The sequence below is a fragment of the Halichoeres trimaculatus genome, unplaced genomic scaffold, assembly GCF_033239565.1.
Source record: "Halichoeres trimaculatus isolate MK-OKI-2021-1 unplaced genomic scaffold, fHalTri1.1 fHalTri1_scaffold_14, whole genome shotgun sequence".
NCBI classification, from domain to species: Eukaryota; Metazoa; Chordata; class Actinopteri; order Labriformes; family Labridae; genus Halichoeres; species Halichoeres trimaculatus.
In genome coordinates, this window is record NW_027437192.1 from 31,997,589 (window position 1) to 32,069,677 (window position 72,089).

Below are 72,089 nucleotides of genomic sequence, written 5' to 3' on the forward strand. Positions count from 1 at the left end.
AGCACCGGGCTGCTAGCTGTGCTTAATAAAAAAAGCTACTAAACTACTTACAAACTGACAGTGTTTACTTGTTGTAATGTTAGCATACAGATAGGTCAGAGCACCGATAGCACTACACTGTAAAAAATTTCACCGTAAAATTACAGTAAGTTACTGGTTAATAATTGCATTACTTTCACAGCAAGTTGCTGTTAATATTTTCACAGAAATTTACTGTAAGTAATACACAGTAGTTTACTGTAATTGTTTCACAGTAGTTTACATTAAAACAACAACACTTTACTGTTAATTCACAGTTGCCAGGCCCAAGGAACTACCGTAAAACAGGACAAGCAGCCTATTCTGTGGAGCACAACCAGGCAGCCAATGTCACTGGGCACAGCCAGGCAGTCTATGCTGTTGAGCACACACAGCCAGCCAGCACAGTGGCCCATAGACAGCTAGCTGGTCCATGCCATGGAGCACAGACACACTGTCCCTGTGTGGTATCTTAATGTGCATCAGGGTCTCATATCCACAGTGTTGCCTCCTCACCCATGGTTTTCCTTTTGGGTTTTGCAGATTATTGAGTTGAAACAACTGAAAACGTTAAGTTGGACTGATGCAAAATGTTGATTTGAGAAGAATGAAAATATTTAGTTCATTTGACCTATTAAGTTGTGTTAAATGAACTAGTTTATTTCATTTCAAAGAACTTAATTTATTCAGGTGTGACCAATTGAAGCAATTCATTTAAGTTGGTCCAACTACTTCTTTTTATTAGTTGTACTAACGCAGAATTTCAAGTTGACATGATCCACAAAAACTACACTGGAAACCTTAATCTAAAAATTTTGAGTTGGATTGATTAAAAAAATTACATCACCTCAACTGACTAGAGATTCCCTTTTCACAGTGTAAGCTGACATACAGTCTTTGTTTCTAACGTGATCTAAAAAAGATTTTGTACTCCTATTACTGACAAAGGAAGAGTTTACAGCTGTGCTGGGAGCTGGCCCACACGATGACGCGCTTCATGGCCTCTGATGCGCGCCCCGATGGTCAGTCTGTTGTCCCGGTTGCTGAGGTAACAGAGGCTCCGACCGTCTCCGCTACCGGGTCTTTCCAGCACACTTTTTCTGCGCTGGCATGGATCATTCAGACCAAGCAGTCGCTGCGCCTCGGCCGCAATAAAAAAGCGTCAGAAAAGCAAATAAAAAAGCATCAGAGAAAAGAGGAATTAATATGATGAACTTCACACCAGTTCAAAATGACAATATGTAGATAAAGTAAAGGTGGAAAACAAGAGTACAATAACTTGACAGAATATGTTAAACTTACTTTGGTGGCATCAACCTTGAAAATGTTGAAAATCTGCTGCACGTCCCACAATTCAGTTCATGGAATTTGCTGTGTTTTTGCAGTGGATAGTCTTAATACAGCATTTCATGGTGAAATAATGCAATAAAATGCTGTAAAATCCTGGTAATAACTGAAACAGCAAATAGCACAGCAGTTGACTGTAGTAATACTGTTGTTATTGTAAATTTTAAAATTACAGTCTTATATTGTAATTATTACAGTTAAGTCCTGTAAAGTTGTAATACAGCAATTTACTGTGAGAAAATACAGTGAAACATTGTGAAATCCTGGTAATTTTTTACAGTGTACATATAGCTGGCTACTGCAACGTTTGCATGATGTCACATTTCAAACCCTAGAGCTACGTAGCTGTACTGATAAATAACTTACCTTGGCGTGTTGTATCCAGTAAAAAGTTGTCTTGAACAAAGAAAATTCACACGCCTCGCTAAAAGTAATTTATGACAGTGTGTGTGAGACTTTGGCCAGAAGGTGGTGAGGCAGTCCAACTAAAACAGATCCTCCTCAAAGCATTTTTAAAAACAGTAAGTGAATTTCATCCCTCCTCTTGAACCACCTCTGCTGTTGTTGTTGATAGATTCTAAATCTGAAGTCCCACCCCTTTTAAGTTTGATTGGTCAGTGATAAAAAGTGATAGCATTGTTCCAGATGTTGAACTTCAAGCAGCTGAGGGTGCTGACACCAGGTGTCAGCGGTCCTGCTGATCTAATTTTGTTTGTTTGTATTTTGAAAGTTGCTGGATGTTATTAGGCAGCTTTGGTGCACGACTTCCTGTTCCTGCTCAATCTCCTTTTTGTAAGTTGACATGTCACAGCTCTAGCATCCAGCAAAAATTGAAGCCTTGCGTATCAGCTGTATCCAGCTCCAACTTGCCGGGGTAGAAATGCAGCCGTCACGGCCAAAATACACTGGATATGTTTCTGATTCATCACGGCATACTATCAGATAGGTTACTTTTCAGGTCAGTGTATTAACTTATACTGGATCCATTGCTGTCCAGCTGTGTCCCTGCTCCAGCAGGTTGCAGCAGATATGCAAGCCTCCTGTATTTAGCAGGTGTCTGAGCTGTGACGTGTCAAATTACAAAACAGCAGGACAAGCAGGACAGGAAGTTAACCACAACAAGAAATCAACGTAATGAGTGGAGTCAGACCAGGAGTTAACAGGTTTGAGGTTTTTCTGCCCAACATGAACAAAGAGAGACTTATCAATGGAGTGGGAAGAATCTGCAACTCAAGCAGTCTGTCAATCCTGCAGCATGTCAGACTGAACATGCAAAGAGCTGCACAAACTAAGAACTGACCAGATTTCTTTCCTGAATTTGTGAGCAGAGTGATGCAGTTATGCTCTGATCACAGATCTGTCTGGGACTGAGCTCAGCATCCAAGCTGATGATATGAACTTAAACTGCAACAAGTTTCTAGCGGAAAGTGCTTTCTACACATGATGGTCAGATAGTTTGCATGTACTGTAGTGTTGGTTTGTGTGGTTAACAGAGTTTGTTGGAGCAGTGGTCCCCCAAGCAAAACAAAATGATTGCTGCACTGTCACACCTGAGGTCTCACCACAAACTGAAGCTGCAAAAACAAAACACTTACCACATCATCTGAGCTGGATGATAAACTTTTTACATTTTGAATAAAAACTGTGACTTGAATCCAACTCCAGTTTTAAATTTTCAGGACTCATGACTGCAGTTGTGTACAGGACCCAAATGTAGTCTCGGACCTGGACTTAGATACTTTTGAAGTAGAGAGGCACTTGGACTTCAAATCCAGGACCAGGGTGTGAGGGTAACTTCATCCTCATTTCCACCAAGCAGTTCAGTTTGGATCAGTACAGGTTGGATCGGCAAAGCCTGATTCTGTTTGCATTTTCACAGCTAACCATGACTCTTTGGTAGGCAGAAGCCGATACCCGCATCAGCTGTATAATAACGTGACATCATGGCAGCATGACACAGTGTACCCCACTAATACATCTTACAAAGAAGAAAAACTCAACACAGTAAACATAGAGCAACTATGGAAGACATCCAGCGATTTGTCATTTTACAAAGCACAGTTATGTGTTCTTTAGTATCGCTGTCACACAGGAAGTGACGATTCTTTCCACCGATCAACAAACTGCAGTGTTTCTAGCTCCACCTTCTGGGGTTGGATCAGTATGTCTGGTACCCCAACAGAAGGAAACCAAAAAGTGGGTGCTGTACTGAGATGAACTGAACTGAACCACGTAGTGGAAACAGGGCTTTCATTTTTTAACAACATTCTCTGTTTGGAGAAAAGCTGTTTCATTGTTCACCTGCACTGAAAAAAGAAAACAGTTGGACCAACTTAAATTCTTGCTTCAATTGGTCACACCTAAATAAATTAAGTCATTTGAAATGGAGTTAATAAGTTCTATCAAAACAATTGATAAAGTCAAACTAACTTAAAACTTTGATTGTTCTCAAATCAACATTTTGCATTAGCCTAATTTAAGGTTTTCAGATGTTTCAGATGTTTTTATACTTTATTGCACTAAAAAATGTGACAAGTGGAGCTTACTTAAAAGATTCTAGGAAAACAATTGCACTCAAAAGGTTGGTAAATAAAACTAATGGTCTTAAGTTGAGTTTACTTTATGTCTACTTGTAAAGTTTACTTTACAGCCTATTGAATTGACTCATTTCAAACCGTGAGTGAGGAGGGAGTGCAGTGGATATTAGACCCCACTGTACATTAAGATGTTAACCGGCCAAGAGCATAGACTTTCTGTGCTCCACATGGCATGGACCTGCTGCCTCTGCCCGGTGAAGGTGTGTACCTTTTGGCGTGTTTAATCATTTACATGTGAGATGTGTCGATGGGCTAAAATTATGATCAGAAATGACAAACTGAGTTTTGTCTTCAGTTATATTTAATTTACCATTACTGAGAGAGAATTTTAATTGGAGCTCTCACTGTCGTGGAGCACAGACGGCCAGGCAGCCAGGACAAGCAGCCAATGCTGTGGAGCACAGTCAAGCAGCCTATTCAGTGGAGCACAGACAGCCAGCCTATGCCATGGAGCACAGACAGACAGCCAGCCAGCGGAGCACAGACAGGCAGCTGGTCCATGCCATGGAGCACAGACACTGTCCCAGTGTGGTATCTTAATATGCATCAGGGTCTCATATCTACAGTGTTGCCTCCTCATTCATGGTTTTTCCTTTTGGGTTTTGCAGATTATTGAGTTGAAACAACTGAAAACTTTAAGTTGGATTGATGCAAAATATTGATTTGAGAAGAATTAAAATATTTAAGTTATTTGACTTATTAAGTTGTGTTAATTGAACTTGTTAATTTCATTTCAAAGAACTTAATTTATTTAGGTGTGACCAATTGAAGCAATTAACTTAAGTTGGTCCAACTACTTCTTATATTAGTTGTACTAACGCAGAATTTCAAGTTGACATGATCCACAAAAATACATAGGAATCCTTAGCTTAAAAACAATGAGTTGGATTGATTAAAAAAATTACATCACTTCAACTGATTGAAGATTCTCTTTTTACAGTGTGCATGCATGTTGAAAAAGTTTAGAGGCCAAGAGGTGACCTGAAGACCATCCTGGTGCCTCAGCTCAGACCCAACCTGGAGGACTTCAACTTGGACTTCACTCATCGAGACACAACTCAATTCCACTTCAAGGACCTGGATTTGGTCTTAAAAACTTGGACTTGAGATTCAGCTCGAACAACCATGACAAGTGTTCATGTGATCAGGGGATCAACGCAGCAGCTTTAAAGAAATGACCATTCTGAAACAAAAGCTTCTGTTGCATCTTTTATTTCTTTTGCACCGCTCAGTGCATCATTCATAGAAATATAAATACATCTCAGAATAAGTTAGAGAATAAATAAACATGTACTGACAATCATCAAACATTCAGCATTAACAGTAAACTTCTGAGCATCGCTTACAGCATTCAGATATCTGAGGAGGAGTGTGTTCAGACTGGTCCTGGAGGTTTTCATGTGTCCATGAGTTGAGGATGATAAAAAAGAGCGGAGAAAAAGTGCAGGATGTGGACAAACAGCCTCTGAAGTGCACAACGCCAGTTACAGAGTCAAGCGTCCCCAGAGGCCAATCACAGAGGGATTAAGGGAACAATTGTCGCATTTTTGGCAAGCGGCACATTATTGAAACCTCCTGGCTTATCTTCAATGAAAACATTAAACAGGACATGTGCAATAAACAGCAGACCAACACAATAGAGCTACTGTAGTTGTTGTTGTGCTGGCAGAAAGTATGCAGTATACGGCTGATGACAATGGCCTTGTGTAAAGTTTGTTAGACAGACGACCTTGTGGACAAGCGTCCGTTTTCAAGTAACTCAGAACGCTACATGCTAACCCCCCCCAAACGCAAGGCAGGAGAGGAGATCCCGGCTCTGATACAGAGGAAAGTGGACCAAAGGTCAGCAGTGACAGGGTACTGATGTGACTCAGGGGTATTCAGTAATCCTCTGGAGGGTTTAAAACTGTCCTCAGAGTCTTTCTTCCTCCATCACTCAGTGGCCTTGACTCTGGCGTGCAAGTTCAAAAAACTCCAAACGTCTCCGCCCGAGCGTGCTGTAGCTGAAGGGCAGCAGTCTTGGTGAGCTGCCAGGCCTTTACAGCTCTGTTTTCATCTCCAGAGATGTTTAACTCTGACGCCGTGACGCTGGAGGCATCTGGACGAGTCTTCCACCAGTGGGTGTTGGATCTGTTGGGATCAAACTGCTCCTGGTGCTCTCTCAGTCCTTTCTGCCTGAGTTCTTCTTCACTGAGTTTGCTATCGCCATGTTGGACTTGACCACAGATCTGCAAAGCAAGAGGAGCAAACAGTTCAGAGGGGGCAGTGTAATGATCATCAACCAAAACACAGCATGGGTCTAAACCAGGGCTCTGCAACCTGTGGCTCTTTAGCCTCTTTGTAGTGGCTTCCTCTGGCCTTGACAAAGAAAATCATTAAGATAAATAAAAGTCATTTCTACACCTAGTTGTTATTCATTTTGTTTTTTGTTTATTTTGTTGCACAGCTATCTTGGGGTTCAAGGTGATACCTTTTTGTTTTTAGATTAAAAAAAAAAAGGTTTGAATAACTTGTCAAATTTAATAGCCATAAATGTAGCAAAAAAAACCAACAACTAGCAAACAACAAAATTTGTAAAATTGAAAGACATTAAATGAAAAGTACCAAATCAAAGAGGAATGAAAGTGGTCGATTTAGAAACAGTTATGGAAAATTGAGTTCAAAGTCATATCTTAAAGCCTTGACTTTAGCCACAAATATTCCTAACAAAGTTACTTTTTACTAAGCTGCTAAACTATGGGGCGGCCATTGTAAAGATGCATACACTACAATTAACATTTCTCTACATTAAGTTCATAAACATAACTTTTTCTCTAGATTTAGAGAAAATATTTGTGACATATTTGTCAAATATTATATATAAATATTGGATGTTTTATCGAAATGTTTAATGTTTTATCTAATTGTTATGAATAAATGTCCTGATTCTAAATATTTAGCCACATTTCTTAACATTTAGTTTTCATTCTAAATATTTAGCTAAGACTAAATATTTATGTTAGATTTCTAAATGTTTGTTAAGATTTCTACATATAAAGTGAAATTTTCTAAATCTTGATGTATAATTTCTAAATTATTTAGCTAATATGCTAATTCACACTCCCACCCACCTGAAGCACCAAAATAAAAGTTTAAGGGAGCAATCCAGCCAAGCGGGATTTTGAGAATAACAAGCTCTCCATCTTTGATGTCGGCCCGGAACTTCAACAGTGTCATCAGCACTTAGTACGCTTCTTGTTTAATGGCTGATTTAGCCGACTATGTTTGACATCCTTTAAATCACACTTAGATGGATCGCTTCCTCCAACTTTTATTCTGGTGCTTCGGGAGTGTGAATTTGCTTTGTAGCTAAATATTTAGAAATGTTGACTAATATGCTCAATATTTAGAAATCTGTTCAAAATTTGGAAATCTTAGCTAAATATTTAGAATGAAAATTAAAGTGGCTAAGTATTTAGACTCAGGACATTTAAAAAAAAATCATATAAAACATTTAACATTTATATTTATTTGACAAATATATGTCACAAGTATTTCTCTTAATCTGCATAAAAAGTGATGTTTTAGAGCTACATGTGGAGTAATGTTATTTGTAGTGTGTGCAACTCTACAATCTACGCCCCATACAAAGTAGCTTTTTTTAGATATATATTAATATTGTTTTTTTTTTTTTTGTCATAACAGGTAAAAATGGGCAAAGAATAAAACTTATAAAGCTTTGAAAGCTGTGTTATGTTCTTTTTCTTTTTTTTTTGGCTCCAGACCACATTTCTTTGGTGTAAAATGGGCTAAAATGTGACTTTGATAGAGCAGGTTGCAGACCCCTGTCCAAGCGTTGATGCGTGACTTCATGATTTACCTGAGAGTCTCCAGCAGTTTGCTCCTGTTGGTGCTTGCAGGTTCCTCCTCTCTGGGCCTGTCGGAGCTGTTGACGGAGAGCAGAGAGAGCAGCATTAAAACCAGGACACACTCCTCCTAATGCCCTGGGTAATTAAACCTCTGCTCGCTCAGAGTTTGTTGTGCATCATTTCATTAATTGTTGCTAAATATTGCCGCGTTGCCAAGCAATTTTCCCGGAATTACAAGTGAATATGTTTGAGATGCCTTATGGGCAGGAATGCAGGGCGAGGCTTGGAGAGCGGCACCTCAGATAACATCTCCACACGGGGACTTATCCCTAATGGATTCATGGCTGCAATAAAAGCTGAGATGCATTTAAGATCCCTGAACACAGAAGCACTGGCTGTAGCTGGATTCTGTTATCTATCTTTGTGGTAAAGGATTGGAGGAAACTGGCACCTTTTGACAGTGCTGCTAAGAAACATTTGTGACTTCTTTAAGGCCTTTAAGGAAATGCGGGTCGTCCTCCAGCCCCTATCCTGTGGCTGTGCTATCACAGGCCGGATCTTACACTGATACCTGAGAGGCTACGTGATGGGACGGCCACGCTCCGATGTAGGTTTGATAAAAGATGGCGGGGCTCACCGTGTGTGGCAGAAGCCTGAGCAGGTTTTATCAGCTGGGTTGAGGCATTCGCAGCGATCAGCTGAGCGACGGCGACGAGACTGGGAACTTCCAAGGCCGTAAGGGAGGAGTTTACTGTAAAAGAAACAGGTTTTAGACTAACCATGGTAAAGTTCAGGAGGGTTTTGTTTCTCAGTGAACATCCTCTGCCGCCTCACCTCGGCGTGTTGACCCAGATAATATCCAGGTGACAGAAGTAGATGCATTCTTTATCTTCCCAGCTGCTGCAGGAGCAGCGCTTGGTCCTGACTCGGGGATGTGAAGGTGCAGCCTGAGCTGGCAGCTCTGCCCGCTCTGATAAGGGGAGACCACAACCTGGAGAACAACAAAGAAACCGAGATTAAAGAAGTGCATGTTAATGCTTTCCACTCCTGACTGAGGAGTGAGGGCTTATCACATGTAAACACATCCAAACAGTCGTGACACGTTTGATTTACTCCAAGAAGACAAACACTCCAGCAGGCAAGGCCAAAGGAGAAGGATTAATAATTATGCTCTGATATGAAAGGTAAATATTCTCTGGAAGGCTGAACCAGACCTGCCTTTTAACGCTTGATGTCCAGGCTTCAATCGCAGTGACACAACTTTTTTTTTTTTTGTCTGTTTTCTGATATTTTTTATATTTTTTTCTGGTCAACCTTAAATCCCAACTCAAATGCTCAACCATTCAACTCAATCAGGTGAGAAATATAGACAGATAGATATGAAAATATGTCTATAAAAGCATGTTAAATGAAAAAAAGATGTGAGATTAAGTTTTGCTAAACTTGCTCTGTCATTTAAATTGTATTGTCTGTCTTTTTAAGGCTGGAGATTTCTGCAGATCTGCTGTTTTATATCAAATACAGTCATGCACGGTGCTACTTTAATCATGCAATACTGCAATTAAATCTAAAAATATAATCCTCATTCAAATAAAGTTGTCTCAAAAACTTGTCAAAAGTGTCTTCTTAAAGCCCCCTGACATCCTTGAATAAATCTGAAGTCACTCACCCTCCTGCAGAGCGATGCAGATGAAGAATAAAAGCAGAGTCTTGCTGATGAAAGAAGCCATCCTCGTGGTCTGATGATGCTGTATAGGAGCAGTCACACTCAAGCAGCTGGAGACAGTCCGTGCAGATGTTTTTCTGAGCTGAGGCTGGAGAGCAGCAACAGGTGTTTGTGTTCATGCTGCAGCAGGACGTCTACTTATACCCACCCCACACATGCACACAGCTTCACACACTGTGACTGATCCCACCTAGGCCCCTCCCACTGAGCGCGCTCTGAAACACACTGTGGTTACACAACTCACACATACTCCACTTGCCATCCTCACATTCCAGCAGTGACCTGATAAACAGGGCAGGCAGCGCCCCCCACAGGCCGGGGAAGGTAGGGAGAGCAGCAGCATTCACAGAGACTGATTCACAGGTCAGTCACTTTAAGTCTTCAGTGCTGATCTCACTGAAACTGATGAAGTTTTCAAGTTTTAAACATGACTCATGGATACATCATAAACACTCCTAAATGTGGTCTCATGGTTTCAAGAAATCAGTCAAAGTTAGAGACCACTAAATATATATATATATAAAAAAAAAACTAAAAACAAATCTCAGACACACTCCAAGTCAAGTCTGTTGGTGTCTGAAGTTCACAAGAAGAGATGGAATGCTATGGCCAACAGCTACTGGCTGACAGATGTGAAACTGATAAATGTATCAGGTGAAACCAATGTGTCCCATTAAAAATATGAAATTGCTGAAAAAGTTTCTCTTTTATCAGTCTACTACACTGTAAAAGAAAAAAAAAGTCAAATAATTTTAAACCAATTGACCCAAAAACAGAGAAAATATTGATTTCATCAGCAGACTGACTTAGTTCGGACAACAAACCCATATTATCAAGTGAAGAAATGGAATAAAAACTTTGAGATGATAATAATGGGGATGATTCTTTAATTGGTTAAAAATGGTAGAAATGTCATTTAAAATTCTATGACACCAACATAAATGCAAACTACACATTTAACAAAACACCTGAAAAGTTAAAAACAGATTTTTGACACCAGCTCTTATCTGTCACTGTCCCTACTTAACAGGAAGAGTGGTACAGAGGATGAGCAGAAAGTGAAATCCAAGAAAGTGCTTATGTCTTATTTTTAGAGCTGTCAAAATTCATGCATTAATAGGGATTAAGCCTTCATCATGAATTAGCCATTTAAAAAGTTTGTCCAAGTTGAGTTATGAGTTAGAGCTATGGGGCAGGGAATTATGTTGCGACAGGCAACAGAACCAACCAGCTCAGGATGGAAGACACTGAACAGCATGTTGGCCCTCGTGGAGGGGAATTTGAGTATATATATATATATATATATATATATATATATATATATATATATATATATATATATATAAAAAAATAAGATGGAACAATCAACCAACATAAAGGATTATGCACACCACGTTAATGCAAAGCATGAGTTAGCTGGGGGTTCTGCTAGCACTTCGGCTAACGTGTCGCCTAGCTCGCGACAAACCAACCTTGAGTTATGAACTGAAAGATGTTACGGGGTTATGAGGTAAGTAACAATAAATAATTAAGAAGAAACCAGGGGTAAAGAACAACTTCGAGGCAAATTACCAAAACCAGATGGCAGAGTTTATTCAAAACAAGGAACCCAAAACAACTTAGAACCAGCCTGAGAAAAGTAGGGTAAAAATCAAAGAAAGTACCACGGACAACACAACCAAACTGCAGGCTTCACTGTGGCTGGAGGCCTAGTGGGTTCAACAAAACCCTTCACCAGTTGCTCCACACAGACCAGACCACACCGATCCACATGGGTCTGTGTGAGAGGAGGAATGAAAGAGAGACGAAACCACTCAGCTCCCTCTTATAAAGGCTCCTACTCGTTACCCTGAGCTGCAACACCTGCTGCATCTGCACAGGAGGAACCCGCGCAGGGAGGGACAATTCTCAGTCACAGTTTGTAGACATGAACTGTTAAAGGGTTTATTAAACAAATGAAGTGCAAACATATTCCTTTCTTTCTGTTTTAAAGTTAGTTTTGGGGTTTTTCGTGCCATTTATGGGACAGAGGAGGACAGTGGATGGAGTAGCAAACAGGGTGAGAGTGGGGAGTGACATTGGGTAAAGAGGCCACAGGCTGGACACAGACCTGGGCCACCATGCCACCATGATACAAACCTCATGGAGCACACAGTGGTCTGTGCTCCTTTCCCTCTTTCTTCAGTCTGTTTACTCATGCAAAGAAAAATGATTAAAATAGATTTAAAATGATTGCTATTTAATCATGATAAATTGATGTCAATCCATAGCAACCCTACAACTACTATGATTACTATGATTAAAAATTTGTATTGTTTGAGAGTACTATTTATTTTTGCAAAAAAAAAATGTCTGGGTGAGGGCAATATTCATCTAAAAGTCCAGAAAAACATTTTATTTTAACCCCTTGATGCCTGTTGTCATAAATTTGCGACATACCCTGTTGGGTCTTGATGCAGCTAAAATGACTTTTGTATCCCACTAATGTCTTTTTATTTAAATTCTGCACATACCAAGAATGATATCAAATGCACCTTGCCCCAATATTGGTGGCTAAACTTACTGTATATATATCTATATATACCTATATCTATCTGTCTCTGTATATATATATATATATATATATATATATATATATATATATATATATATATATATATATCTTATTTAAACTATTGAATGTGCTGTATTCAAATTTACAATCTCCACTCAATTTAGAATCTGTAAGAATGTAAAAACACACAGACACCTTTTTTTTTTTTTAATGTAATAGTAAATTAATCTTTAACTTTTATTCAACCAGTGAAGTCAATGAGAACAATTCCTTATTTAGAATGGCAACCTGGCAAGAGAAGCAAAGCCACTCTCAGGAAAGGTGGACCTGGACTAAAAAGGAAGAAAAGATACTGTTAAAAAGGCATCAACAGCACACAGTACACACACTGCATACAGTCCAGATTGCAGACACTGCATAGTTATTATCAATGATTGGAAGCAAACAAGCATCAAGACAAGCAGGCATGGCAGAACAGCAGCACAGAGACAAAACCACAAAGCAGCAGCAGACAGAGGGGGACTGACTGGTGTGTTCAGGACAAGAAATATCAGCCAGCATCTCAGAAAGCTGACCAGTTTGTTTGTTTGTTTGTTTGTTTGTTTGTTTGTTTGTTTGTTTTTTTGTAAATCCTTCTGGTCTTTGTAGCCCTTGAGGAACCTTTATCAGGATATGGAGAGCAGAGCTGGTGTTGCATAAAAATACCAGAAAGACTGAAATGACATGATTCATGGATAAAGGAATTTTTTTTTTAAACCAAAAAAAAAAACAATTGGTGCCAAGCTTCAATTCAACAAAAACAAATAGTAAGCGAGACATTAAAGATAAGAAAAACATCAGTTAAAGTGACCTTAAACTGCACCAATTACTGTAATCCAAAGTCAGCTGGTGGCTTCAGTTTCCAGATGCAGGATGATCCACACCATCAAAGTAGAGTGAGTCCAGAAGCATCACGGGGTGAAGTGAGGCCAGGACACGCTCTCTGATCCCTCTCTTTTTTTTCCACAGACGTCAGAAACGCAGGATGAGGCTGAAGGCTGCAGAGGAAGAGATGAGCTGCAGCGATGGAGACAGACGGAGGGTTTGCATGTGCCACACGGACGATATGAGCGTGATGAAGTCAAGGAGCGCTGAGTGCGGCCTCGGCAGGAAGGAGGGTGAGGTCATGGCACGGTGGTCGCCCACGCGCCTCTCTAGCTGTCACTCAAACAGTGTCTCAGCGTGTCACAGGGTCTGACCTTCATGAAGAGATACAGAGCTGTCTGCCAGTCCAGTGGAAACACACACACACACACACACACGGTCCCTGTCAGTTTCTCTTGCCAGTGACAAAAACAGCCCGGTCGCCCACACCATGTCACTGCGTCATGTCCTACAACACAACAATGTAGTGCTTGTTTCATCAGCTGTGGAATGAGTTATGTAATAAAAAACAACAACTACATCTGTTCACAGGTATTCAGTGGAGCAACAAACAGGATGAATCAGAGAAGAAAGAATGACTTTAAAACCAGGCTTTGATACTAACAGGATAATTAAAGAAGCCGTTCATCAGCTGACCAAAAGTTTCCTGTTGAAAACCCAGTCATTCCCACACAGACCAGGGCCCTCAGTCATGAAGGAGGCCCCCTCAACATCTCCACAGAGTCAGCCGCCGTTTGACGCCCCTGACCAACCTGAAGCTCCATTGGTCCATTGAAGGAAAAAGCCCCAGATCATGATGGTGCCCCCTCCACTGTGCCGCCGTGAAAACATCTCCAGTGGGATCTCCTGGTCATGTCAGTAACCTTGAAGCCATCAGGACGTCAAGGTTCAGGTTTTTTCTTTCTCCGCCTTTCAGTGTCCCATGTTTGCTGCTCTCTGAAAAAGTCCAAACAGAGAGCTTGTGGCGTTGAAGGAGACGAGGTCTTTGAAGACGTGTTTTGTCCTTAGAGCTCTTCTCTTTCTGATGGCGTCTGATGGTTATGGGCTGCAGTCAGCCCCAATAATAGACTTTATTTGGGTCCAGGATCGTCCCCTGTCTTGACAGACAGCCAAGGTCCTGTTAAATGGTTTTGGGTCTACCTCTGGACTTCTTTGTTCCTTAGGATCTTTGAAGGAATCCAAAATGTCAGTCTTACTGCGTCCAACTTCAGCAGAGATGGCGTGTTGTGCAGCTCAACAACCCGACCACATTCAAAGAGACAAAGATTTTTAGCCTTTACCATCAGAAGGTTATGACAGAGAGAATACCTGACAGGAAATAACACTGAATCCACATTTTAGAGCAGATCAGAAACAGAATCAGATTTTTTGCCAAGTAGTTCTTACATTACAAGAAACTTCTCTTGATGATGCTGATTTGAGCACTTTTTTCTGTAACGACTAATCTAACGCCTTACTTTTTCCAAACCAATAATCAGATTAAAGTTACTTATCCAAGTCACTGTGTGTCACTTTTCTTTTCATCTTTCTTGAAAAAAAAAAAAAAAAAAAGCTTTTTTCTTGCTTCTGGGGGAGTCGAGTATTCGTCATGTTTTCAGTCATGTTTTCAGCATGAGGACAATTCAGGTGTAATAGCAGCCAGCAACACAAACAGAAACAACAGAGGGAGGAGATGTACATTTTCTAGCTGGAAAAACAGTCACTGTTTAGAGTTTGTTTTAGCTAAAGATGACAACGTTACTGTTCCTTGTTCACTCTGTGCTGGCAGTTTGCTTAAGATCCTTTTACTACTGTCCTTTTACCAAGAGCTGATCCCTCTGTTTAGCACAAGTCCATCATTAAGGAGCAGAGCAACATAATATAAGCTACAACAAGGCACCTGGTGACAAGCAGGGGCGTGCCCAGACTTTTTTGACTGGGGTGCCCCAAGCATGGTACTGAGGATTATGTGAGCCCACAACCCAGCAACATTTATTTTTACTTATTGTATTATAAATACCAGATCAACAGGCTACAGCTTTAACAAAAAATGAAACTGATAAAAACCAAACTAGACTAAAACAAAGCGTTTAAAAGTATAATATAAATAATAATAATAATAAAAATAATTTAAATTTAAATTTTAACTGAGCAGTTGTAGAGCGGCAGTCCCCAACCTTTTTTGCACCACTGATTTAATGTCAGAAAATATTTTCACGGACCCCCTCTTCTTCTGTCTCCTCACTGGCTATGTGCCCTGCCTAAAGAAACTTTCCACAGATGTTTGTTTTTTGTTTATTTTGCTGGCTTGGGGGTTTAGCGTGAAGAATGAGGGTTTTTTTTTTTTTTTTTTAAATTAAACCGTTGTTCAAAGTCAGATAATAAATCAAACTGAAATAATGTAAGTTGAGTATTTTTTATGTGTGGCCCAATACCAATTGACCCACAGTCCAGTACCGGTCCACGGCCCAGGGGTTTGGAACCACTGCTGTAGAGTACCAAAAAAGTTCTGTAAAAGCTTTCTTTAGTTGCTGTGAATGCAGTAATGCATTCACAGCATATGTTCTTCTGTGTCAAAAAAATTTATTGCTGTGAATGCAGTAATGCATTCACAGCATATGTTCTTCTGTGTCAAAAAAATTTCTTCTTCTTCTTCTTCTTCTTCTTCCGCCCGCTTTTTTGGACCGCTAAAACTTCTGCAAACTTCAACCGATTTTCACCGTTCAAACTTCAAAACGTGTGTTTCAGTGGGGACAAGGGGGCTATGACTCTTCAGAAACTTTTCACAAATACTCTCCGAGATATTCAACGTTTTACGAGATTTCGGTCCCATAGAGATGAATGCGGAATTTTCAAAATTTCCTCCCTTCAGGACATTATTTCAGCCTGCTTCAAACCCTTCTCATTCAGTCATACATTCAGCTACAAACTCCATTCAAACTTCAAAATATTCAGCTATCTTTTGGCTCCATTCAGTGGGTTTCAAATGTTTCCTAGCATTCATAGTTACTTCACAATGACCCTTCAAAGGTCATGATGATTTTCAGCTCTTCAAGCCATTTAACATTGGTGTGTATTGGACGGAATGTTTCAGCTCAGAGTGGGAGATTCAAACGACAGAGCAGGGAGAGGGGGAAACAAGACCTGGGAAACTTCTGGGTAAACTGCTCTCTTGGCCACATTTTTTGAGCTATCAACACAAATAAGCCCTCAGCATGTAAGTAGTCTTGTCCTGCTTCTGACAAAGTTGTTTTTAAAGCAAAAGGATGGAGCCCTTTTTCACAAAATGACCAACTGTCGGGCAAAGTCAGCTCCGGCACCCATGTACTCCAATGTTAATTCCTGAGGGGTTTTCTCAGAGATCAGTAAAATTACCCTCATCTATATATCGCTGTCATGGGCCTATTTCTGCATCTTTAGACATGAAATTAACACAGACAGCTTCCTCAGGGTCTCAGGATTCCTGCGGTGTGATCATTTTTCTTATCGGCCCTTTGGTTTTGTCACAGTTGTAGGCAGTTTGACACCCTGATTTCAGTGGAAATGTGTTGGGAATCAACAGACTCCACCAGCTCTCTGATGGCAGTTGGTAAACAATGATCACCATGGCAACATCTGGCTTCAGATGAGCCTCAGCTAAAAGGCTTACATGATTAAAAACTTACACACAGGACTCACAGAATTTCATTTTAACAGCGTTTCCGAGATGAGACTTGCATTTTCCCTCAGTCAGGTCATTATTTCCATAACTGGTCTTTAAAATTTAATTCATTGCTTCAAATTTTGAAAAGATGCAGCCATTTCAACTTTAAATTCATTTATCCATTTAACTGATTCATCCATTCATTTCCTTTCATCCAAGAGTTCATGGCAGGTTAATTTAGCATTCTGCATTAGCAGTTGAGTGCCAGCTTTTCATGAATTATTTCAACCATTTTCAGACATAAATTCAGTCATTCACGTTTAGCATTCTGCTTTTGCAGTTGAGCACAAGCTTTTCAAGACTTAATTCAAATGATTTCAGACATAACTTTAGCCATTCTTGTTCAGAATTTTGCTTTAGCAGTTCAGCACAAGCATTTTAAGACTTCATTCAGCCATTTTCAGACAAACCTTCAGTCATTGCTGTGAATGCAGTAATGCATTCACAGCATATGTTCTTCTGTGACAAAAAAATTTATTGCTGTGAATGCAGTAATGCATTCACAGCATATGTTCTTCTGTGACAAAAAAATTTCTTCTTCTTCTTCTTCTTCTTCTTCTTCTTCCGCCCGCTTTTTTGGACCGCTAAAACTTCTGCAAACTTCAACCGATTTTCACCGTTCGAACTTCAAAACGTGTGCTACAGTGGGGACAAGGGGGCTATGACTCTTCAGAAACTTTTCACAAATACTCTCCGAGATATTCAACGTTTAACGAAATTTCGGTCCCATAGAGATGAATGCGGAATTTTCAAAATTTTCTCTCTTCAGGACATTTTTTCAGCCTTCTTCAAACCCTTCTAATTCAGTCATAAATTCAGCTACAAACTCCATTCAAACTTCAAAATATTCAGCTATCTTTTGGCTCCATTCAGTGGGTTTCAAATGTTTCCTAGCATTCATAGTTACTTCACAATGACCCTTCAAAGGTCATGATGCATTTCAGCTCTTCAAGCCATTTAACATTGGTGTGTATTGGACGGAATGTTTCAGCTCAGAGTGGGAGATTCAAACGACAGAGCAGGGAGAGGGGGAAACAAGACCTGGGAAACTTCTGGGTAAACTGCTCTCTTGGCCACATTTTTTGAGCTATCAACACAAATAAGCCCTCAGCATGTAAGTAGTCTTGTCCTGCTTCTGACAAAGTGGTTTTTAAAGCAAAAGGATAGAGCCCTTTTTCACAAAATGACCAACTGTCGGGCAAAGTCAGCTCCGGCACCCATGTACTCCAATGTTAATTCCTGAGGGGTTTTCTCAGAGATCAGTCAAATTTCCCTCATCTATATATCGCTGTCATGGGCCTATTTCTGCATCTTTAGACATGAAATTAACACAGACAGCTTCCTCAGGGTCTCAGGATTCCTACGGTGTGATCATTTTTCTTATCGGCCCTTTGGTTTTGTCACAGTTGAAGGCAGTTTGACACCCTGATTTCAGTGGAAATGTGTTGGGAATCAACAGACTCCACCAGCTCTCTGATGGCAGTTGGTAAACAATGATCACCATGGCAACATCTGGCTTCAGATGAGCCTCAGCTAAAAGGCTTACATGATTAAAAACTTACACACAGGACACACAGAATTTCATTTTAACAGCGTTTCAGAGATGAGACTTGCATTTTCCCTCAGTCAGGTCATTATTTCCATAATTGTTCTTTAACATTTAATTCATTGCTTCAAATTTTGAAAAGATGCAGCCATTTCAACTTTAAATTCATTTATCCATTAAACTGATTCATCCATTCATGTCCTTTCATCCAAGAGTTCATGCCAGGTTAATTTAGCATTCTGCATTAGCAGTTGAGTGCCAGCTTTTCATGAATTATTTCAACCATTTTCAGACATAAATTCAGTCATTCACGTTTAGCATTCTGCTTTTGCAGTTGAGCACAAAGTTTTCAAGACTTAATTCAAATGATTTCAGACATAACTTTAGCCATTCTTGTTCAGAATTTTGCTTTATCAGTTCAGCGCAAGCATTTTAAGACTTCATTCAGCCATTTTCAGACAAACCTTCAGTCATTAATGTTCAGCATTCTGCATTAGCAGTTGAGCGCAAGCTTTTCAAGACTTTTTCAACCATTTTCAGACATATCTTCAGTCATTCAGGTTCAGCTTTCGTTGCATTAGCAGTTCAGCGCAAGCTGCTTCAGCATTCTGCATTCACAGCGCAATTTCTTCAGAAATTGCTTTTCTAGTTAGGGGCTCGGGCTTCGAACGAGCCCCTCTCCTGCATAGCAAGCTATGCAGGAGAGGGGCTCGTGGCGAAGCCACGAGCCCCTAATGCTCTTCCGTTCGCCTCTTTTTTCTTCTTCATCTTCCGGCCAAAATTTCGGCTCGCTACTCCTCCAAGGGCTTTGAGAAAACCCCCACAAATTATATATCAAAATGTGCGGCTCGGCCGGGAATGGTGGGCTATTATTTTTTTCACCGATTCGCCGAATTTTGGGCGACTTATTGGCCAAAAACGGTGAAAAATCCCTCATAGAGAATGAATGGGGAACCTAGGAATCTCTCCCTCTCGCTGCCCAAAATTTCCACTTACTATGAGATGCTAAGACTTTGGCATACTTCCACTTACAGGCACCATTTTTGCACTAAAATGTTCACTGATCTTTCAGCTCTACGAGTATGACCTTCTTTTTCTGATATCTATTACAGTTTTTGAGATTTTACTGTTGAAGCAACATAAACTTTTTGGTTTTTGCCCTGACGTCTCAACTCCTCCTGTGCGGAATGTCTGAAAGTAGAGTGAGAGAGGCGGCTGATGACAGGTTGCAGCATTCTCCAATGAATTGTCATAACTTCCAAAATCTTCACAGCAGATAAATAAAAACTACATTACGAAGTTCCCTGACATCTCCTGCTTCTTACAAAGGGAGTATTTTACCCCAAAAATGTACTGTTTTGCCAAAAAACGCCTCAGTGTGAGTGAAACCGTCACATCCCTGTAATCTGAAGTAATGTTAAAATCTGACCTATATTTCTCATCAACTTGATTCCTAACTACTTTTATACATCACCCTCCTGCGGTCAGTTCTAATCCTACCAGCTTGTAAAGCATATCATCTTGTTCATCAGAGTCTCCAGATTCTCACAATGTTTTTGTTTTTCTTCTAGCCCTTAGGGTTTCAGCGTAAATGCAGTTTGTTCGGACCTATGTCTAGCCCAAAAATCCAGCTTAAGATCAGTGGATACAAAGGAGTTCCAAAGTTCAACTGCCACTTCACACTCATTATGACATCATGATGATCACCATGGTAACCACACAGCTGTGGGTAATCACTGATTAGGTCTTTGAGGGACAGGGAAACACATGTGTTTCTTCATTATGCCTAAACAGCCAACCCAAACTTTCTTATACACACATACACACGTACAGCCAACCCATACACACACACACACACACACACACACACACACACACACACACACACACACACACAGTTTTTTTTTCTGGGATTGTAAAATATGTCAGGACGTAGAGTCAAGAAGTGATTAGACTCACAAAAGAAAAATGAAGTTATTAGTTTTGATACCTAGCGCCACTCAGATTCTCCCAGAATCCCTCACAGTCTGTACTGCGCAGACTCTGGCTGCACAACTGCTGCCAATGGCCGCGCCTTTGACGGAGGTATTTTGGCTTAAGAACTGTGCAATTGTAAATGGCGGAGCCACGCTATCCACTATACAGTCTTTGTTTGTGACATATTGTTTTGAAACTAGAATAGTATAGATATGAAAGTGTACACGCACACACACACACACACACACACACACACACACACACACACACACACACCCACACATGAACCCCCTTTCCTTTCAGTACTCTCTCTCTCTCACCCTCGCGCTTTGTCTCCCTCTCGCTGCCTCTCGCTCCCTCTCGCTCCCTCTCTCCCTCTCGCTCCCTCTCTCCCTCACACACACACACACACACACACACACACACACACACACACACACACAAACACAAGTACTCTAACAAGTTCTTAAGAGCTTATTTGGGGTTAAGGCCTTATAACCAGCCACTCTCCCATGTCTTGTGATATGTAGGTGTATGTTTGTGACATAATGTTTTGGGGCTAGAACAGTAAAGATATGAAAGTGTGCGCGCAAAGCGCGCATCACTGTGCATGAGGTTATTTGATACCTGTTGAATCAGAAACAAGAAATGTTAAGAAGTGTTTTGCTATGTCAGTCCGAAACAAGATCTGGTGACATCTGTGTTTCTGAACATTTTCAAGATATGAAAGTGTGCGCGCGAAGCGCGCTTCATTGTTCATGGGATAATTTGACACCTGTTCAATCAGAAGTCAGTACAAAACAAGGTCTGGTCATATCGGTGTTTCTAAACTATTTAATGACTGCAAAAAGCCCGGCCGCCGCCCGAGCCCCTCTCACGATTTCCGTGGAAATTGTCTAGTTGCTGTGAATGCAGCAATGCATTCACAGTATATGTTCTTCTGTGACAAAAAAATTTATTCTTCTTCTTCTTCTTCTTCTTCTTCTTCATTCTTCCGCCCGCTTTTTTGGACCGCTAAAACTCAGGCAAACTTCAACCGATTTTCACCGTTCAAACTTCAAAATGTGTGTTTCAGTTGGGACAAGGGGGCTATGACTCTTCAGACACTTTTCACAAATACTTTTCGAGATATTCGATGATTTACGAAATTTCGGTCCCATAGAGATGAATGCGAAATTTTCAAAATTTCCTCTCTTCAGGACATTCTTTCAGCCTGCTTCAAACCCTCCTCATTCAGTCATACATTCAGCTACAAACTCCATTCAAACTTCAGAATATTCAGCTATCTTTTGGCTTCATTCAGTGGGTTTCAAATGTTTCCTAGCATTTATAGTTTCTTCACAATGACCCTTCAAAGGTCATGATGCATTTCAGCTCTTCGAGCCGTTTAACATTGGTGTGTATTGGACGGAATGTTTTGGCTCAGAGTGGGAGATTCAAACGACAGAGCACAGAGAGGGGGAAACAGGACCTGAAAAATTTCTGGGTAAACTGCTCTTTTGGTCACAATGTTCACTCCACATAGGCATATTATATATCAAAATGGAGAAGGGCTTGTCCTTCTTCTGAAAAAGTGGTTTTTAAAGCAAAAGGATGGAGCACTTTTTCAAAAAATGGCCAACTGTCATGAGAAGTTCAAAAAAATCCCCATATACCTCCATGTTAATTCCTGAGGGGTTTTCTCAGAGATCAGTAAAATTTCCCTCATCTATCTATCGCTCTCGTGGGTTCGTTTCTTGACCTTCATGCATGAAATTTAGATGGAAGCTTCCTCTGGGTCTCAGGATTCCTACGGTGTGTTCATTTTTATGCTAGCCCTCACGGTTTTGGCAAGGTGACAGGAGATTCGGACTCTTGCTTTGCCACAAAATCTTCAGAAGATTACAGTAACAAGGGCAAAGTTGTGCACCTGCACCTGCTGCCTTTAACGAGCAGGGAGCAGGTCACCGTGGAAACCTTTGATCTCATGCAGCTGTTTATAGTAACTCATCAAAACATTCAGGAACAAAGACAAGCATGTGTGTGTTAATTTATCATTGATCACCAATGCAAAATCTGGCTTCAGAAAAGCCTCAGCAGACAGGTTTACATGATTGAACACACACACACACACACACACACACACACACACACACACACACACACACACACACACACACACACACACACACACACAGGGCAGAAAGTATCACACTTTAACAGCATTTGACTTCTATTTCCCTGAGTCAGCTCCTTATTTTCCTAGATTTTTTTTTTTTAATTTAAATTCCTTCCTTTAATTCCTGTATTGATTCAGCCATTCAAACTTTTAAATCCAATTTTAGATTACACTGATTCATGCTTCATCATCATTCTTTTTGTCAGAATTGCAAGCACCTTTACACCCTGATTTCAAAGGGAATGTGTTGGGAATCAACAGACTCCACCAGCTCTCTGATGGCAGTTGGTAAACAATGATCACCATGGCAACATCTGGCTTCAGATGGGCCTCAGCCTACAGGCTTACATGGTTAAAAAACTCACACACAGGACACACAGGATTACATTTTAACAGGGTTTAAGAAAGCCGACTTACATTTACCCTCAGTCAGGTCATTATTTCCATCAATGTTCTTTAAAATTTGATTTATTCCTTTAATTTTTGAATAGACGCAACCATTTAAACTTTAAATTTCTTCATCCATTCCATTTATTTGACCATTCATTACCTTTCATCCAAGAGTTCATGGCAGGCTAATTCAGCATTCTGCATTAGCAGTTGAGCGCAAGCTTTTACAGGACTTCTTAAAACAATTTTCAGACATATCCTCAGTCATTCATGATCAGCATTCTGCATCAGCAGTTGAACACAAGCTTTTCAAGACTTCATTCAACCATTTTAAGACAAATCTTCAGTCATTCATGTTCAGCGTTCTGCATTAGCATTTCAGTGCAAGCCTTGCATGACTTCATTCAACCATTTTCAGACAAACCTTCAGTCATTCATGTTCAGCTTCTGCTTTAGCATTTCAGAGCGAGTTATTTAAGACTTCATTTAGCAATTTTCAGACATATCTTCAGTCATCCATGTTCAGCATTCTGCATTAGCAGTTCAGCGCAAGCTGCTTCAGCATTCTGCATTCACAGCGCAATTTCTTCAGAAATTGCTTTTCTAGTTCTTCTTCTTCTTCTTCTTCTTCCGCCCGCTTTTTTGGACCGCTAAAACTTCTGCAAACTTCAACCGATTTTCACCGTTCAAACTTCAAAACGTGTGTTTCAGTGGGGACAAGGGGGCTATGACTCTTCAGAAACTTTTCATAAATACTCCCCGAGATATTCAACGTTTTACGAGATTTCGGTCCCATAGAGATGAATGCGGAATTTTCAAAATTTCCTCCCTTCAGGACATTATTTCAGCCTGCTTCAAACCCTCCTCATTCAGTCATACATTCAGCTACAAACTCCATTCAAACTTCAAAATATTCAGCTATCTTTTGGCTCCATTCAGTGGGTTTCAAATGTTTCCTAGCATTCATAGTTACTTCACAATGACCCTTCAAAGGTCATGATGCATTTCAGCTCTTCAAGCCATTTAACATTGGTGTGTATTGGACGGAATGTTTCAGCTTAGAGTGGGAGATTCAAACGACAGAGCACAGAGAGGGGGAAACAAGACCTGAGAAACTTCTGGGTAAACTGCTCTCTTGGCCACATTTTTTGAGCTATCAACACAAATAAGCCCTCAACATGTAAGTAGTCTTGTCCTGCTTCTGACAAAGTGGTTTTTAAAGCAAAAGGATGGAGCACTTTTTCACAAAATGGCCAACTGTCGGGCAAAGTCAGCTCCGGCACCCATGTACTCCAATGTTAATTCCTGAGGGGTTTTCTCAGAGATCAGTAAAATTTCCCTCATCTATATATCGCTGTCATGGGCCTATTTCTGCATCTTTAGACATGAAATTAACACAGACAGCTTCCTCAGGGTCTCAGGATTCCTACGGTGTGATCATTTTTCTTATCGGCCCTTTGGTTTAGTCACAGTTGTAGGCAGTTTGACACCCTGATTTCAGTGGAAATGTGTTGGGAATCAACAGACTCCACCAGCTCTCTGATGGCAGTTGGTAAACAATGATCACCATGGCAACATCTGGCTTCAGATGAGCCTCAGCTAAAAGGCTTACATGATTAAAAACTTACACACAGGACACACAGAATTTCATTTTAACAGCGTTTCAGAGATGAGACTTGCATTTTCCCTCAGTCAGGTCATTATTTCCATAACTGTTCTTTAAAATTTAATTCATTGCTTCAAATTTTGAAAAGATGCAGCCATTTCAACTTTAAATTCATTTATCCATTAAACTGATTCATCCATTAGTTTCCTTTCATCCAAGAGTTCATGGCAGGTTAATTTAGCATTCTGCATTAGCAGTTGAGTGCCAGCTTTTCATGAATTATTTCAACCATTTTCAGACATAAATTCAGTCATTCATGTTTAGCATTCTGCTTTTGCAGTTGAGCACAAGCTTTTCAAGACTTAATTCAAATGATTTCAGACATAACTTTAGCCATTCTTGTTCAGAATTTTGCTTAAGCAGTTCAGCGCAAGCATTTTAAGACTTCATTCAGCCACTTTCAGACAAACCTTCAGTCATTAATGTTTAGCATTCTGCATTAGCAGTTGAGCGCAAGCTTTTCAAGACTTTTTCAACCATTTTCAGACATATCTTTAGTCATTCAGGTTCAGCTTTTGTTGCATTAGCAGTTCAGCGCAAGCTGCTTCAGCATTCTGCATTCACAGCGCAATTTCTTCAGAAATTGCTTTTCTAGTTGTATTTTGAAACTCAAAATGTGAAAAATGGATATTTTTGTTTTTGATTGTAAAGTACACGTTTCATAACTACCAATAATCTTTGTATATTTCTTTAAAACAAAGCATGTGGACTCATGTGCAGGTGTTGTCTGCAGCTGCTGAATGTAACTAATAAAGTAACTTGTAATCTTACTTAGTTACTTTTAAAACTGAGTAATCACTAAAGTAACTAAGTTACTTTTTAAAGGACTAATCAGTTGTCAGTAATTGGATTACTTTTTCACAATTACTGTGGCAACACTGTCTGAAGGTGAAAAAGTTAAAAAACAAGAGCACAAAGTACTATTTAACTTTAACTTTGGATCTCCTGATGAACAGAAATTTCACTCTATTTTTTGTTTTTTTGTTTGTTTGTTTGAATTAATTGCTCACTCATTTTGTCTCACTCCCATTTCTTCCTTTACATTTTGAAACTCTACTTAGAACCTTTTTAAGATCCAACAGTGCACAATGCAAATTGCTGGTCTTAAATTTTGATCAAGAGTGTGAAGCCTTCAAAAAATCATTGATCTGGTAAGAGTGTTGTTTCTCTGATGGAGTAGGTTCAGTGATGTATCGTCTCTGTGAGATTTAATAATGGTTGATGTGGGCCATTTCTCAGGTTGACTGAGTAAAAACAAAGTGTACCGCTCATTCCTTAAATGGTTTAGAGTCTGACAGAAGTCCAGACCAGAGTCAGACCATACAAAGGGAAACTAGAGAACGGAAGAAAAACAGTCATTTAGGTCATCAAAGTTTGAAAATCTCTCAGATGTTGAGGAATTTGACATCAGAGCAGAAGTGCTCAGGCTGTGGAGCGAGTCATAGACAGAGACAGGAAAAAACACGCATGGAGTCATGGTTTATGAGGGCGAACATGTGGGACACACGCCAAGAGGATGTCACAACACAGAGGGAGAAGTGTCTGACCAACTCTTAGCTCCAGTGAGGGAAGAATAAAAGCTTCCAGAGCAAATATTTGTCATTTTGAGGAATGGACTCAATCTGACGCAGACCCCTCCCCTCTCGTTTCCTCTTCCTCTCGTCCATTTCCCGAGTAGCTTTCAGTGACTCTGCAGTCATAGTGTAAAAAAAATGTGCTCTTATCTGTTTCCCACTTCCGGCTGTGGCTGAGGGGGATGGAGGAATGTGAGGCAGCAGTTTGACAAACAAATAGCGGAGCCATGATCGCTATACGGATTCCTCTGGGATGACGGCTACGTACCGGTGACACAATAACACAGAGGAATCAACACATTCAGGACACAAAAAGTGCTTACTGAGAGTTTGTGCAGATGGAACAGAACAACCAGGACGTGAGACGGATAAATATTTCTCCATTGTTTCAGTTTAAGAAACGCAAACAAAGGCTAGAAACAAAGACTGTTGACAAAGGCTAACATTTAGAGCTCCCCCTGCTGACCCTTTGCAGTATATGTCTTAAAGCCTGCCTCCCCTAAAGTAGAATATTAAAAATACTTGTCAAATAAAAACATTTTAAAATGAGATTATCAGGACAAATAAAACATCTTTCTCAATGCTACTTCTTAGCTTCCCAGTCTGGGTCGATGACAACACCACGCTGGCTGATAAAGTTCAGTAGTGAGAAGGGAAATCTGTGTTTTTCTGTGATCAATTTGGTAGTGATGGTGGACACTGGAGCCTAACTGTCAGACAAGAAAAGGACAGAAGAGCAGAAGAAAGATAAACAGGAGAGAGACAGAGCATGAGTTAAAGGCTAACACAGGCTAAACAGAATAATGGTCAGCCACTGCTCTAAATGGTGTCCACTAGCCATCATTAACACCCAAAGTCACTGGTGCATTGAGTGCTCAGTGATTGGCTGATGTAACCATGCATACTCTCCGCCCAGAAACATCCTAACACAACCAAAATATCAACATACAGGCAGAGGAAGGGGTTGAGGCAGACACTGACCGACATGTGTAGTGTACGGCTGGGTATCGCCTCTGATTTTGCGAAACGATTTGATTCTGATCCACAGGGTCCAGATTTGTTTCAATATTGAGTTATTTAGTAATAATGAACTTTCAAAACTACTCTTGCCAGAGCTTAAAGTGAAAAACAGTGCCTGAAATATTATTTTTTCAATAACTATGCAACATTTACATTTCGGCTATATTTTTTCGATTTGAGCGATTTTGCATAGATTATGTCCCGCGCTGAAGCTCCCTTGCCGTGGCCCCCGCTAAGTGCGGCTAAAATCAGCTGGATCTAAATAACTTCTGAAGGACTCCGAGCTGCACAATGTTTGTCTGAGTGAATATGTGAGCATGCACACACCTATAAATAAGGTCCAGGTGTCAAAAAACCAGAGTTGCCCTTAAACTCTGTTTGTTGTTTTGGACTTTTATCTTGTCTGTTGTCTTTCTGACTGACTACTCTTGTACCAAACCAAGTCTAATGCAGGTGAAACGGTCTTAGTTAGCCAACTTTTAGATGAGGAAGAGAAGCATGGTCCTGTTCTTGACTTCTTTCGAATCTTCTGGTGAATACCTCCAAAACAAAGGAGAGGGAGCCAATAATATCTGTCACAGAGCTCAAGTATCTTGACATTGTGTTTCACAACAAGCTCACATGGGACACAAAGACTGACAGACTGAATGCTGAGGCCCAGAAGAGAATTTTCACCCGTAGAAAAATTTTGTATTTTAATGTTGGCAGCAGAATGCTCTACACATTTTACTGTGCCTTCATCAAAACTCTTTTTGTATTTCATGCTGGTTTGGAAATGAGACAGAGGCAAAAAGAGGATTGGGAAAATTGTGGCACTGTCCAGTAAATTCTTAGGGATCCAGTTTGGAAACCATCTGCAGACGTAACAAAGGTTAAAAATATGTTTGAGAGGCACCCCCTCACATCTCTGTATGAGCTGTTATCTTCTGGACATCGGTACTGTACACCACTGTTTGGAAAAAAAAAAAAAAAAATGCAGTTTGTTCTGCAGGCCATCAAATTTCTTAGGCCCCGTTTACACAACAAAATTTAATCCAAAAACAGTAATACGCAATGAAAAAAAAACTGTATTTACACGGATACGCTGAGGGACTGAAAATGCTGTAGTCAGCATGCCAGGCTTTAAATTGGTGCCTTAACTGTCTTATCCAGAAGCAGCTTTTGGTAGATCTGGCTCTGCTCTCTGATGAATAGAGCCTATTGCACATTACTGCCACCTCCTGCTCTGGAGAGGTTTTGCAGATGGGATTCCAACCTAAACCAATTAGGTTGAGTTAACATAAAGTGATTTTGTTGTTTTAACAATTTTGCACATCATGCAGAAACAACATGTTTTAATCATGTTTAACCACTGAACATGAAATAATCCAGTAGAAGCTACATGTTTTATTTGTGCTGATTGAACAAACACCAATGTTCCTTTTTTTGAGTGCACTGAAGTTGAGCTGATCATCTGGTGTGTTGGTGAATGCTAAGAGCAGAAGTGGTGCAACAGATACTCATTTTGTTTAAGACAGTCACAGATTCAACAAGATTCAGGGGCACAAGCAAATCATCACAGACCACCAAAATCGTAACAACGGTAATATTGGACTAATGGATGCACATGCGAGAAGTGGGGTGTGACATCAGCGTTTCCATTAGAGATCCCTGCTCAATGTCTAGACATTGGCAGGGGCTGCAGCGTTTCAGAAAAAAAATCCACTCTGGAGGCCGTTTCCAAAAGTTTGTGTTTTAGGTCAGTTACAACATTGTTTCCATGTAAACGAGTGGCCCTTTAATGTAGCGTTTTTAGTCATCAGTCAGGTGACACCTCCTTCTTTCTCATTTTATAAATCAGTGTTTGGCGTTGGTTTTATGATGTATGATTTATCCTACATTGCATGTTGAAACACCTAGTGTGATTTCTGTGGAAACTTAATTTCCTCCACAGGAACAATGAAAAACTTCTACTACTACAAACCTAAGTAAACCGACTTTGACCTCTGACCTTTGCCTCTGAGCCCAACACGTGGCTCTTTTTCTTGGTTCAGTCAGGTTTTATGTAGGATAATGAATCATTAACTGGTGTTTTGGCCAAATGGGGTTAAATGTTTTGAATAACCACAAGCTCATTACACAGTATTCCTTAGAGGTCATGTTGTAAAACTGTTTCACATTTACTTACAGTGTATGCAAAGTCAGTACACCAATATTTGATGACTGTTCAAACAATAACCCTGTCTTTAATTTATACACTCACTGGATTTCTTGCAAACAGTTGTTGTTGCACTTTTAAGACGAATGGGAAAGGAACACTTCAGATCTCATGTTGAACCTGCAGGGACCGTCTAAAACCGATCCTCTGTTTTTCTTTGTGCACAGGTTCAGGTTTGGAGGTTTTTGTCATCCAAAACGAAACACTTCCTGCTGCTTCAGCCAAATGTTGCACCTATTTGGCGTCCCCTTAGGCCTCTATAAATAATTTAACAGATTACACTCTAGATCAACTCTCAGTGTCTCAAAGTTAACTCATGCATGATTTAGCCTTTTATAAATTAAAACTGATCCCCTCTTCACTCCTCAGTGGGAGTCTTATTCTATCTGTGTCCTGAAAACCAGCCTGATAGTTTGCTTGGTGTCAAACTTCAACACATTTTTTAGAGATGATGATGAGATGGAGTCACCTTGTCTCTGATTATAATCATGGTTACATAAAGGAGAAATGTGTGGACAGGAAACACACACCTGACGAGAGGAGCTGAGCTATGACTCACACACACATACACACTTACACACACAGCACCCTGATATGACAGAGCTGAAGAAGATGAAGGCTTTGATAGCTCCAGCATCACCTGCATGTTGAAAAAAAGTCCCTAAGCTCTGAGTCAGTTTTGGTGTGTGTAACACGCTGAGGGCGTCTCCACCTCAACCAGTCAAACCAATATGACCAATAGCTTACCTCATGGAGGCCCTTTAGTCGCTGTTTAATTGGTGGTTCTCCAGAGCGTTTGATATTAAAGTTTGTGGCAAATAGAATAGAATAGAAAATACTTAATTTATCCCCAAGGCGAAATTCAGGAGTCACAGCAGCAATCAAGAAAACAAAAGTAAGAAAGTGTATAGAAAGTGCAAAAAGGTCCATAAGAAAATAGATGACGACATCCCGTCCACCACTCTCCAGCCCAGCCAGTCTCCACCTCCACAGGGTCCGGGACTGAGCCTCCCCAGCAGTCTGTTCAGTCTCTGTCTCCTGGATCCTGTCTGCTCACAGCAGGAGAAGCTCATCCAATGTGGCGTCTGAGCTCCGTCAGCCACGTCCGTGAACAGCACGATGCCGCTAGGTTAGCACGGCTAGCTCGTCCATCCTAGCGGAGATAGATCCCACGTTCCCAACAACGATGGATGAAGGACAGGTCCATGTCGTCACCCCCCAGCTCACACCCGAGAACCAGCACGCCGTCCTCACCTCCTCCTCCTCACCTCGAGGGAAATCATCAAGCCCTACACTAGTTAGCATTGACATGCTACAGGCTGCTAACAGCTAATTTTGCATGTAAACAATGCAGTCATGGTTACTTGTAGGATCTCAAGAGAAACACAGGAGAAAAGTAGTAAAAATATCGCTGAAGACACAAAAAGTTTGGTGTCCATGACCAACAATGAACCATACAAAGTAATGATCCACTCCAAATACAAAGATGACGAAAAAGAGACGAAAAAAAATTACAAGAAACGGAAAAAGAAGAGAGAGCTACTGCAACAGGCAGCTACTTGGGCAGCGCCTAGCAAGGAAAAGTGCAATAGAAACACCTTTACTGTAAAACCAAGTCCCGACCTTCAGATTATAAGACAGAATCCTCATTTTGCTATATTTAAATTATGTTTGCAGTGATTGCAATGATGATTGCATTATTGCAGTGATTAAACACCTCTGAGCGACTGAAGAAAGCCCAGCAGAGACTTCACTTCCTGAAGGTGCTCAGGAAGAACAACATCCCCCAGAGACTGCTTGTGTCTTTCTACAGGTGCACCATGGAGAGCATCCTGGTGTACTGTCTGTGTGTGTGGTACACCAGCTGCACAGTGGCTCAGAGGACGTCACTACATTCAAAAAAGGAACATTGGTGTTTGTTCAATCAGCATAAATAAAACATGTGGCTTCTACTAGATTATTTCATGTTCAGTGGTTAAACATGATTAAAACATGTTGTTTCAGCATGATGTGCAAAATTGTTAAAACAACAAAATCACTTTATGTTAACTCAACCTAATTGGTTTAGGTAGGAATCCCATCTGCAACACCTCTCCAGAGCAGGAGGTGGCAGTAATGTGCAATAGGCCTTATTCATCAGAGAGCAGAGCCAGAGGTTAACCTGCACTGTAAAAAAGTCTGTCAATCAGTTGAAGTGATATATTTTTTTTAATCAATCCAACTCAATATTTAAGTTAAGGTTTCCAATGTATTTTTGTGGACCATATCAACATGAAATTCTGTATTGCTACAAGTAATAGAAGTAGTTGGACCAACTTAAATTATTTAACATGGGTTTAGTTGTGATCTCTTAAGAAATTTGAGTAAAATCTACTGTGTATTTGAGTTACAACAACGAATGTTATTAATTTGAAATAACTTAAAGATAACATGCACATTAAGATTAAATAAATTATCTAGATCTAGATAAAGATATTGTGTGCAACTGCTAAAATTAATAAAATTGGGTAAATTCAACAAAACATTTTTTTCAGTGAACTAATAAAAAGAAGTAGTCGGACCAACTTAAATTAATTGCTTCAATCGGTAACACCTAAATTAATTAAGTGCTTTGAAATGAAATTAACAAGTTCAATTAACACAACTTAATAAGTCAAATAAATTAAATATTTTAATTCTTCTCAAATCAATATTTTGCATTAATCCAACATAAAATTTTAAGTTGTTTCAAGTCAATAATCTGCGAAACCCAAAAGGAAAAACCATGAATGAGGAGGGAACACTGTGGATATGAGACCCTGATGCACATTAAGATACCACGAGGGGACAGTGTGTCTGTGCTCCATTGCATGGACCAGCTGGCCGTCTGTGGTCCACTGCGCTGGCTGATTGGCTGGCTGCCTGGCTGTGCTCCATTGAATGAACCAGCTGCCTGTCTGTGGTCCACTGCGCTGGCTAGCTGTCTGTCTGGCTGGCTGTCTGTGCTCCACGGCATAGGCTGCTTGGCCATCTGTGCTCCATGGCTGCTTGTCCTGGCTGCACAGCTGTCTGTGCTCCACTACAGTGAAGGCTCCAATTAAAATACCCTCTCAGTAATGGTAATTTGAATATAACTGAAGACAACCCAGTTTGTCCTTTCTGATCATAATTTTAGCTTATCAACACATCTGATTTATTAACATATAAAATATTACATATGCTTTAAGGTACACGGTCCATGCCACAGGGCACAGACAGCAGGTCCATGCCATGTGGAGCACGGAAAACCAGTGCCCTTGGCCGGTTAACATCTTACTGTACAGCTGAGTCTAATATCCACTGCACTCCCTCCTCACTCACGGTTTGAAATGCGTCAATTCAATAACTTAATATAATTTAGTTCGATGGACATGGGTTTAGTTGTGATCTCTTAAGAAATTTGAGTAAAATCGACTATGTGTATTTGAGTTACAACAACGAATGTTATTAATTTAAAATAACTTAAAGATAAGATGTACATTAAGATTAAATACATTATCTAGATCTAGATAAAGATATTGCGTGCAACTGCTAAAATTAATAAAATTGGGTTAATTCAACAAAACATTTTTTTCAGTGTACAAAGGATCATCAACACAGCTAAAAACATCAGAGACTGCCCTCTCCTCACACTGGAAAATCTGCACCATTCCCACTGCCTCGGAAAGGCGGGAAAATAACCCAGGACCCCTCTCACCCCGGGCCGGACACCACATGTTTAATCTGTTGCCGTCAGGCAGGCGGTACAGGTCTATCACTACAAGGACAAACTGGTTCAGAGACAGTTTCTACCCAACAGCAGTAAGGGTCCTGAACAAAGGCTGAAATAATTACAATATAATAGTTACCTCATGTCATCAATGCACCTGAACATGGCAGCTTTTTTTGCACTTTACACTGTTTTGCACTGACTGAAGGCCTTTTGCAATTTCATTGTACTTGTTACGATGAAAAATAAAATTCTATTCTATTCTATTCTGTATTGTATGTATGATTTAATAGAGCAATTAATAACACTTTAAAGAAAAAAAAAGAGTTAGCGTGGATATGAAGATTTGTTTAGAACTTAAGTCCATCATATACACCCTTAAAAATATCTACTGCAGACCTGGGCAAACTATGGCCCGCGGGCCACATCCGGCCCTTTGTACGTCCCTGTCCGGCCCGCGTGAGGCCAATCATAAACATAAACATAAAACTCGTGCGGGTGCATATGTCTTAAAACTCCATCTATCACAGGCACTGAACAAGACATTGTGGATTGAATTCTCCCTCTCTTTCACTGGCTCAGTCAGTCTCCTCCACCTGAACTCTGCTGTTCTGAAGAGAGTGCCGTCGCGTACACGCGCAGCGCATGTATGCGACGGCACTCTCTATATACACCACATTTTTACATAACCTAATATAAACATTTACAGAGTGCTTTATTCTTCTGATAATCAGTTCCGACTATTCAAAATATTAATTTCAGAGCATTTTACGATGGAAGACAGTTGGTGGCCCTCTGACACAATTCAGGTTCCTCATGTGGCCCCTGGTAAAAATTAATTGCCCACCCCTGATCTACTGGATAGAACAAGTGTAGTTTGACTAATAATCACTCATCTCAATTTAAGATTATACCGTAAAGATAAAAACAAAACAGAAAAACAACAACAAAAAACAAACAAACAAACAAAAAACAAGCACTACAAAACTTTAAAACAACATGTTTAAATGTATGAATTAATACCTGGGCTAGTGCAGATTAATTTGCAGAGTACAGGTTGAACAACTCTTTCAGAGTTTTATGATGTGAGAACAATCATTAAGGTTTATAGTGATGTGAAATGGTTGTGTCTCTTTGGAGCTGGAATTGACCTATGGCTAAGCCCCGCCCCCTCCAGGTGCCACAGTAGGAGACATTTCACAGGATGCTGTTGATGATTTTTGGAGACAGAAAGATCACAGATCATCTTTCAGTCACCAAAAGTCTCTAAAGTCCACATTGGAGGGAGATATGAATCATTTTATTGCTGAGAAGCTCGATAAAAAGCTTCAGTTACAGACTAAATTTACAGCTCCCAGAGCAAACCTGATAAACAGCATCTGGTTAGCATCAGCATCTCAGACAACAAGACAGAGGATCAGCATCAGCTGCACGATGTTTGTTTGAGTGAGTATATGAGCATGCACACACCTATAAATAAGGTCCAGGTGTCAAAAAAACAGAGTTGCCCTTTAATATCCTCTGAATCGCAGAGTTAGAAAAAAATCACGCCCTGTACAGTGTTTGCTGACAGTACAATCAGTGACTCAGACCGGAGACATTTGTTGAACCAGGCTGTAACTAGGTTAATTTCTACTTTGAAAACATCTTCTTTTGGCTTGGTGTGTATGTGACTTCAGGTACTTCTGGAGCCAGCCTCAAGTGGACGCTGGAGAAACAGCAGATTTTAGCACCTCAGCGTAGCCTGATATTTTTAGTTTGGAGGTTGCCGCTTGTGTTTTATGTATTGTAGATTCGTCAGCAGGGATGTTAGCATGTGGTAGAGATTTGTGTAAGTCTTTAGCTAACCCTCTTCAATTCTTTGCCTCACTGAGCAATCTGTGCTGCACGGGCTGCATAAAAGGTGGGCCCAAGGGTCTTCGGCCGCGTTATAAAAATTAACGCAAGATTAACTCATTAGCTATTGGCCATTTTCAGAGCATCTTGAATGATCTTTAAGACCCAAATAATCTTGTTTTCTCTGACCATGTAAAAACCAAAGTTACTGAAGAAGAGTGGACTCTCTTTTTTTATGTTTCTCTTCCTGTTTTTGGTACAAAAAGCAGACAAATCAAACTTTTTTGATCCCGTTCATCTCGGGCGCTCCATCCTTTGCTCCTCTCCATGATCTCCATCGTCTTTTCTCACGATGGCGCCGCTCTTTCTCTCTGAATTACAGCAACACATCCTCAGTTGGAGCGTGAGCTGCCTAAACTTTTCTGACTTGCAGCGTCTCTCTGTGTCTCTGTCATCTCACATTTCTCCTCATATCCATGCTGAGCTCTCGTCTAAAGAGCACACCGCTGTCACCCACAGTAGTTTACGAGCAGGATTTTGATTGACAAGTTCCACCAGACCCCGCCTCCCTCCGCTGGAAAATATAATTTACTTCTATAGACGCAGTAAACAGTTATCGAATGTCAATGGCAGGGAACACGGACATTTTAATTAATATTGTCCAGTTGAAAAAAAAAAAAAAGGATTTACAAATCTTCTCTTTTTTGTGTATTCATTCGAATACATTCATTCACTCATTAGTCATGCACAGGTTGATGATTTTGTAATGCCTTAGAATTCAAATTCTTCATGTGGGGACCTTAAGCAGATATAAGATTAAAATGTGATTAATTAGATCAATTAATTAAAAATCCTGAAATTAATAAGATTATTTTTTTAACCTCCTGACAGCACTATTTACCACGTAACAGCTGATGAATGTACTTGAAAGTAGTGTCCTCAAAAAAACATCTTCTAAACGAAACAAACAGGTTTTGTTGTTTACACTTGTGAATGAGAATATTCGATGATTTAGTCTTCTACCAAAAAAGTGTTGCTTTTGATGTTGAATATTGATGTGATTAAAATGCAATTAATTATGATTAATTGATTACAAATGGCATAATTAATTTGATTAATTTTTTGTAATCAAGTCCCACCACTAGTTATGAGTGAATTTTTTCTTTTTTTTGAGAAACACGTTGTAGCAATCGAGCTAGCTCCACCCCTTGGGATCAGATTGGTATGTCTGGCACCCCAACAGAAGGGTATTATTAAAGTGGGATGGTACTAGTCAGTAATTTAGGGACCTGTCCTGGTTTAAGTCAAAGGAAACGCCACAGACTGTGCACTGTACTGAGACAAACCAAACTGAACCACTTGGTGGAAACAAGGCTAATAAGGACTTACTGATTTCATTCCCTCAGTCTGGTAGAGGTCTATAACATAATGCTGTGTTTGGTCCTTGTTTTCCTGTTGCGCTCTCCTCTGGTGATTCCCCCTGAGGAGTTTCCCATCACATCCACTGGATCCACACTTCTGTGGAGTCTTATCGCCACACTGCTCTTTATTTTGTGTTGGTTTAACTTTTCAGTGTTACTTTATCATGGTGCTTTAACTTCCTGTTTTGTTGCTGTGGAGACTTGAACATCAGAAACAGAGAGTGTTAATATCACAGGCTGGGATTTAAGAAGTGAAACTTTGACTGAAGTGAGGCATGAATAACACTTAAGACACATTCTTTTATTTAATGTACTCAGCTGTTATAAGATGAGACCTCACTGTTCTTATGGAGGTGCAGTATTTTGTTTTTGCCACTTTGAGGTGCATGTCAACAAAGACAGGGGTCATGTGTTTTTTTTTGTTTTTTTCTTAATACGCCGTTTGCTGTCACAGGTTCAATGTTCCTCCTCCTATGACCTGAAGACACAAGGTTGAGTAGTTCTTTGAAATAAATATGCCAAAAAGGACTGAAGGGTATGATTGTCTCTGTCAAGTTATTTCCCGATTTCAACGCTGGAGAAGCTGCAAAGCTCAACAATGACACTGTGGATATTATCCAAAATAAAAACTGAGACTTTGCACCTGCCTTTTTCTGTTCCTGTCGTTTAAACATGAAGGTCCTGACAAAAAAAATCATGTAAACAGGGATGACCAGAAGCTTAAGTGTAATATCTGTGCAGCAAATTGTTTGTGCTCAGGGTTTCCTGTGCAAAAAAAAAAAAAAAGACAGAAAGAAAGAGAGAAAGAAAACACAAATCAATGATCTACCACCAAATTTGCAATATGTTGGTTGCAGTGGCAGGTTTCAAGAGGACTTTTGTGTTATGAGTGAAGAAAAACGTTTTGTTTTTGTGCAATCTGTTGTAGCAATTGATGAAAACTGTTTGGTTTTTAGTTGATAGGTCTGGTAAAAATGTGTCATCAGCTGGTAAAAACTGAAACATCACCGGACATCTCCAGGTGAAATTAGACAAAAACTTTTGTGCAAATATCTGTAATGGTTTAATCTCCAGAAGCTCATTAAACAGGCTGTTTTTAAGAAGCTTGGGGCTTTTTGCCCTCACTTCAAACAGCTAGTCCTTAGCGTTAGATCACAATTAGCTCAGATTGTTTCCACCAAGTGGTCCGGTATAGATCAGTACAGTTTGGTACAGGTTGGATCAGTAAAGCTTGATCCTGTTCATGGTTTCACAGCCAACCATGGAAGACATCCAGCAATTCCTTTTCTTACAAAGCACAGTCATGTGTTGTTCTTTGGTATCCCTGTTGCACAGGCTGTGATGATTATTTTCACCAATAACAGACTGCAGTGTTTCTAGCTCCACTTCCTGGCATCAGATTGGTATGTCTGGTGAGCCCAACAGAAGTGTATTATAAAAGTGTGACTGTACTGGTCAGTAATTTAGGGACCTGACTAGGTTTAGGTCAAAGGAAACGCCACACACTGCGCACTGTACTGAGACAAACCAAACTGAACCACTTGGTGGAAACGGAACTAATAAGGACTTACTGATTTCACTCCCTCAGTCTGGTAGAGGTCTATGACGTAACTCTGTGTTTGGTCTCTGTTTGGTCCTTGTTGCTTCTTGATGTTTTCCTGTTGCGCTCTCCTCTGGTGATTCCCGCTGAGGAGTTTCCTATCACATCCACTGGATCCACACTTCTGTGGAGTCTTATCACCACACTGCTCTTTATTTCATGTTGGTTTAACTTTTCAGTGTTACTTTATCATGGTGCTTTAACCTCCTATTGTTTCTGTTGCTCTGGAGACGTGCACATTAGAAACAGAGAGTGTTAATATCACAGGCTGGGACAAAAGCAGTACCGCAGGAAGTAGGGGTGCTACAGCACCCCCTGCTGGTGGGGCGGCAGCACCTCAAAAATGTTTTTAAAAAGAAAGTAAAACATGGAATAAATTGAGAAAAAATGTGGAAGGAAAAAACAAAATGTTTAAAATTTGCTATAAATTGTAGTTATCTGGTTTAAGGTTTATCATATATAAAAAACATTGAAATGCTTGGGCCTAATAGTAGTGCCGAGGGAGGTTTACAATCAGCAAAGACTCGTTACCGCTGTGCTTGAAAAGCCGGCACGCCAATGTTCATATGATTGGATCACTTGCTGATGACGTTGCAGCCTGTTGCCAGGCAAAAGACGCCGGGCGCCGGGCCCAATACTAGTGCCGCAGGTGATGTCACGTAGCTGTTGTCACGTCATTTGTAACTTGTAGTCAAGCTAGCTGCAAAAACGTATACTAGACTTTTTTGGGAAGCCTCAACAAAACAAAAAGAGAAACAGAGATTCAGAAGAGGAAGCCTCACCGTCCAGTCCGAGCGCCCCTGAAACGAGGGAAACAGCAGCATCAGCACCTGACTGTGATGATCACAACAACCGGGAGTATGATGACAGATGTCAAAATGCTAACGTTAACCTATCAGAGGCACCCCATCAACCAACTAGCTTCAGATTTCCAGGAAGGCAGTTTGGAAAAGAAACTTTTTTCCGTTCATTCAATGCAAGCTGGTTTACCAAATGGAGATGGCTTCATTACATTGAAGACGATGATTGTGTCTTTTGTTTCAACTGTGTCACAGCAGTGGGGAAAGGTCTGATAAATGAAGAGAGTGTGCGGTTAGACAGCTGTTTTGTTAAAGGGGGCTTCACAAACTGGCGAAAAGCCACAGAGAAATTCAAGGAGCATCAAAGCTTCACAGCGACACAATTAAAAAAATCTCTGCTCTTAAAAGCACCTTAATCAATGCTCTTCTTTCCGACACTGCCTGCCAAACTCAAATTACAGTGAGAAAGGTCCTGGAACTGATGTTCAGATCCATGCTTTTCCTGGGGAAGAAAGGGCTGGCTTTTGCAGTAAAAGCAGCCGTGATGGCATTTTATACGACTTAATGCTTGAGCCCACGTACAACCTCCCCAAAGAGTGAGAATGGATGCTCAGGAGAGATAATTGACTATCTGACACCATTCAGAGATTTTTGAGAGATTGAGATTTTTGCAGGCCATAAGGCTGGTTCATTGTTATTAAATCAGCGGTGAATTTAAAGTTGATTTTGAGTTTTTGTCCGTCTGTCTGTTGTGTTATATACATACATACATACATACATACACGCACACACACACACATATATATGTATGTATATGTATGTATATATATATATATATATATATATATATATATATATATATATATATATATATATATATATATATTAGGGCTGTTATTTTAACACGTTATTTAGATTAATTAATTACACCGCAAATTAACGCGGTATAAAAATTAACACAGATTAATCTGCATGTCTCAGCATGTAAAACTGAAAATACTTCACTTTTCTTTGATACAAGACTTTAAAAAAGTGTTTTTTACATAGTTCCCCACAGTTTTTAGCCTTTAGCCCTGGTTCTCCTGACCTCATAGAAGTATAGAAGTTCATATTGCAGTGAAAATTGAGTCCACATCGAGTAAAACTGTGACAGAAGCAAAAACGGTCCTAAAAATCAAATCAGCTTATCTTAGGTGCAGGACTGTGTAGATTTTGTAAAGATGGAACCGTAAAACTTTTTTTTATGTGTTCCTTATGCCTCAGGGTACCTTAAAATGTGTTGCATATACTCACACCTTATTTTTTAAATGTTTTTTAATGTCTTTTAATGTAATTTTAATGTCCTGGAATTCAAAGTCTTTATTTTGGCACCCTAAGCAGATATGAGATTAAAATGCAACTAATTAGATTAATTAATTACAAATCCTGTAATCAATTAGATTATTTCTTTTAATCGCCCGACAGCACTAATTTATATATATATATATATATATATATATATATATATGTTTATCTCAGACTGTCAGCACAGCACCCCCTGCTGAGAATGTTTTCCCGCAGCTATGGACAAAAGAAGCAAAACTTGAACTGAAGTGGGGCATAAACAACACTGTGGATATAATCTAAATTAAAACTGTGAATATACACCTGTCTTTGTCCATTCATGCAATCATGTAACCAGTGATGACCAGCAGGTCAAGTGTAATATCTGAGGAACAAACCGTTTGTGCTCAGAGTTTCCAGTGCGAAAGAAAGAAAGAAAGAAAGAAAGAAAGAAAGAAAGAAAGAAAGAAAGAAAGAAAGAAAGAAAGAAAGAAAGCAAAAAAGAAAGAAAGATAAATAGAAGATTGACCACTATGTGGGTAAAATATTGGTTGCAGTAGCAGATATCAACCTGTAGAGGGCAGTCTCTTCTTTACTTTTTAACGGTCAGAGGATGTTTTTTTTTAATAATTTCTACTCAGTTGTCAAGATGAAGACTCAAATCCATCAACATCGCCACCAGATTCTTACATTAAGGCTTTTTTAGCTTAAAAACAAAAAAAAAAGGAATAATAAAGCAATGTTGGGTTCAGTTACTTTTTTTTTTTTTTTTTTTTTTTTAGAAATAGATGGTTCTCTAAAAAACACACATGAAGGAATGGCACAGGTTAAAGGCCTACCACCTTCCCTGTGCTTCTTGTTTTTGTTTTTCAGTGCAAGTTTTTTTTTCAGTTTTGGTGTTTGTAAGAGTTATTAAGTTTTGAATATTTTTCGACTGAGTTTAGTTTATGAAACATTTCTGTTAATATGACCACCTTGTTTTGCTTTTCACTGTGGTTTCTTACAGACATGACTGTCAAAAAGTCTTTTTCTTCATATTTATTTTTACTTTCCCTTACAGACCTAAGGAACAAGCCATGGCTCCCTGACCTGCAGCGCCTGTGAAACGTTCTATCAGTCTCATAAACCTTGTAAAGAATAAAAAATGCATCTGTTCAGTTTCTGATTCTTTCTTCTACATCCTCCCTAAAGATGTAATATTCTTAAAAAAAAAAAATCAGATTTTTTTTTTAACCACCTCAGACATTAATTGCACCTTTTTGTATTCCTCCCATAGACATGGTGTGGATTATTGGGGACAGCTATGTCTGTTGTGGTGCCCAGAGAGCTGCAGAGACAAAGCAACCTTGGGATACAAAGGACACGGATTTGTCGGTTTGGTTGAGGTGGACGGCGGTGGAGAGGCCTCCTTCCCTTCTTTGCCCACTCTCTGAGAGGGAGGACAGCACCAGATGTCCTCCTGATTCACTGTGGGGGCAATGATGTGGAGGAGGTCAGTGGCGTTAGGTTGGTTGACTGGATGAAAGATGACCTCGGGCAGCTCCATGTCCAGCACCCAGACATGAAAATAATTTTGTCGGGCATCACCCAGAGATGCCAGTGGAAAGTTAAAATTCCAGCAAAGATGGAAAAAAGCAGAAAATTTATTAATTTATTAACAGTTTTATGGCAACATTTATAAATAGTTTAGATGGTTGTGCTGATTGAGCACCCTCAAATTAGACATGACAGTCCTGGACTATTTTTGAGGGATGGTGTTCATTTCATACCTAGAGTAAATGATATTTAAAAAAAAGAAAGAAAAAAATTAGCACAGTGTCTTAAAGACCACCTGCAAACGCAGTGAACTGTCTCTGCCTTTGGAGCTGATCCTTGGGATCTTTTTATTTGAGAGTCCATCACTGTCATTTCAAATGTTGAGTTTCAGGTTAATCTTTAAAAGAAACCGTAACCATGACACTGTTTTTTTTTTTTCCTGTGCGTTATCATCTTTCCAAAATTATTTTCATGTCCGTGCGCCTCTTTCCAAAGACTGCTTCCCTGACTCTGCAGCTCTCCCAGCTCATGATGGGCATAGCTTGCAATGTCACCCATCTGTTCCTGACACAGTATGGATTGCTGACCCAACAGGTGGGCTTCATGAGACTCTCACTGACAGCCAGTGTGCTGGGTGCCAGTCTGCAGTCAGTCTTAACCAGACTTTTAAAGAAGTGACACTTTTAGCGCATATATATATATATATGTATATATATATATATATATATATATATATATATATATATATATATATATATAGACTTCATTTTTCAAGACTTTCAGTTTTGAAGTCAGTGTGCTCAAATATGTTTCTATGAAATTTGTGTTGATCTGTAGAATTTTGTATTGTTACCACAGTTTTAAATATGTTTTCACTGAATTAAATATTATTTTGTTTGAACCACTTTGTGTTTCCTACTGATGGCAAGTTTTGGGCTTCAGATACCCTCAAATGCATTAACACTCAACTCATTAACTCATTGAAAAAGCTTAATTACCACAAGGCTTTGCTGTGATGGAACATCAAAAATACACATTATAATGGGTCAGGTGCTGGATAAACTGTCTCAGATCAGGAATAGATACCTACTTGCTGCAGATAGTTTTAAAAAATTAACCTGATTTGCTTTTTAGCACATTGTCACAGTTCTGCCACTTGGTGGCAGTATTTTCCCACTCACCTCTCTTCTGCTGTTCAGCCTGTTGGACACGTTCACCTGTACATCTGGTAACACAGAGCACCTGAGCACCCAGCTGCAGCTCATCTGCCGTCAGACCTGTATTTAAACCAGACTGCACTCAGCATCCCCACAGTACTTTCCAACATTTAGTTTTGTTTCCTGGGTTTCCTGTTCTGATCCTCTGCCTGTCTCCAGCCATGGCTCTTTTGGGACTTCTTGCTTTTTTGGACTGGTCCCTGGTTTGGATCCTATGACGGCGTATTAGGGCCACTAAAGAAATGAAAAAATTAATACGTTTTCGAGAAAAAAACTCAAAATTTTCAAGTTTCTAAAGTCGAAAATTTACGACTTGAGAAATTCAAAAGGTTGCAAGTTCATTAAGTGGAAAATTAACGACTTAATAAACTAGTAAATTTGCGAGTTAATAAAGTCACAAGTTTGGCCCTAATACGCCGCCGTAGTTATGTACTTCACTGCAAGATGGACCGAATTGTAAGCCTCATAATATTGCACTTTGGAGTTGATTGATCATTATTGTTATCATCCTTATTGGATGATTGGAAATATAAACATTTGTGTCTGTAACCAGCACCGGAAGCATAGCTTGTCTACATTCCCTACAGCTGAAAGGAGGAGGGGGGACAGAGCGCACTAGCGCTACGCAGAAGGACACATGACCAGTTAGTTAGGTCCAGATAAATGTTTATATTTCCGAAGACTTAATGCACTTAAAAAATATTTTATGTAGCACACTCTTAAACTGTGGTATTACTTTTTGATTTTAGTTCTTGTAGGCAGAGAAAATAGCCTTTGAATTTGGTACCGTCTGTCCCTGTTAGCGTCTATTTCCTCGTCACCATCGATTAAAGTTTGTGTCTTACTGAGGGAGAGGAGACAACTTTCTACTGTATCTAATGTCCTTAGTGGTCACATAGAGCTCATACAACCCCACTTCAAAAAAACTGAACTATCCCTTTAAGATCATTTGATTGTCCAATCAGGGGCACAGCTCAGGTCACGTGACTGGGGGATGCCCTGTAGCTGTTAGAAAGGAATCTCACAGCCGTCGTCACATTAAATGTGGCTGCATCTGCGAATTAGCTTCTTTTAACAGTTTCAGGAACAGAAGGGTGATGTCACAGAGACTGCGTCCATGTTTTTTACTGTTAATGTTTTTTAGGTGAATAGTCTTAGCTATTTCACTGTGTGATTAAAGGGATAGTTAAGTTTTTTTTTTAAGTGGGGTTGTATGAGCTCTATGTGACCACTAAGGACATTAGATACAGTAGAAAGTTGTCTCCTCTCCCTCAGTAAGACACAGACTGTAATCGATGGTGACGAGGAAATAGACGCTAACAGGGACAGACGGTACCAAATTCAAAGGCTATTTTCTCTGCCTACATGAACTCAAATCAAAAAGTAATACCACAGTTTAAGAGTGCGCTACATAAAATATTTTTTAAGTGCATTAAGTCTTCGGAAATATAAACATTTATCCGGATCTAACTAGCTGGTCATGTATCCTTCCGCGCAGCGCTTGTGTGCTCCGTCCCCCCTCCTCCTTTCAGCTGTAGGGAATGTAAACAAGCTGTGCTTCAGGCGCCGGTTGTAGCCTCGTGTAAGTTTGATCAAGTATCGTAATTCTTTTGTTTGTACCCTAAGGATTGTGAGGCAGCGTAGGAAATTCAAAATGAGTGACTATTACAGCGACGATGAAGTTCCATTCACCTTGGAACCAAAAGGATACCTGTATGAACCAGAGTACACTGAAGAGGAGCTGCTACAGATGGCGACTGAAAGGAATACAAAGGAAACATCCACAGACACTGGACATCAAGATAGAGTTGGAAATACTCAGTGGTGTAAATGTCTGAGCTTTGACTCAATGCCCAGGGATGCTGAGTGTTACTGCTGTCACGAGTGGAACTTTGTTACAGACACTCTTCAGGATTTGTCTGAGGACACTGCTGGCTCTCAAGCCGTCTGTATAACTCATCACACAGATTTCCCTGCTCTTCTGAATTCTGGAGTGTCCTGTAACAGCAACAACAACAACAACAACAACAACAGTCGTGGCAGCAGTAACACTCAGCATCTTGATGTCCAGTGTCCGCAGATGTTTCCTTTGTATCCCTTTCAGTCGCCATCTGTAGCAGCTCCTCTTCTGTGTACTCCGGTTCATACAGGTATCCTTTTGGTTCCAAAGTGAATGGAACTTCATCATTGCTGTCATAGTCACTCATTTTGAATTTCCTATGCTGCCTCACAATCCTTACACCGCACTCACATTGGCTCCGGAACGGTTACAGTCCAGATACCGTACGGATTTTCCACAAGCTGCCACTCACATCAGCTCCAGATAGAGGCTGCGGCTGGCTCCTGTGCCGGTTGTGGAAAGGGCACTCGTGAGAGCAGAAGCTCACGTGGGTTCATGTTCTTGTCTGGACTTTGCGCGAGAGCTTTATTCCTCGAATGTTTATTATTTTTAATAACATTACTTTTTTCTTTCCTTGAATTATTCCTAAAAGTATGGGATGTGTCATATAAAATGGGATGACTTTCCATCCGGGAAAGATAGACTTCTTGCGGATTCTTTCCGTTGTGCCGTACGGCTCCCGCAATCGGGCTCACACTGCGCGGGGCTAATGCGAGCCTACAACAGTGATTTTAATGATACTGATTACTAGGGGTGTAATGATCCATCGATATACATCGATACACCGATTGGTTAAGCAATGATCCAATCACATTGATGGAAAGTCTAAACATCGATCATCATCGATCATCATCGTGATCTCTAATGTACGCCCTTATTTTGAAATCCAGACCGGACACGCATGTCCGTTCCGCGAGTCGTTCTGAAGTTTCCTCTCAAGCCTCACGCACTCAGCGTATGAGACACACATTTGAACCCTTTCACTCTCTGACACGCCATTCCTGATATTTCTCCTGCTGTAAAATGTACTGTTTAGCGCCCACCGAGTCACACCGCTGTAGGCGAACGTGTAGCAAGATGCTGTTAGCATCACAGAGCTAAAAGGGAGCCAGACATATCGGCCAATCATAAAACAGCTCTCCTGTATCCGGGTAAGATACGGTCGACCTGACTGCAGAGGATGCATGCTGCACAGACGAGAGGAATGCATCATCACACGACTGCAGTGAGTTATCTCATTATTTGATTTTGTAGCCACTGATTCATGAAATTTCATAAAGTTAAAAAGTAAAACGGCGAGAGCTTAGTGTCATTCCTCCTCCACATCGGCTATTACACAGTGAAACAAAGTCTGATCACACTGACATACAAACTGTGGTTATCAGGCATCACAGTAATAAAACTATCAATGTTAAGTTCGTTAAGTTGATAGTTCTAATTTTGAACAATAGAAATGTTTGGGTTTAATTAAAATCAAAGCTTCACATTTTTGTTTTGATAGAAAATGGTCAAATGTTGGAGGTCAATAATAAAGTTTATGTAATCAGTCATTTTTAATGATAGTGTTGCATCAATACTTGATATAATAATCAAACATTACAGTATAACAGTCAGACCCATAAGGTAATTGTGGGGGCAAAAAAGCACCTTACCTGAATTTAACCAGTTTTAATTTTAAAACATAATTAGATCATACAGATGGCTATAATCCTCTACAAACTGTCATACCCAAAGGTCAGCACATCGTTCCACATTTCAGTAATAAAACTATCAAAATTGTTTTATATGTCTTTCTTGCCTCAGGTGAAATGTTGCTGATTGTGTTCAGTGAGGACAAAATATCGTCTTCAATCGATCGAAGGCCCCTGAATCGTATCGTATCTTATCGTATCGTGACAGACTTTGTGATATCAGCAAATATCATATCGTTGTCCAAAGAATCGATATCGTATGGTGTCGTCATGAAACTGGTGATTTATACCCCTACGAATGACATGTGGAAGCCGCACTGGACTCGTACTGGATTCAGTGAGCCTGGGGTAACAGTCCTTTTTCACCATTTTGCATCCTCCATCGTGAGAATCAGCTCCAAAACAGGCAATGCCCTGCTATAGACAGTATAAAACATGGAGGTGGTCTAAGTCTCTGCAACCCGTCTGTTCCTGATACTGTGAAATTAAGCCAATCCCCAGACATAGCCACATTAGGTGTTTCTCAATATGTGTACTTCAGCGTACTTCTGGACCTGTGGACTCGTGATATGTCACCGACCACAGCCGAAGTCCTGTTCCAATTTTAAGTCATCGAGACAAGTTCCTTTCACGACCCGGATGTGGACTTGCCCTGCCCCTATTACTGAGTCTGCTACCGAACGTAACTGGAGTTAACTTTTCACAGCTCCAATCCCACAATGCACTTCGCCCGTTTGGCCACGAAAGAGCAGAAAACAGAAAATGGTGGAGAAGAAGAGACACAATTGTAAGTAACAGTTGCCGCGTGAAATTATGAAGGTTGGTTGCTAGTTCAAACCTGCAAACTCTGAATTGAGAAACACTGTAGGATTCACTAGCGTTACATATTACAGACGTGTCTTGTGCTGTGGTCACACCAGACGCGAATTGACCAATTTAGACTCGCGTCATCCCCCGAGGCTGGATGCTGGACTCTGGACTCTGATTGGGTCTGGAGGAGTAGAGAGCCCGCTCATTTACAGATGGAAAGCCCAGATTTACTTATTGATCTGTTTACTGCTCATGCTGTTAACGTTACTACTCAATGAGTTTGATTTTAATGGTGGACACAGACTCAGATGTCAGCACTTCCTGTGATTGCTGTCATTCTTTTAAAAAGCAGTTTGATTTTGCGGAACGACCAAAACAACAAAAGACATGGATAAAAAAAGAACTAGACAGGACCTGCTGTTGGCTCAGCCACGAGGGAAGAGGCAGATTTGGGAGCTCATCACCCAAAAAATCAATGCGTTGTTCCTTCTCCTCGTGCACACATCCCGTGCTGTAATTCAAAGCTAGAGTGGAGATTATAGTACAAAGTGAAGTTGTTCTTGAACAGTCTTTGTGGGCTACCACTTAGGGTATAACATCAGTGTCTTTGGTATTAATAACTCTATGATTGTTGTAAAGTTTCATCTGCTCATTAACCAGACTGTTTAAGGGGTGGATCAGCAGATAAACAGCTGTCTCAGGGGGCAGAAACTATGTTTAACATGTTGGGAAAGTCGGACACCAGTATGAGGCTTCACCACTCTTAGCCTTCTTAAAGTCCTCCTCCCTCCTCTTAACAGTTTTTCACCTTAGGATCTCTATGAATGCTTAAGACACTTTGTGAGTAACTTTGATCTTACCGGGGGAAAATTCTGAGAAAAATCTCAGGAAATCTTAGGTGAAAATGCAAACAAGACCAGGCTTAACCAAGCCAACCGGTACCAAACCATACTGATCTAAACTGGACTGCTTGGTGGAAACACAATACAAAAGTCCAAAAGCATAATTAGAGCAGAAAGCACCAGAAGACTGAAACATAATGAACTTGAACCCAGAAATCAAGGAAAATAAAATCAAAGGCCAAATCATCAGTTTTCTTCATAAATGAACTTTTTTTTTTTTTTTCCAATCTGCTTTCTGTCTGTGCATCAGCTATACCCTGCTCTGGTTCCATTTCAAGAAGTTTGTGCTGTTTGGACAAAATAGTCCTCCCCATATTACAAAAAAGACTTAAACTATTACTGAAACTAATATAAAACAAACATTTTCAAAAAAAAAAAAAAAATAATAATAATAATAAAATAGAGAACAGTCTTTAAAAGCCAATAAAAACTTAACTAAGATTGAAAACAAAAGCCAAAATGAAATAAAATAAAAACTAAATAAAAATGCAAAATTGGTTAAAATTGGTTCCCATGGTGGACATTGTGCAGACAGGTCGTCTCATTTTCTGCCATCAGCCAAATACAGTATCTAAGGTCTTTTATCGTTGCTTTTTTCATTTGTTGGTTTGTTAGTTCCATTGTATAATCGTATGGTCTTTTTCTTGTGTAGATCTTCAATGATGTTATATTCATCTGTTCGAGAATGAGGTCCTGTTCCTCGCTGTACGACGTTCCCTTTTTCATAGTAGTGATGCCAGTTTCCATCACTGCCTGGTCCAAACCCGAACACACTGACCTGGGACACACACACACACACACACACACACACACACACACACACACACACACACACACACACACACACACACAGAAAAATAAATAAATAAAACAGATCTTCAAGAACACTAGTAGCACCTTTTTTGTTACCTTGTAATGTGCAGATAAGCTTCCAAAGACTTTCCCATAAATGCTCTTTGTAAAAGTAAAAAAAAAAATGAATAAACAAAAATAAAAAATCACAAACTACTTCTTCACCAGGCTTAGCATTACCATCACCAACATGTCCATATGCTCAAATATAGAAGCTCCATGTTGTGTTTCAGTGACATGGGTGGTGCTCGTGCCAAGACCCGGTCAGTGGTTAAAATGAGGCTTATAAAGATCATATCAACTCAGCACATAAATATTATTTCTTTGTGGTAAAACGCTAACAGAGGTAATAAATCTCATGCTGTTGAGTCTGTTCACTTCTCTTTTGAATGGAGACACATTTAAAACAAACATACATTTGGAATGAGCAGCAGAGCTGAGTATGTGGGTTGAACACAAAGTACCAAATCTTCACTGCCAGAGCCCAACACCTTACTCTGCCATTGACTCTTGTTTGGTGTTTGGTGAAGTGAAGTCTGAAGAAGCAAGGTATATTGGCAGTAAAATATTTCACCCTTTGGCCAGTATTTGGCCAACTCTTGGTCGAAAGCTGATTTTGCTCTCATTGACTCCCATGTAGTTTCTGATCGAAATAGTCTGGTGTTCAACATTCATAACCTCCTTTTTTAAGGCTTGCTGCCCAGGGCACATTTTTTTCATTACAGACATGTGAAACACATCACTGTGCTTGTTAGAGTCTTGAGTTGCTCATGTTGTTGTCATTTTTCTTCTAGCTAGGGTCTGACAGCAACCTCGGGTGGTCTGTGATGACCGCGATGAAATTGTATTTTTTTATGGAACATTTTTATTGAACTACCCTACTACTTAAGCAAGTAAGTAGTAGGGTAGGTTTAATCCATCGTATTCATCTATCAAATTCATCTGTTATTTGTTGTTTACTTTATGTTGGGCAATAAACGATCATGCTTCTTCCGTTAGCTTAAGTGTTCATTGTCTATTAGTCATTAGTAACTTCTTAAGCATTTATAGCCATAATTATAGTGAGTTGTCCTAATGCCAAAAACGTGACTTGTGGCATACGTGACTCCTGTCACTCTAGAAATGCAAAAAGAAAGACAATAAATCTTAACCTGGGAAAATGGAAATGCACAGTGACGTGGATAAAAAACTTTAATCTAATTACTGGTCTGGAAATAAGAACATTTCCAGAATATACCAGAAGATACAATGATCATAAATCAATAAATCGCTCATTGACAAATAAACCCTAGGCCTCCTCTGAGTCCTGATGCAGCCAGAGCTCGGGTCCAAGTACGAGTCGTCAGCGCCTGGGTCTGAGTAATCATAAGTCCGACATATCTGGACTTAAGTCCAACCCAAGTTTGAGTCCTGGACTTGTGTATTACATCACTGCTCTGTACCATAGACTGTATAAAACATGGATGTAGTCTCACCGACGTCACCTGTTTGTTTCTGAAACGGAAAATGAAGCACATCGGCTATAGCGGCCATATTGGTAGTGGCAAGGGCTTCGCCTACAGCCATAGGGCACCTGTCAGTCACGTGACCCTCAGCTGTGTCTCTTATTGGGGGAGCTCGAGATCTTAATATCCTCTGAACGGCCGAGTCAGAAAAAAATTCACCCCCCGTACAGTGGGAGCCGGTAGTAAAATTAGCAACTCAGACAGGAGATGTTTTATGAACCAGGCTGTAAATATGTTAACTTCTGCTTTGAAAATGGCTTTTTTTTTGGCTTGATGTGTATGTGACTTCCTGTACTTCCGGAGCAAGCCTCAAGCAAACACTCAAGAAACAGCAGATTTTAGCACTTCTCATATTCATTGTCTCATATTCTTAGACCGGAGGTTGCCGCTTGCTCTGTACTCACTAGTACAGTGCACAAATCTTACAGGGTGTGTTGTCTTCAATCAAACACAGCTGCTTCACACTTACTGGAAGTGATGATCACATTTCATGGCTGTTCACATCTGTTCTTCTTCTATTCATTTATCACAACCATTCTTTGATCTGTTCTCACCCCTTCCTCTGTGTAGCCAAGATGAGCAAAGAGCCACTAAGATCAGCTGCCGGTTGGGTACCTGAATGTCAGCACCTGGGCGTACTAGAAGATCAAAACTAGGCAGAATACGCTGTTTGGCATTGCCAGAGATGATTTGGCACATTTTCCATGGTCACAACCCACATCCTCACCTGAGTGATTCAAACCTACCTCATCACAAACAACCAGGCTGAGGATCAGAACCATGAAGCCAGTAGATGGGTAATAGCCCCTCTTGTGAATCCACATGTCATTAACATATTTCATGAAAGCTGGGTTGATGATCATCACCTGTTGGGAATCAGTGTTACCCTGAGGCTAACAGTGGATGTGCAATGCTATTTTTTTTTTTTTGAGCTGAAATACTCACCAAATCCTTGTTTCCTCTCCTCCCTGACTGTCCTTTATTATTAGCCCTGTTGGAGGTGGTACTGAAAGTTAAATTTAGCATAAAATAAATGTATAACTGAGTATTGATTCCAGACAACCAATCAATCTTTATTTATACAGCACAAGCCTTTTCTCCAGATCTTTTGGTGAGTATACTTTACAAGATACTTGTCCCTGAAGTATTTAGTCTCCCCCAGTTCCTTCCTTCCCTGACAGCTTGTCCAAGTGCTTCTCTTGTTAGTTATTGACCCGGTTTTCAAACTTTGACCCAGTTTTTGCCCGCCACTTTGGATACCTCTGCCTGGTTCTTAATTAAGTGACTTTGAATTCATCTCTGGAGTCTCGGATGCGAGTCCTTTGCAAGGTGCAGTGTAACAATGCTGGTTTTACATAAAACAGGTCACAGGGAATCAAAGGGGTGAAAAGAAGTCCTGGGCTTTAGAAGTCTCTCCCCCCCCCTCTCCATTTAAAAACACATAAGCAGCTGAGTAAAAAAGACATAAACTAAACTTAAGATGAAGAAACCACATTTGATAAAACCATCTATCCATCTTCTGCCACTTATCCGGGGTCGGGTCATGGGAGCAGCAGTCTAAGCAGGAAAGCACAGACTTCCCTCTCCCTAGCTACTTCGTCCAGCTCTTCCCTGGGGATCCTGAGACATTACCAGGCCAGCCAAGAGACGTAGTCTCCCCAGTGTGTCCTGGGTCTGTCCCGGGTCTCCTCCCGGTGGGACGTGCCCTGAACACCTCACCAGGGAGGCTTCCAGAAGGCATCCTTATCAGATGCTCCAGCCACATCATCTGGCTCCTCTCAATGGGGATGAGCAGCGGCTCTACTCTGAGCCCCTCACGAATAGCCGAGCTTCTCACCCTATCTCTAAGGGAGAGCCCGGCCACCCTACAGAGAAAACTCATTTCAGCCGCTCGTACCCTCGACCCGGAGAAGGCACTTCACCCTTTTCCGGCTGAGGACCATAGACTCGGATTTGGAGGTGCTGATTCTCATCCCAGCCGCTTCACACTGGGCTGCGAACCGATCCAGAGAGAGTTGAAGGGCAAGGCTTGATGAAGCCAACAGGACCACATCATCTGCAAAAAGCAGTGATCCAATCCTGAGGTCACCAAACCAGACTCCCTCGACACCCTAGGTGTGCCTAGAAATTCTGTCCATAAAAGTTATGAACAGAATCGGTGACAAAGGGCAGCCCTGGCCGAGTCCAACCCTCACTGGAAACAAGTCTAACTTACTGCCAGCAATGCGGACCAAGCTCTGGCACTGGTTGTACAGGGAACGGACGGCTCGTAACAAGCAGTCTGACACCCCATACTCCCAGAGAACCCCCCCACGGGACTCCCCGAGGGACACAGTCAAATGCCTTCTCCAGGTCCACAAACAATGCCCCAACAATGGAGACATGAAACAAAGCCCATTTGGACTCAATGTCCCCTACCTCCACCCGGAACACAGTTAAAGCTTTCCCGGAGGTGGGAGCTAAAGCTCTTTCTGATGGGTGACTCTGCCAGACGCTCCCAGCAGACCCTCACAATACGTTTGGGTCTACCAGGTCTGACCTGGGAACATCTTCCCCCAACTCAATCTGTGATGAGCGCAGAAATCCAACAACAAAACGCCACTCGGGTTCGGATCAGGGGGGCCGTTCCTCCCAATCATGCCCCTCCCCTCATTGTCATTGCCGACGTAATCGTTGAAGTCCTCCAGTAGGATGAGGGAATCCCGAGATGGAGAACTCTCCAGCACTCCCTCCAAGGACTCCACAAAGGGTGGATACTCTGAACTGCTATTTGGACCATAGCCACAAACAACAGTCAGGATCCGTCCCCCCACCTGAAGGCAGAGGGAGGCTACCCTCTCGTCTACCAGGGTGAACTCAAATGTACAGGCACCGAGCTGGGGGGAATGAGTATCGCTGCCCACCGCCTCTCTCCATCGGTAACTCCAGAGTGGCAGAGAGTCCAACCCCTCTCGAGAAGGCTGGTTCCACAGCCCTTGCTGTGTGTCGAGATGAGACTGACTACATCTAGCCCCAACTTCTCAACCTCGCGCACCAGATCAGGCTCCTTCCCCGCTAGAGAGGTCACATTCCACGTCCCTAGAGCTAGCTTCTGCAGCCAAAGATCAGTCCGCCAAGGTCCCTGCTTAGGCTGCCACCCAACTCACATTGCACCCGATCCCTCCAGTGGGTGGTGAGCCCACGGGAAGGGGGTCCCACGTTGCGTCTTCGGGCTGTGCCCGATTGGGCCCCTTGGTAACAGGCCCCGGCCACCAGGCGCTCGCCATCCAGCCCCACCCCCAGGCCTGGCTCCAGGAGGGGGCCCTGGTGACCCACGTCCCGGCAAGGGAAACCTAGGACCATTTTTGTTTCTCATCATAAGGGTCTGTGTGAGCTACATTTGTCTGGTCCTTCTCCTAGGATTTGTTTGCCATGAAAGACCCTACCGGGGGCATAAAACCCCTGACAAATTAGCTCCTAGGATCATTGGGACACACAAACCCCTCCACCACGATAAGGTGGTAGCTCACTCATGGAGGGGATTTGATAAAAACAAACATTTAAAAAAAAATCCAACAATCCACAGTTTGCCTATGAGCTGGCAGAGTAACTTTCCCTGTTAGTAAAGCGTGCTGCATGTCCTTTCAGAGTGAATCACTGGAGCTTTTGTGTTCAAACAGCATAGATTCTTTTAATAACATCAGCAACCTGTTTTGTTTTGTTTTTGATTGTGTGCCTTGAAACAGGCTAAATGCAACAAACACACCCAAAGACCTTAATGTGAGCACCAGAGTTACTTATGGGCGGTGTGTCCAGTCATACAAACACTTTGTAGTGTCAGTCAACCAAACTTATCCACCTGACCCAGTAATCCTCCTTACACAGCTCAGGTCTTTCATTAAGGGGCTTTGCTTTTGATCCAGAGATAACAGAACTGTGATGCACTCACGGATCGAACGACCTGAGGAGCCACTCCAAGTCTCTCATTTTGAAGGAGAAAAACACAAGATGAGTGGTGTTGGCCAAATTAACCGCACTCTCTGGATACATGACATGATGAGTTGTCTTGGTCCCAACATCTTCTTCATAGCCTTCGGTCGGGGCTTTGTTTATTCTAAAGAAAACAGGGAGATGTGAATTTACTCTTGGAGCTATGTGAGAATAATACTCCCTGTTTAAACATAATGGTCTTCTTGATGCTGTTTGGATGAAATACCTTATTACGATTTTATGAAAGTCAATCAGTGGTCCATAATGTGATCCCAACAAATTTCCAGAATTCCCAACTACAGCACAGGACCTGCAGTTGTCAGGACTGGGTTTGAAAAAATCTGGAGAAGGCGGAAAGATCTGAAACAGCCTGTCCACTGTCTTCATGAAGTAATCCACGTCCTGTGGGGTATGCTGTAATGACTGACACAAGAGAGAGTGGGAGAAAAAACACATTAATGGCATTTTTTATAAAATCTAGACTCCAATAAATTACTACAACAAATCATTAAATCATGGGACAGGACTGACAATAAATAAGATCAAGTGTATATATTTTTTTCTTAACTAAATATACATCACCTCTGTCAATAGAGTCTGCCACTGCTCCACTTCACCTTCTACATTTCCTCCTAATCATTTAACTGCCAACAACTTAATATACATGCTTGATATGTGGCAAGGCATCAGAAAACAACAAAAAATTATGAGTTGAACCATATTATCAATGTTATAAATGCAAGTATTCTTTCAAAAATCAAAATTTGCTGATTTATTAAGAAAAAAAAAAACAAAAAAAACAACTAAGATATCACATGTACAATTTCATGAATGAAAAAAAAAAAAAAAAAAAAAAAAAAAAAACTTTCTTGTTTAGATAATTATTTCCTGGAATTTGACTGTGTATAGAATTTCCAATAGAAAAAAATGGCTCCTGTTAAAGTAACAGTTGCAAACTCCTGACACAGACAGGCATACAGACAGACAGACAGATGGACAGATGAAAAATTTGGACAGACAGATCAGGCTGACATATGGACAGACAGACAAAAGAAAAAACAGACAGACTGACCCAATAAAGAATCTATTGGAGACACAGATAGAGAAATAACACCGAAAGACAGACACACAATAGACAAAGAGCAAACACAGAAAACAACACGAGTGAAAATTGCTGCTTTTCCTTCATCCAAAGCTAAAAAGAAAAAAAAATCGGAGTGCCCGAGGCAGAGCTGGGCTTCACAAATACTGACTTATCTCTGAAGAGTTCAGGGAGAACAACAAGTGACAGCATGATTTACAAGAAAAGCTAGAGAACTCCTACAACTGCAGTAGACCAGGGACCAAAGCTTTGTATGGAAAATTATAAAGGTGCATTTCCTTTTTCTTTCTTTCTAAAAAGTCCTGACTTTCTAAAGGATAGTCCTCCTGTTTGACCTGTCCATCATTAGCAGCCTCCATCCCAAGCGTAGCAGCATAGGTGAATATGCATATCTCCTAATGCTAGTGTGGTCAAAGGTGAGACACCTGAATGCTGAACATGGATGACTGAAGATATGTCTGAAAATGGCTGAATGAAGTCTTAAATAACTCGCGCTGAAATGCTAAAGCAGAAGCTGAACATGAATGACTGAAGATGTGTCTGAAAATGGTTGAATGAAGTCATGCAAAGCTTGCACTGAAATGTTAATGCAGAGTACTGAACATGAATGACTGAAGATTTGTCTGAAAATGGTTGAATGAAGTCTTTAAAAGTTTGTGCCCAACGGCTAACGCAGAATGCTGAATTAGCCTGCCATAAACTCTTGGATGAAAGGAAATGAATGGACGAATAAATGGAATAGATGAATGAATTTAAAGTTGAAATGGTTGCATCTATTCAAAAATATAGGAATGAATTAAATTTTAAAGATGATTAAGGAAATAATGACCTCACTGAGGGAAAATGCAAGTCAGATATCTTGAACACTGTTAAAATGTAATCCTGTGTGTCCTGTGTGGGAGTTTTTTAACTATGTAAGCCTGTAGGCTGAGGCCCATCTGAAGCCAGATGTTGCCTTGCACTCAAAAAAGGAACATTGGTGTTTGTTCAATCAGCATAAATAAAACATGTAGCTTCTACTAGATTATTTCATGTTCAGTGGTTAAACATGATTAAAACATGTTGTTTCTGCATGATGTGCAAAATTGTTAAAACAACAAAATCACTTTATGTTAATTCAACCTAATTGGTTTAAGTAGGAATCCCATCTGCAAAACCTCTCCAGAGCAGGAGGTGGCAGTAATGTGCAATAGGCCTTATTCATCAGAGAGCAGAGCCAGAGGATAACACTGTAAAAAAAAGTCTGTCAATCAGTTGAAGTGATGTAAATTTTTTAATCAATCCAACTCAATATTTAAGTTAAGGTTTCCAATGTATTTTTGTAGATCATATCAACTTGAAATTCTGTATTGCTACAACTAATAATAGAAGTAGTTGGACCAACTTAAATTATTTAACATGGATTTAGTTGTGATCTCTTAAGAAATTTGAGTAAAACCTACCATGTGTATTTAAGTTACAACAACGAATATTATTAATTTGAAATAAATTAAAGTTAACATGTACATTAAGATTAAATAAATTATCTAGATAAAGATATTGCGTGTAACTGCTAAAATTAATAAAATTGGGTAAATTCAACAAAACATTTTTTTCAGTGTGGTGATCATTGTTTACCAACTGACATCAGAGAGTTGGTGGAGTCTGTTGATTCCCAACACATTCCCTTTGAAATCAGGGTGTACAGGTGCTTGCAATTCTGACAAAAAGAATGATGATGAAGCATGAATCAGTGTAATCTAAAGTTGGATTTAAAATTTTGAATGGCTGAATCAATTCAAGAATTAGAGAAAGGAATTTAAATTTAAAGAAAAAAATCTAGGAAAATAAAGAGCTGACTTAGGGAAATGGAAGTCAAATGCTGTTAAAGTGTGATACTTTCTGCCCTGTGTGTGTGTGTGTGTGTGTGTGTGTGTGTGTGTGTGTGTGTGTGTGTGTGTGTGTGTGTGTGTGTGTTCAATCATGTAAACCTGTCTGCTGAGGCTGGATGTTTTGATGAGTTACTATAAACAGCTGCACGAGATGAAAGGTTTCCACGGAGACCAGCTCGTTAAAGGCAGCAGGTGCAGGTGCAGAACTTTGCCCTTGTTTCTGTAATCTTTTGAAGATTTTGTGGCAAAGCAAGAGTCCGAATCTCCTGTTACCTTGCCAAAACCGTGAGGGCTAGACTAAAAATGAACACACCGTAGGAATCCTGAGACCCTGAGGAAGCTGTCTGTCTAAGTTTCATGCGTGAAGGCCAAGAAATGAACCCACGAGAGCGATAGATAGATGAGGGAAATTTGACTGATCTCTGAGAAAACCCCTCAGGAATTAACATGGAGGAATATTGGGGTTTTTTTTTTGACTTGTCATGACAGTTGGCCATTTTGTGAAAAAGTGCTCCATCCTTTTGCTTTAAAAAACCACTTTGTCAGAAGCAGGACAAGCCTACCTCCATTTTGACATATAATATGCCTATGTGGGGCAAAAATTGTGACCAAAAGAGCAGTTTACCCAGAAATTTTCCAGGTTTTGTTTCCTCCTCTCCCTGCTCTAAGCCGAAACATTCCGTTCACTACACACCAATGTTAAAACGGCTCGAAGAGCTGAAATGCATCATGACCTTTGAAGGGTCATTGTGAAGAAACTATAAATCTTAGGAAACATTTGAAACTCACTGAATGAAGCCAAAAGATAGTTTGAATGGAGTTTGTAGCTGAATGTATGACTGAATGAGGAGGGTTTGAAGCAGGCTGAAAAAAATGTCCTGAAGAGAGGAAATTTTGAAAATTTCGCATTTATGTCTATGGGACCGAAATTTAGTAAATCGTTGAATATCTCGGAAAGTATTTGTGAAAAGTTTCTGAAGAGTCATAGCCCCCTTGTCCCCACTGAAACACACGTTTTGAAGTTTGAACGGTGAAAATCGGTTGAAGTTTGTAGGAGTTTTAGCGGTCCAGAAAAGCGGGCAGAAGAATGAAGAAAAAGAAGAAGAATTTTTTTTGTCACAGAAGAATATATGCTGTGAATGCATTGCTGCATTCACAGCAATTAATTCTCTGGGTGAAATTCCCAGGGTGGCGTTGCCTGGTACCTTAAAATCTCTTTAACAGGTGTTGAGCTAGCTATTCCTCCACTCGACACAGCTGCCACATACGCAGATTACTATAATCATTCTACAACCTCACAGTTTATTTCCAGATCAGCACAGTAAGAAGGGACAGTGTCTGCCAACAGACCAAGCAGTGAGACAGGCAGTAAACAGCAGAGTAGAGAAAAGTGTTGTACTGTGTTTTAGAAGAAGTGGATGTTTACCTTCCACCACTGGTAAGCTTCCTTTGGGGCTGCAGAGCCTCTTGACAGAAAGGGTGCAGGAGACGCATCGATGATCGCCCTCCTCTCTGGATTACGTTCTTTTGGACAGCTCTGACACTCACAGTTGTGGGACTCCAGCACCTCCAGCAGGTGGTACTGGAGAGTGTCCTGCCACACGTACAGTGACATCAAGCTGATGGCAGCAACGGTCAGGAGGCAAATAAAAAATTTGTGTCTGGATAGTTCCAACATCATAAAATAGACGATCTGTGGATCCAAAATGTGACAGAACAAACGCATCACTTCATCATTGTAGGATAGTGACTCTGAAACATTTAGCACATGCTCATTATTTTGATAAACATGCCAACACAGGATAAAACTCACAGAAAACCGGTTAATTAAGGACTAAGGACCAAGTCAAAAAGCTTTTCAGGGCAATTTATGGGAATTAACAAAAATAAATTGTGAATTTATAACAAAGTACTTACATATACTTAGAGTTAGTAAACTGTAGTTTAAATCCTTAAATATTTTTTTTACATGTTGACTGGCACTGTTTGGGGGTGGGGGCTCTTTTTGTACTTTTTTTTAATGGATGGGAAATAGAGAAAAATAATATCTTGTTCAGTTAAAGACTTTAAAACTTGTAAAAGTTAAACACATGTTGAAACTGCATTTGTTTTTGTTTTATTAAGCATAAACTACTGATCAAAGGTTTTAAAATAGCCCCTTTTTTAATCAGTTTTTCCTTTTTTTTAATTGAAATTCAAGCAGTTCAAGTCCAATGTATAGCTTGAAATGATACAAAAGTTAGTGCTCTGCAGTTTAGTTCAGCAGAAGGTCATGTGATGCTCTAAAAATCGCTTATAAGGAGGCAGAGTTTTTTAATCTGCTTTTCTTGCGGTGGTTGTGACATTATTTTTCCTCGTTGTCTACAAAGTTTGCTTGTGTCTGTGAACATATTTAGGCTGAACTCTGCAATGTGCAGAGAGCAAAGGAGAAATGTGAACGCACAAACATGAGGCAGAAATGATATCCCGTCATGTAAATTCTCCAGTTTCATTGAGCAGCACAAGCGAGAATTTAGACAGAAGGGAAAACCAAGTTAGTGCAACAAAGTGCTGCAAGTTATTTGACTGCAGGTGCTACCATTAAATGCGAGAAGATTTTTTTCTCCCCATGTAGAGTAATATAGCCATAACTAACCACAATTGATAACTGCAAAAATATAGTTCAACTTTCAACAACATCCAGCAATTAGTGCTGAAAGTTCACTTAGGCTGTTTTCAGACCAAAAAAGTCCTTTGGTCCACTTGTTTGGTCCGGACCAAAAGCGGACTTTATTTTTTTCGTTTGGTGCGGTTCGTATTCAGATTGTACTTGTTGCAAGTGGACTGTATTCTGTAAACACATCCACGTGTATGACGATCAGTGCTCTCATTGGACAGCACTGACAAAGGGCAGCACACAGAGTACAGACCTGGAAATGGAGGTAAACATGTGTTTGTGCTCTTATTAGAGCTGCAAAATCATTTTCAGTTTCAAGAGCAGCTCCTTCAAAGCAGGCTTAACAACACTGTTTCAAATTTTGGAACAGCGAATGCGTGCAGCAAGGAGACGCTATGCTCTGCGTGTCCTGACCCACAACATGCAGCAACAGAGTGGCTAAACAGAAGATGGAGGATCAGGTATGAACTAAAGACGGTTAGGTTACGGTGGCTTTATAGGCCCAAAAGGCGCATGTATCCTGTAGATAGTTTGGATGGACCTTGGTTTGTATTCAGACCTGCACTGGAGAACCTCGAACTGCACCAGAGTTTGTTTGGAAGTGGACCAAGACCACCTCAAAAAGTGGGTCTCGGTCTGGTTGTTTGGTCTGCACCAGGGTTTGTTTGTGTCTATTCACACCTGCATGAAAAGTCTGGACCGTGGTCTGGTTAAAGTGGACCAAACAGTCCAGGTCTGAATACGCCCTTAAAGTAGAAAGGGACTCTAAACAAGATAAATAACAGGAGGCTGTTTAACCTGATTTTACTATTCACTGCTTTGTTTTGTTTTCACTTTTGTCTCTCCTCTCAGGTCCACTGACTTCCTGCCCTTCTGTGTCACCACGCCCCTGATTACCTTAATGTGCCTCACCTGGGTCTTGTTAAACTCACTCCTTCTGTGTATTTTTACCCCGTCTAACCTCCGTTCTGTGCCAGTTTGTCTTGTCCTCAGCATTCCAGCATTGAATCCCCGTGTTGTCTTAGTGTGTTTTGGTCCTCGCCTGCCTTTTTTTGACCTTGTCTCTGCCAAGCCTTTTTGGATACCTCTGCCTAAGTTTTTTCTTGCATGTGAACTGACACTGGATTGATTGAGCTGTTTCTGAATCTGGTGTGTCATGCAATTTCTGCTCCATTTCAAGTTTTGGCTGAGCAAACGCCAACAAAACAGGCGGCTCGCCCAGCAGCTTTTCTTTTTTGAGAACAGCTGTTCCACCAATGATCGTTGGTCACGGTACACAGCAAATTCCTCTGTGTTAAACTTTCAGTGTTAGGCCTGTTGAGAGTAAAGTTTTGAGTTCCTGGTGTTGTTTTGAGGTATTTTGCTCTTTGCTGGAGTGAAACCATACCACTGTGGGAGTTACTTTGCAGTGTTGATGTAAACTAACACCACACAGTGTTTCCTTAAAGACTCCTCACTCATGGTTGCAATAATTATACGTTTTTAAAATAACATGTCTTTTGTTTTGCACTGCTGACCCAGAAGTTGTGTGTAAGCAAACCTTTTCAGTAGAGCTTAATTAAAAATCATGTATGGGCTGTTCATAATTTTTAATTTAATTAAAATGAAACTCAAGTTTTTGGTAAGAAGTGCACTGGTTTAAAATTAAGGAAAGTGGTTTCACTCAAATGATTTGAGTCATGATGAATTAAATAAAAGGTTTAAGTCGGTTCAACTTCGATGCTAAAAGTATTGACTCAAACTACACTGCACTGTAAAAACAAACTGTTGGTCCAACTTAGTAAAACGGTTTCAATTGGTAACACAAATAGTTTTTTCATTTATTAATTTATTCATCATTCATTCAACCGCTTATCCTGTTCAGGGTCGCAGGTGGCTGAAGCCTATCCCAGCTGACATTGGGCGAGAGGCGAGGTACACCCTGGACTGGTCGCCAGTCAATCACAGGGTTTACAGTTTCTTCAAATAACTGTTTTATGTTGGACTAACATCATTGGTTTAAGTCTCATGTGCTTAGTTATTTGATTCATTTCAAATCTTCATGTTGTATAAATCCAACTCAAGCTAATGTCTATACCATTCAATGAAATATTCTCTGTAAACAAACTTCAAAGAACCGTTTGTATTACATGTTACGACAATGTGTGTTTTTTTAGCAAAATCATTTTTGTGTGGTTGTGTTTTGTAACTGTGAGTGAGGAGGGAGCACAATGGATACCAGACCCTGCTGCACATGAGGGCACAGGCTGTGTGACCAATGCTTTGGACTACTTGTCTGTGCTCCACCGCATAGATAAGTTGTCCACACATCACGAACTGGCTGTCTGTGTGCGGCATGGAAGGGACCAGCAATCTGTGCTCCGCGCCAGTCAGCTGTCTGTGCTCTACACATCATGGGCAGACAGGCTGTGCTCCATGGCATGGACCAGTTGTCTGTGTAGCCCATGGCATGTATTGGTTGTCTGTACTCCACACCACTGACGGGCTGCCTGGTTTACAGCATTCACCAATGTGCTTCAATGAAAATACTGTCGTGGCAGTGAGTTGAAATTTAAGTTTAAAGGATCTACAATGACATGGAGCACAGACATCTGGTCTGTGCCATTTGCAGAGCACAGAGCCAGTCTTTGCTATAGAGGACTGACTGGCAGTCCGCACAATGTGGAGTGCAGACAGCCTATGGCCCTGTGCAAGATCTTGGTGTATCGCAGGGTATATCCACTGTGTTCTGTCCTCACAGTTACAAAACAGGCCACAACATTCTACACTACCTAGAGTTAAGACTGGAACACTCATTAGTTTTGATCGACTGGAGTTGAGTGTTGAGTAGTAGAGTAACTTTTTTAACACAGACTCTAGTGTCAAGCATTATCAACACATGTTGGTGTTGGCTGGTGTTATTTTTTTACTTCATACAGAGTTGGAATAACACTACATTAGTGTAAAAAAATAACACTTTGAAAAGTGTTACATTTACACTGAAAAGAGTGGACACATATGCACACTTTCCTCATATTCAATGTAACTCTATAGGTGTTAATGTAACACTGCTAACTTTGCTGTGTAGCCCTGCCCCTGACAAAGTTGGTGCTTAGCTCTGGCCCAGGAAAGAGTTGGTGTTTGCTAAGAACAAGTTTTGAGCATCTGGAGCAAGTGCTTTGTCTTTGGAAACACAAAGAACCAGTGCTCCACTAGGGACTGGCCCGAAGCCAGCACTAGCACCGGCTCTGTAGAAAAGGGGGAATAGACAGACTCCATGATTTCTTTCTCACCTTAAATGGTTAATCTGCTATACTTTTATTTCATTTCCAACAAAGAAAATGGAATTGGGTGTTGTAAAACTTTTCAGCAGTAGTGTGGATGACCTATCATGGAAAAATACAAAATCTCTCTTGTGTTTTTACCCTTTGCAACCCTACAGAAAACACTCATGGTGACTGTGGTTGTTGATTATTCAGGTATTTAGTGGCTGAGATCATCAGAGGATACAGAAAAGAGAACAAACTCTACCTGTGGAAATTTCCTGATCCAGTTTGACAAGTTATCAACAAAGAAGCACAGAGCCAGCTCGGTAAGCCCCAGACAATTAATATTTACATTGATATTAATGACACAAACATTACATTTAAAGGACATGTTAGAAAAGATGTGCACTTTGAACAAACCACACTCTGAAAGTTGGAAGTTAAGCTAGGGTTATTTGGGAAATTAAATCACAAGAAGCTTCAAGCATTAAAGCCAAAACAGACTGGAATCTAACACAGAGTACTTTTACTACCAAGTCTAGGTTAAAACTTAACAATGCCCAGACTCAGATCAAATAAGACACACCAACTGCTGTAGGAAATGTAAAGTTAACATACACAGTATAGTTCATGTCTATAAAACTTTTTTTCTTACCTGTGATGAAATAAAACTAAGAACTCACAGCCAGCACACGACAGGCACTCGATCTAATGCAACAGTGATGCTATCAGTCGGTTCAACCCCTCGATGAAGCAGGTTGGCAGCATGCCCAGTTACTGTGACAATGTTCAGATAGCTGTACAGCAAGGTAATAAGGTGTGTCTTCATGCATCCTGAGGAACAAATCAGAGGTTTGAAAACAGTGTTTGTGTTTGATAGGTGGGTAATAAAACCTCCACTGCACTCCACTTCTGCATTAACCTGAGACTGAAGGAGAAACTTCATGTGAAAAAAGGCAACGCAAAATGAGATGAACTTCAGTATGAATGAGGCTGTCTCTAACTAGTTTTTTTTGTTGTTTTTTTTTCTTTTTCTTTCTTCATGTTCATAATTACATGTGTAGATTGATGCTTGTGGTGACTTTTTTTTTTTTTTAGAACAGTGCACCAGTTCTTATTTGTAAAACCTGCAAAATTAAATGTTGACAATGTGTGACAACTATTTTACAGGAAAAATGCAATTATATTTTTCTCATTTTTGTGCTGCTTACAGTTTGAATTTAATGTAAAAAAAAAAAAAAAAACCTAACTGGTCTGCAGATGTGATTCTGGAGCAAGGGTCTTAAACCTGTGGCTCTGGACCATCATGCGTCTCTTTGCCTCCTTTGCAGTGGCTCCCTGTAGCAAAATGTTTTTTGTATTAAGATAAAGAATTTTAATTTTCTAAGGGAGGGTATTAATGATTAAAGACACTGACACTAAATAAAATTATGTGTTAACATATTGTTTAAGTAATTATTCATCACCTCTTGCAATATTCTTTTGAGATTAAGGCATTTTTTTAATTTTGCTTTTTTTTTCATTTTTTCTTTTTTGACATTTTTCCAAATTTAGAAAAACAAGTCATTTATTTATTTATTTATTTGATTTATTTATTTATTTTATTTATTTATTTTTTTAAGAACTTGCACATTTTGGTAAAGTTTTGGGAAATCTTAAAATCGTTTGAATTTCTGCAAATTTTTGACAAGTTCTTTTTTATTTATTTATTTATTTAATTGAAATTACATCTTTTTGGGTTGGGGGGTTATGAAATTCTGGTTTTATTTAATTTTTGCAATTTTTTTTTCTAAAATTGAAAAAAATAATTGAATTTTTTAAAATGTATAAAATTTTTGAAATTTCATAAGATTTCAACATTTTGAAATTTTTGATATCATACATGTTAACATTTAAAAAAAAAACATTTTCAAAATTTATAAAAAACAAGCAAAACTAAGGCATCAAAGGTACAATTTTATAACCACAAAAAACTTTGTGTTTAGACGACTTTTCCATCCATCCATCCATCCATCCATCCATCCATCCATCCATCCATCCATTTTCTTCCGCTTATCCGGGGTCGGGTCGCGGCCTAAGCAGGGAAGCCCAGACTCCCCTTTCCCTAGCCACTTCATCCAGCTCTTCCGGGGGGATCCCAAGACCTTCCCAGGCCAGCCGAGAGATGTAGTCTCTCCAGCGTGTCCTGGGTCTGCCCCGGGGTCTCCTCCCGGTGGGACGTGTCCTGACCACCTCACCAGGGAGGCGTCTGGGAGGCATCCTCATCAGATGCCCGAGCCACCTCATCTGGCTCCTCTCAACACGGAGCAGTGGCTCTACTCCGAGCTCCTCCCAGATAGCCGACATTCTCACCCTATCTCTAAGGGAGAGCCCGGCCACCCTGCGGAGGAAGCTCATTTCGGCCGCTTGTACTCGCGATCTTGTTCTTTCGGTCACTACCCAAAGCTCATGATCATAGGTGAGGGTGGGAATGAAGATCGACTGGTAAACAGAGAGCTTCGCCTTCCGGCTCAGCTCCCTCTTCACCACGACAGACCTGTGCGGAGTCCACATTATTGCGGACCCCGCACCGATCCGCCTGCCGATCTCTCGCTCCATCCTAGACAACTTTTCACTAGATTTTGTTATGTTTTGGATCTATTCACTGTTTTGCCTTTATTGTGAAAATAAAGTAGATTTTTCTAGCTCCAGAATGACTTTTATCCAGATGAGCTGAGGCAAAAATGGCTCCTATGAAACTGAAGGTTGTGGACCCCTGTTCTGGACCCTAGGCAAAAATCCACAGAGGAGCCCTCCAACTAGTGGCCATCAGCTTTGGATAATAAATAATCTGACATTGAAAAAAATGAAAGGGAAGCATAACATTGTAATAATGTCGTCTTAAAAGCTTTGTTGTTATAGCATTAGATTCCCCATAGGTAACTCTTGGATGTTCTTTGACTCTGTTCTACTTCCTCATACTTCATTAATTAGTTCATTAACTCAGGAGCAATATGATTTTAAAAAGTCTTAATAAATAAGATGGAAGTGTGAGCTGAAGCCTGCATTAGGACTCTAGATTTACATTTACAACCTGAAACAGGACATAAATAAATAAAGTTTAAAAACATAAAGCCTACTGAACACACATGGAGAATAAAAGAACAAAACACTGGCACACAACTTACAATAACTTATACATTATAATTATTATAAGTTATACATTATCTAAATGTCTTTCACATGAATTCTATGATTTAGCATTCGTAGCTCTAAAGTTAAGTTTAGCTGGACAACATATTCATTTGATAGCTAAAAACAAAGTACTGTCAAAGGTAGCTGTTTTTGTCAGCTGTTTGTTTTTGTTTTGCTATCTAACACACTGATTTCAGGTGTCTTTAACAGCAGGACTCAACAGGACTGAGCTTTTCCAATCTACACCAGCTTCTGGAGGCTGTTATCTGTGCTCTTTACCATTTTCTCAGTGTCTTTCAGCTCCTACTATTTTTTTTTCTCACAGCCAGATGGAAAGATTCTCTTCTTTTGGATAAAACCCTTACTCCCAAGACTCAGCAGCCTGGCTACCTGCTGCAAGAGGTGAGGGTGGGGCCCTTTTAGGGGGTTGTACACAGCTGACGCAGTCATTGCAAACTCTCTTCATTGTCACTGCTCTGTAGTGATTCATAGTTGGCAGCTCTCTGGAGCCCCCTTCTAGCTCAGGGCTCCAAGCACCTGCCTGTCCTGCCTGTTGGCATGCGACACCCCTGCTGATCTGCACAAATGGAGCTAAACGCCGCTTCTGTTGCTCAAATGCATGCAAATCTTTATGATGTCGTAGGTTGAAGAGGGCTCAGTGTGTGTGAGTAGTGACCACAGGTGTGCTGGGTGTTCGCTGCATGTCTGGTGGTGTCATGGCCAAACGGGGATAGGATGCAGCAGCATTGCTGAATCTGACAGACAGATTATACACCGCACAGGCAGAAATGTCTTGTTTTGAACGTCTGACAAACCACCCACTAATATTTTTATCCAGTCTTGTGTCGTCAATGAATACTCTCGGGCCTTGCCATGTTTTAATCATCAAATATACATGTTAAGCTCATATGATGTAGTGCATGTCAGCACTGGATTAATTTGTTTTCACACAGGCTATGAACAAACATACGCACTCACTTTAACCACACCCTGGATCTTGTTCTGGCACATGGCCTGGAAACTCTCAACTTTGAAGCCTTCCTGCAGAATCCTTCTCTCAGATCACACAATAAAAAATACCCCAACTACCCTGAAAAAAAATATAAACGCAACATTTTTGTTTTTGACTGTTTTTCATGAGCTGAATTCAAAGAACTAAGACTTTTTCACTTGTCAACTGAAGGTCCACTTCTCTCACATATCATTCACTAATTGGTCTAAATCTGTGTTAGTGAGCTCTTATCCTTTGCTGGGATGATCCATCCAACACACAGGTGTGCTGCAGGCTGGCCACAATAAAAAGACGGTTAAAAATCCACACATTTTTCACACACTGACATCAGAGACCACCACCTAACACATTCACACCTATCCACACACCGCTGACCAACAGCCAGAGCAATGGGGCACTGATTGTAAAGTTGCACATACAACAAATAGCAACATTTCTCCACATTGAGCTCTAAAACATCACTTTTCTGCAGATTTGTAAAATATACTTGTCATTTGTTTGTCAAATATTACATGTAAATGTTAAATGTTTTATAGAATGTTAAATGTTCAATACAAAATAACCTTTTCCCAGACATTTAGCTACGTTTCAAAACATTAAGTATTTGTTCCAAATATTTAGTTAAGATTTCTAAATATTTAAAACATATTTTAAATATTATAAAATATACACGTTGAATGTTTTATTGAAATGTTAAATGTAAATGTAATAAATGAATGAATAAATACATAAATAAATAAATACATAAATAAATAAATAAACAACCTGATTTCAAACATTTAGCTGTGTTTCTGAACATTTAGTTTTCATTCTAAATATTTAGTAAAGACTTCTAAATATTAAACTAAGACTATATATATATATATATATATATATATATATATATATATATATATATATATATATATATATATATATATATATATCCACCATTGCTTAATCTAAAGCAAATATTTCTAAATATTTGCTGCAATTTCTAAATTTGAAGACAAGATTTCTAAATCTTGATGTCAGTTTCTAAATATTTTGCTGATATGCAAATTCACACTCTTCTGGCCTGAAGTACCAAAGTAAAGGTTTGAGAAAGCGATCCAGCCTAGCAGGATTTTCAGAATATCACGCAGTCGGCTAAATCAGCCCTTAGAAAAGTGCTGTGATGGAACTGTTTAAGATCCCGGGACCAACATCAAAAAAGTAGAGCTTAACATTTTTAACATTTTCAAATTGACTGGATTGCTTCCTCAAACTTTTACTTTGGTGCTTCTTGCAGGCGAGAGTGTAATTGTGCATGTTAGCTAAATATTTAGAAAATATACCTCAAGATTTAGAAACCTTGACTCCATATTTAAAAACCTTGTCAAATCTTTAGAAATCTTTGCTCAAGATTTAGAAATTTTAACTAAATATGAAGAATGAAAACTAAATGTAGCTAAATAGAGAATCAGGACATTTATTTATAACATTTAGATATTACTTTTAACATTAATACAAAACATTCAACATTAATTTACAATATGTGACAAATATATTTCTCAAACTTTCTCTAAATCTAACAACTGATGTTTTGATGCTAAATGTGGAGAAATGTTGTTGTTTTCTGTGAGTACAACTTTACATTCAGCGCTGCTGCACCATACAAGCTCGGGGAAACTTGTGAGCAAGAGCTAAGATCAAACCCCCAGGCCCATCCCAGTGAGAGACCATAGCCACGGTTACATGAGGAGTTTTCGTCTTTCAGAATGGAATCTTTCTGAATGACTTTTCCGAAAATAATAGTTTACATGGACAGGAATATTCCAATCTCTGGTCTATTTGCGCCGCTGTAATCAAACAGAATAGTCAATGGGGCATGCGCAGAAAAACGTAAACATCACGAGATTTATCAAAGCTGGAGGATGACAGTTTGTTTATTACAGTGTTGCAATACTCTGTATTCCGAGTTTGTCGTCTGTCCAGTCTTGAAATTATGTTTGTTTCTTTCAAAGTTTGGATTAAAAACAAACTTTCCGCAGCAGTCCAGTGCTGACAGCTTGCCACCATTTTTAAAATTGAGGAACGTCTCTAGTTGCGTCTTACGTCATATCTGAGCATGCGTTGAAAGAACATACCCTGACAACTTTCTGTTTGAGTGGATACATGATACCTCAATCAGTTTAGGTAAAGGAATATTCCACCCCTGTGAAACCGATTAAATGTCCATTCAGATTGGAACTTTTCTTTTGGAATGAGGTGTATACAAAGGTTAAATTCTTTCTGTTTGAACAAATAAACCGAATGCAAGCAGAATATTTGGGTCCATGTAAATGCGGCTAATGACTACCACTGAGCCACAGCCGCTCAGCACTGCTCCACCAAAACAAAGGACACCTGTTTACACAGGTATGACAGCCTAAATATTCATTCAGGCTACCATATAAAAAGATGCCCTGCAGCGTTGGCACGCTAACAATCCAAATAAAAAATTCCTCCATCCTTAAGCAGTGATGACTCAGTGAGTTTCTTTTATAACAAGATATCAAAGAACAGGGATAAATTGGTAACCTCTTTCTTACAACTACAGTACAACGTCATCATTAAGACAGAATACAGTAGTCCCCACACAGAGACTGCCTTTACCTCCTCTCTGTGCTCCTGTTGTTTGATCTCAGTGCTGTTTTTGATATGGCTGATCCTCAAATCCTCCTGCAGAGATTAGAGAATCTGCTTGGCATTTCACAAACTGCTTTAGCTTGGCCTGAATTGTATCTGTGTCATTTAGTAAATGTGAATAACAAATTCTCTGCGTGCACCAGCCTGAGTGATGTAGTCACACAAATGGAGACGGCTTGCCCATTATGGAAATACAGGCAAATGCCAAATGTGTTGTTGCCTCCAGGGAGTGCCACAGAACCAGGGAAAAGTTCACCCTCAATTAAAAAAGCTAGTTATTCATCATGATTTTTTTTTTTTTTTTTTTTTTTTTGCTTTGTTTTGGGCATTTCAGAGTTTTTTTGTTTTTTTTATTTTGAGACACTTGATTATTATCTTGTGAATCTTGTGTTTTCTGTGTTTCCTGTTCTAGTCTATAGTTTCTGCTCCTTGTGGTTGTGGTTTGGTTCAGGTCATGTGTGGGTCTTTTTGCTGTGTTTCTTCCTGGTGTTTCTGTGTCTTGTATTTATCTTGTCTCTGTCGTGTTTCACATGTGTCTGTCTCCTCTGTTTCCTTTGTGAGTTTTTCTTGAGTCTTGGACTTTGAAAGAGTTTTGGTTTTAAGGATTTCTGTTTTTCTTTGTGTGTGTCTTGGCACTTAGAGTTTAGTTAAAATAAAACTGTTTCTGTTAAATCTGCAACTGGGTCCTCCCCTTGTTTCCTGTTTCTGTATAACTTTATCATGATTAAACCTCAGAATTTCTCAGAAAGATCAGAGTAAAGTCATGTAGTCACCCTCTGAGCAGCTGGATGTGGGAGTTGACTTTCTGGAGGAAGACAGAGATGCCCTCAAGTCTGTCACAAACACCGGTTTCTCCGATGCAGACAACTGTAGAGCCAATGAGTAATGGAATGAACACAGAGGCTGAGCTAAAACCAAAGCTTCGGAGAACAACAAAAAAGCACTTTCGCTTTGAGTCTCAAGCTAGCCTCAGGGTGAATTGTGAAAAAGTGGAAACTACATTTCTCTACACTTCTGGATACATCCATTTCCTTTATTTATAAGAGATTTCAAAACCTTGGAGAGGAGAAGGACAAGTTAGGAGTGCTCCTGAGCTTTTCTAACATCAGGAAGAACTGGTTCAACTGGTGGTGTACACAGTCTTTCTAGAGAGCAGGGGTGGAAAGAAAAAAAGGCAGATACAGCACAGGTTTTTGTCACGCAAGAAGGCAGTTCATCATATTTTACCCTGCCACGGGGCACAAGAACAGGTTTGGGCTCCTAAGAGGGCAGTATAGTGGCTATTTTAGGTACTGCATGGGCACTTCAGCACACGTTTTAACTCCCACAAGGGCACTTTAGTGCTTGTGTTACAACATCTGGGTGAAGAGGGGGGTTGACTGCCCTCCTAATCACCCATTTGTGCACTCCACTGACAGACTAAAACATTCTCAAACCTTGACTGCGGCTCTGACCCACCAAATGTCATGTAAATGTACAATTTTCCTCCTCTGCCATAAAAAAAATATGACCAACACGGGTCAGATGACTTTCCAACATGAGAGGAAACCGACAAAAATGTGTCCCAACAGCTTCTCTGAGAATCTTTACAACTCTCCTCGTCACGGAAACTACATCTGAAAGACGTCCTTCTAAGCCTGAACTCATTGAAACTCACCTGAGGTAACCTACCAAGGCACACACTGGTCTCATCCATCATCTGGACGTCAATGGGTTGTCATGTGATGATGTCATAGATGACTGTGCTGGAAGCCAGTCTTGGACAGCTGAAGCAGGGGAGGTGAGTTCAGGTTGAGTGGGTGTTGGCATAGTTTATCACTCCAGTGGATGCAGTGATGAAAAACCACCACTGGAGGTCTGTGAGATGCAGGTTTTTGTAACATTGCTTTTAGTTATATACAGAAATCTCACAGTGTTTTATTTAGTTGTTTTAAGTTATTGTATGTATAGTGTTACTGTGTGCAAACTGTGTGGTTATTTAAACTGTTGGATGTTGATTGTTATAATTATAATTTATTGCCACTGTTACTATTTATTCACTTATTTATATGATTTTATTGTGTGGTA

At 40.2% G+C, this 72,089-nt stretch overlaps 2 protein-coding genes across 2 annotated transcripts; both read right to left on the reverse strand.

Moving 5' to 3' along the window:
- Nucleotides 1-5,234: 5,234 nt before the first annotated feature.
- Nucleotides 5,235-9,631, reverse strand: edn2 (endothelin 2). The gene is made up of 5 exons (XM_074687097.1): nucleotides 9,480-9,631; nucleotides 8,645-8,801; nucleotides 8,448-8,561; nucleotides 7,822-7,887; nucleotides 5,235-6,190 (listed from the first exon to the last, which is right to left on the reverse strand). The coding sequence occupies exons 1-5, from the start codon at nucleotides 9,538-9,540 to the stop codon at nucleotides 6,124-6,126; spliced, it is 465 nt and encodes a 154-aa protein (XP_074543198.1). The 5' UTR covers nucleotides 9,541-9,631; the 3' UTR covers nucleotides 5,235-6,123.
- Nucleotides 9,632-48,558: 38,927 nt separating this feature from the next.
- On the reverse strand, nucleotides 48,559-58,901 carry LOC141802657 (CMP-N-acetylneuraminate-beta-galactosamide-alpha-2,3-sialyltransferase 2-like). The gene is made up of 6 exons (XM_074686231.1): nucleotides 58,713-58,901; nucleotides 54,540-54,736; nucleotides 54,273-54,437; nucleotides 51,290-51,335; nucleotides 51,091-51,210; nucleotides 48,559-48,765 (listed from the first exon to the last, which is right to left on the reverse strand). The coding sequence occupies exons 1-6, from the start codon at nucleotides 58,899-58,901 to the stop codon at nucleotides 48,559-48,561; spliced, it is 924 nt and encodes a 307-aa protein (XP_074542332.1).
- Between the last annotated feature and the right edge of the window lie 13,188 nt (nucleotides 58,902-72,089).

Excerpts from the sequence above, each read along its gene's own strand:
- edn2 (XM_074687097.1), bottom strand. The coding sequence starts at position 9,540 with ATGGCTTCTTTCATCAGCAAGACTCTGCTTTTATTCTTCATCTGCATC. Across the intron at positions 8,802-9,479 it reads CTGCATCGCTCTGCAGGAGG|GTTGTGGTCTCCCCTTATCA; the intron begins GTGAGTGACTTC and ends GTTGTTCTCCAG. Across the intron at positions 8,562-8,644 it reads ATCTGGGTCAACACGCCGAG|TAAACTCCTCCCTTACGGCC; the intron begins GTGAGGCGGCAG and ends TTTCTTTTACAG.
- LOC141802657 (XM_074686231.1), bottom strand. The coding sequence starts at position 58,901 with ATGTCACTGTACGTGTGGCAGGACACTCTCCAGTACCACCTGCTGGAG. Across the intron at positions 54,737-58,712 it reads AAGCTTACCAGTGGTGGAAG|TCATTACAGCATACCCCACA; the intron begins GTAAACATCCAC and ends CTCTTGTGTCAG. Across the intron at positions 51,336-54,272 it reads CTCCTCAGGTCGTTCGATCC|GGCTAATAATAAAGGACAGT; the intron begins GTGAGTGCATCA and ends CACCTCCAACAG.